At 43.9% G+C, this 69,710-nt stretch overlaps 1 protein-coding gene across 7 annotated transcripts; it reads left to right on the plus strand.

The window, feature by feature from the left end:
- Positions 1-1,736: 1,736 nt before the first annotated feature.
- On the plus strand, positions 1,737-58,475 carry LOC141148520 (calcium-binding protein 5-like). 7 transcript variants are annotated; one of them, XM_073636059.1, is made up of 7 exons: positions 6,349-6,428; positions 30,366-30,512; positions 38,352-38,382; positions 41,594-41,737; positions 56,092-56,201; positions 57,991-58,138; positions 58,216-58,475. In XM_073636059.1, exons 1-7 carry the CDS (start codon positions 6,426-6,428, stop codon positions 58,239-58,241), a joined length of 609 nt encoding a protein of 202 aa, XP_073492160.1. In that variant the 5' UTR covers positions 6,349-6,425; the 3' UTR covers positions 58,242-58,475. The 7 variants fall into 7 exon arrangements, with proteins under 7 accessions (XP_073492157.1, XP_073492156.1, XP_073492160.1 ...); XM_073636061.1 differs by lacking the exon at positions 6,349-6,428 and adding an exon at positions 16,758-17,581; XM_073636058.1 differs by lacking the exon at positions 6,349-6,428 and adding an exon at positions 23,902-25,491.
- The last annotated feature ends 11,235 nt before the right edge of the window (positions 58,476-69,710 follow it).

The following is a 69,710-nucleotide window of genomic DNA, read 5'->3' on the forward strand; positions in this document are numbered from 1 at the left end:
CCAATACTTTTGACAATATAGTGTACAAATACAGTACATTATTATACACATAGTGACATCTAGTGGTCATAGTTGGGATTTTTCTCTGGCAATGCAGGTTTAAGGCTCCACGCACAGTGGACCAGCGGTGATTAAATACCACCGAAAAAATTATAATTATATTATAAGTGCCCAGTATTGAAGTGATTAATACCGATTTAAAGATTGATAAGCTGCAATAAATGAATAAATATAGTTTAATAAAATATTTAAATAAATAAATAAAAGAAATACAATTCTCATGTTAGGATTTAGTGTATGTATACAGTGCCTTGCAAAAGTATTCACCCCCCTTAGCATTTTTCGTGTTTTGTTGCCTCACAACCTGGAATTAACATGGATTGTTTGAGGATTTGCATCATTCAATTTACAGAACATGCCCACAACTTTGAAGATGTTTTTTTTTTTTTTTTAATTGTGAAGCAAGCAACAAATAGGACAAAATAACAGAAAACGTCAGTGTGCATAACTATTCACCCCCCTAAAGTCAATACTTTGTAGAGCCACCTTTTGCGGCTATCACAGCTCCAAGTCGCTTTGGATAAGTCTCTATGAGCTTCCCACATCTTATCACTGGGATTTTTGCCCATTCCTCCTTGCAAAACTGCTCCAGCTCCTTCAAGTTGGATGGTTTGCGCTTGTGAACAGCAATCTTTAAGTCTGACCACAGATTTTCTATTGGATTGAGGTCTGGGCTTTGACTAGGCCATTCCAACTCATTTACATGTTTCCCCTCAAGTGTTGCTTTAGCAGTGTGTTTGGGGTCATTGTCCTGCTGGAAGGTAAACCTCCGTCCTAGCCTCAAATCACACACAGAGTGGTACAGGTTTTGCTCAAGAATATCCCTGTATTTAGCACCATCCATCTTTCCCTCAACCCCGACCAGTTTCCCAGTCCCGACTGCTGAAAAACATCCCCACAGCATGATGCTGCCACCACCATGTTTCACAGTGGGGATGGTGTTCTTTGTGTGATGTGATGTGTTGGGTTTGCGCCAGACATAGCGCTTTCTTTGATGGCCAAAAAGTTAAATTTTAGTCTCATCAGACCAGAGCACCTTCCTCCATACATTTTGGGAGTCTCCCACATGTCTTTTTCCGCAAACTCAAAATGTGCCATTTTGTTTTTTGCTGAAAGTAATGGCTTTCTTCTGGCCACTCTGCCATAAAGCCCAACATTATGGATCGTATGGCTTATTGTCGTCCTATGTACAGATACTCCAGTCTCTGCTGTGGAACTCTGCAGCTCCTCCAGGGTTACCTTAGGTCTCTGTGCTGCCTCTCTGATTAATGCCCTCCTTGCCCGGTCCGTGAGTTTTGGTGTGCGACCGTCTCTTGGCAGGTTTGCTGTTGTGCCATGTTCTTTCCATTTGGTTATAATAGATTTGATGGTGCTCCTAGTAATCATCAAAGATTTGGATATTTTTTTATAACCTAACCCTGACTTGTACTTCTCAACAACATTGTCCCTTACTTGTTTGGAGAGTTTCTTGGTCTTCATGGCAGTGTTTGGTTAGTGGTGCCTCTTGCTTAGGTGTTGCAGCCTCTGGGAACTTTCAAAAAGGTTTGTATATGTAATGACAGATCATGTGACACTTAGATTGCACACAGGTGGACATCATTTCACTAATTATGTGACTTCTGAAGGTAATTGGTTGCACCAATTACCTGTAACCTGCACTGTAACATTTGTCTGGAGTTCACGTTCAGCTGTTAGAGTGACCTGACACCGCGGCTCGGGTTGTTTTCCTGCATTTCATCTCTTCCAGTAAGAAGTGGTTGGACTGGTTTCCTCCGTTCGGGGGAAAGTACCGCGTTGTCTTCCTATTACAGGTAATGCTGTGCTGAGTGAGGATGTGATGGGGTCGGGGTGATCGCTAATATTTTGTTTGGTGCAGCTTGTGAGAAGGCTCTCCGCAGCCATCCCCCTGCAGAGGGAAAGGATGATCCCCATGATATAGAGGAAGGCATTGACACTCGGACCGATCCAGGTAATTATTATCCTGTATGTATAGAACCGATCGACCTGTACAAATAGCTACCAGGCTGGAGCAATGGGGGGGGGTGGATGTGTACTCGGGGGAAATTTGAGGAGTGGAGGATTTGTGCTAGGAGAAGTGATTTTTTTTTGGGGGGGGGGGGGTGTGATGGGGGGATTGCAGGAAAGAGAGCATTTGAGCTGGGAGGGGGGATGGGGGCCAAAGATTTGTGCTGGGAGGGGGGATTTCAGCAGGGGGTTGGATTTTTCCAGGGAGCAGAGGGAATTTACGCTTGGGGAGTAAGCATGCAGGTTAGTGCTCAATGTTTTTTCGGAGGGGGGGGGCATAAGGCTCATACATCTTGGGGTGGGGGTGCAGTTTGGCATGTTTGCCCCGGGCTCTAGATGGTCCCGGCACTGAGTGGGGAGGTCTCTTGCCAGAGGGGTCCTTCCATGTTGATGAGGACAACGGCCTCTTCCCCACAACCCTGGTCGGGTGGTTGTGGGGGTCTGTGGGCAGGGGGGCTTATCGGATGATAAAAATTCCTATCAGATAAACAGTCCAATGGCTAACTGATTTCACTTCCATTTACAATTTTACTTCTGCATACTGTAGAAAGAAAACAATACCCACGTTCAACCGCAAAATTGGTTTCTCTGGTTCGTGAGCTGGTTGTCTGGCTTAAATGCCTCCACGCTCCAATAACAGAATTAGTAGTAAGATCAAGCCAGCTATTCTGTGCCATCCATAAAATATAAGTCTTTATTGGCTACATAATAAAACAAAACAGTCACATGCTAACGGGTTTCAGCTAAAACAGCCTTCCCTATAGCATTGCTAAAGCTAACTTCAAAGAAGTTTGGATGCCTTACCTGAACCCTATTGAGATCAGTTAGGGCCAATTCTAATGCAAAATATATATTTTTTAAATTCCATGCAGCTGGGAGCAGTGATGTTTTATTCTAACATCGATATTTACAGTGGATTTTTTTTTTTTAAATCGCCAGTGAATGACTTTGGCAGCTGTCATCGCTGGCTTCTTTGCTTTTTGTCCCCCCCCTTTTTTGAGCGAAGGGGGGGGGTTGTTTTTTTTTTTTTTTTTTTTAAGAAGCTGGCTATGAATTTAATTTGCCAGCAATTTAAATTTTTGTTTTTTGCTCTTCGTAAATGTCATTTTTTCTGTAGCACATGCTACAGCAAAAATGAAAAAAAAAGTCCCATCCAAAATGCATATTAGACCCCTTGAACCCCATATGGATTATAAGGGGGCACTTCACTAAAAAAAAAAAAAATGTTTGAGGTCCTCAGAAAACCCATAGATTTTAAGCGAGACTCTATGTACACTAAAAAAAAAAAATGAGTGAGACTTATCATAACAACAAGCAGGTAATAACTCGCTTGTTAATAGAAGTTTGGCAGCTCCCACTCTCTGTCCCGATCTGCAGTTGACTGCAGGAAAGACTTTGATGGGGGGGGTGACTGCAGGTAGAACTATGATGGGGAGACATCTCTGCAAGGAGGACTGTGATAAGGGGGCATGACTGCAGGGAGGACTGTGATGGGGGGGCCATGACTGCAGGGAGGACTGTGATATGGGGGGTCACGACTGCAGGGAGGAATGTGATCGGGGGCCATGACGGCAAGGAGGACTGTGATGGGGGCTATGACTGCAGGGAGGACTGTGATGGGGGGGCCATGGCTGCAGGATGGACTGCGATGGGGGAGATATGACTGCAGGGAGGACTGTGATTGAGGCCATGACTGCAGGGAGGACTGTGATGGGGGCTATGACTGCAGGGAGGACTGTGATGGGGGGCTATAACTGCAGGGAGGACTCTGATGGGGGGCCATGACTGCAGGGAGGACTGTGATGGGGGGCCATGACTGCAGGGAGGACTGTGATGGGGGGCCATGACTGCAGGGAGGACTGTGGTGGGGGGCCATGACTGCAGGGAGGACTGCGATGGGGGAGATATGACTGCAGGGAGGACTGTGATGGGGGGCTATGACTGCAGGGAGGACTGTGATGGGGGGCCATGACTGCAGGGAGGACTGTGATGGGGGCCATGACTGCAGGGAGGACTGTGATGGGGGAGATATGACTGCAGGGAGGACTGTGATTGAGGCCAAGACTGCAGGGAGGACTGTGATGGGGGGCCATGACTGCAGGGAGGACTGTGATGGGGGCCATGACTGCAGGGAGGACTGTGATGGGGGCCATGACTGCAGGGAGGACTGTGATGGGGGGCCATGACTGCAGGGAGGACTTTGATGGGGGCCATGACTGCAGGGAGGACTGTGATGGGGGGCTATGACTGCAGGGAGGACTGTGATGGGGGGCCATGACTGCAGGGAGGACTGTGATGGGGGGGGCATGACTGCAGGGAGGACTGTGATATGGGGGTCACGACTGCAGGGAGGAATGTGATCGGGGGCCATGACGGCAAGGAGGACTGTGATGGGGGCTATGACTGCAGGGAGGACTGTGATGGGGGGGCCATGGCTGCAGGGAGGATTGCGATGAGGGAGATATGACTGCAGGGAGGACTGTGATTGAGGTCAAGACTGCAGGGAGGACTGTGATGGGGGGCCATGACTGCAAGAAGGACTGCGATGGGGGAGGCATGACTGCAGGGAGGACTCTGATTGAGGCCATGACTGCAAGGGGGACTGTGATGAGGGGGCATGACTGCAGGTAGGACTGTGATGTGGGGGCTATGACTGCAAGGAGGACTTTGATGGGGGCCATGACTGCAAGGAGGACTGTGATGGGGGGCCATGACTACAAGGAGGACTGTGATGGGGGCCATGACTACAAGGAGGACTGTGATGGGGGCCATGACTACAAGGAGGACTGTGATGGGGGGCCATGACTACAAGGAGGACTGTGATGGGGGCCATGACTACAAGGAGGACTGTGATGGGGCCATGACTACAAGGAGGACTATGATGGGGGCCATGACTACAAGGACTGTGATGGGGGGGGCCATGGCTACAAGGAGGACTGTAATGTTGGACCATTACTGCAAGGAGGACTGTGATGGGGGCAATAACTGCAAGGGGCACTGTGATATAAAGGGGACTGCACTGTAAAGGGGGACTGCATTCATTACAGTGCAGTCCCTCTTACATCACCTGCTCCTTTGTAGTGCAGGTGGGGGGGTGAGACTCCGTGAACTGCCTCCCCCATCTGCCACCCCCAGGTCCCTGACTGAGATATTGGCTACACCAAAAGTGGTCCCTAGTGCCAAAAAGGTTGGGGACTGCTACTGTAGTCTATTACAGGCAGTCCCCGAGTTACGAACGGCTTAGGGACTGCCTGTTTGTGCTGAAGTCGGATTTGTTCGTCGGAAGCGCATGCGCAGAATGGCAGAGACGTCGTTTTCCGATGTTTTCCAACGTCGTTTTCCGATGTTTTCCGCTATTTTCCGATGCTTTCCACTGTCGTTTTCTGTTGTTTTCCGCTGTTTCCGACGTCGTTTTCTGATGTTTTCCGCTGTTTTCCAATGTGCCCGCCGATGCCGCCTCCCGTTCGTAAATAGGAGTCATTCGCAAGTTGGAGGTTTGTAACTCGGGGACCCCCTGTAGTGGAGAAGTCAGGCAGAATTAGCATTTACAGCTTACTACAGAAATTTAGAAGCTTAATGGATCTCTGCCAAGAAATTTTCTGTACTTGTTGCATTTTTAAAGAGACAAAACATGGGGAAATGCCTGTGGGGTTTAAGTATAAATACAATTCACTCCTATGGAGCTACATGTACATTGGGTTTGTGTGAATGGGGGCTATTTTTTCTTCAGGTCAAATGTTAGTCTTCATACATAATAGAGTGAATCAGGAAAAAAACACATTATGGCCCATAGATGGAGCTGATAATTTCCTATGGTCGTCAGCTCCATCTAGTGACCATAATGCAGAATTTCTCTGCTGTATAAATAATACCGGATATACATGCAGTTTTACATGAGGAATAGCTCTGCAAATAATACTACATATGTAATTTTGTCTAGACAGTCACTTTAACACGAAGTCTGAAAATGGATTGGTAAAATATAAAAGGGTCTAATACATAATAATTTTGCATGTATATACTAATACTTTACCCATATTTTAGTCTTGCCCAATAGACCATGGCTTATTGTGAAGAGGCATCAAAGACCATTGACCGGTTAAGAAGAAAGCTCAGTGAGATTTCAGAGGATGATGTGGGCCACCTCAGTAATAAGCTGAGCTTGCTGGACTTCCTTAAATCCCAAGATGTCCATCCTGGCTCTATTGTATGGAGCATGAGAGATAAAATCGAGAAGATCCTCAACACCATCGTTCAGCAAGGAGAGTCTGTCTGCCGGAGATTCCTTTTCCAACTTGAGGATATAATCCTTCTATTCCCAGCCTTGTCTGACCTCTCCAATGGTGAGATATATAGATGATGTACAATTACTAAGTCTGGAGTCTCTCATCGTAAAGTGGATAAGTGAAGTCAATCCAATAGACCGTGTATAGTTGAAAAATGTCCCCACTGATTGAAGATGGGTAGGTGAAAAAGGTAGTTGATGTTCAAGCATAGGCAGATAGTTAAACCTCCGAGAACATATCCATCGGCTGTATAAATCTTGATAAAAGTAGTGTGTAAAAAACTCTTACCAGATATACTGGACTCCCGTGTCAGCGACAGGGAATCACTTAGGCAGGGCGCCCCACCGGGCGTTGGAAAGGTTGTCCCGGCTCACCGAACCCTCCAGGTCAGACTCTGCGTGGATCTCCAGGGGTCACCAGGTAGGTCCTCGCGATGAATGGCCAAAGCACGAATCAAAGGGAACGGAACATCTCCACTGGAACTGAAGTGGGAACTGGATTCTCATTCAAATAGCATGTGGAGAAAGGAAAAAATGCCTCCACATAGTGTAGATGAAAAAAGTTGTTTTTTTATTGCTAAAAAGCCTGATAACAGTTAAAAATGTGACCACAATTGTAAAAACAAAGATGGGCAACAAGGAGGATGCTAAAAGCGCCTTTAGCATCCTCCTTGTTGCCCATCTTTGTTTTTACAATTGTGGTCACATTTTTAACTGTTATCAGGCTTTTTAGCAATAAAAAAACAACTTTTTTCATCTACACTATGTGGAGGCATTTTTTCCTTTCTCCACATGCTATTTGAATGAGAATCCAGTTCCCACTTCAGTTCCAGTGGAGATGTTCCGTTCCCTTTGATTCGTGCTTTGGCCATTCATCGCGAGGACCTACCTGGTGACCCCTGGAGATCCACGCAGAGTCTGACCTGGAGGGTTCGGTGAGCCGGGACAACCTTTCCAACGCCCGGTGGGGCACCCTGCCTAAGTGATTCCCTGTCACTGACACGGGAGTCCAGTATATCTGGTAAGAGATTTTTACACACTACTTTTATCAAGATTTATACAGCCGATGGATATGTTTTCGGGGGTTTAAGCTTGAACATCAACTACCTTTTTCACCTACCCATCTTTAATCAGTGGGACATTTTTCAACTATACACGGTCTATTGGATTGACTTCACTTATCCACTTTACGATGAGAGACTCCAGAGTTATCCATTGTATAGATGGTGTTACCATTTATGAACATTTTTTGTAGATCTTCACAGTTTGGTGTTTATGCGCTACATTTTTCTTTATATATTGTATTTTCGTGGTTGTTGTTGCACTGCATGTAGCTGCTTCACCTTTTCTGCACCTTTTTTGATAGCGCAGTGTTTAATTTACGATACTTACATAGTAACTGTATTGGCCTACAGGAATAATTTCCTGACACGTCACAATATAAAGAAACAGTATGACATTTCATAAAACGCTCTAATATCTATAATTGAATCCTCAACTGGCCTTCTCTTCAGTCCTGCACAGTTGTACCGGCTCCTCTCCTGGACTGAAATGGAAAAGGTTTTACGTAAACTTGCATTAGCATGTTGATGGGGGGGGGAGAGGAACCAATGAAGGCACTACATTAAACCCTATTTCCAGCCAAAGGGGCTGGTATAGAATTTTTGGGGATATGTCCTTTCTTTTTTTTTTTTTTGCATGAGATCCCCTTGACATCCATATCAGACCCTCATCAAGGATAAACTTCTGGTATGTATTTTTTGGGGCACTTTTTTTCTTGATTTTTGCATGAGGCTCGCTCATAAAAACTATATCTGGAATGGAATTTGGGGGTGACTCTACAAATTTGTTTGTGGGTTCCCCCATTAACACCTATATCAGACTCTTACAGTACCTAGGATGGGGTATGCTATAGATCAGGGGTCTCCAAACTTTCTAAACAAAGGGGCAGTCTACTACCCTTCAGACTTTAGGGGGGCCAGAGTGGTCAGCGGGAGTAAAAAAAATGACATAGCGCCTGTAGTCAGAAGAAGGAGGAAAAGTGCCCTATCATTGGTATTAGTTGGAGGAAAAGTGCCCCATCATTGGTTTTAGTTGGAGGAATAGTACCCCATCATTGATATTCATTGGAGGAATAGTACCCCATCATTGGTTTTAGTTGGAGGAATAGTGCCCCATCATTGGTTTTAGTTGGAGGAATAGTACCCCATCATTGATATTCATTGGAGGAATAGTACCCCATCATTGGTTTTAGTTGGAGGAATAGTGCCCCATCATTGATATTCATTGGAGGAATAGTACCCCATCATTGATATTAGTTGGAAGAATAGTGCCCTATCATTGGTATTAGTTGGAGGAAAATGCCCCATTATTGGTATTAGTTGGGGGAAAGTGACCCATCATTGGTATTAGTTGGAGGAATAGTGCCCCATCATTCGTATTTGTTGAAAGAATAGTACCACATCATTGATTTTAGTTGGGGGAATAGTGTCCCATCATTGATATTAGTTGTAGGAATAATGTTCCATCATTGGTGTCAGTGGGAAGAATAGTGCCCCACCATTGGTATTAGTTGGAGGAATAGTGCCCCATCATTGATATTAGTTGGAGCAATAGTGCCCCATCATTGATATTAGTTGGAGCAATAGTGCCCCATCATTGATATTAGTTGGAGGAATAGTGTTCCATCATTGGTGTCAGTGGGAGGAATAGTGCCCCATCATTGGTATTAGTTGGAGGAATAGTGCCCCACCATTGGTATTAGTTGGAGGAATAGTGCCCCATCATTGATATTAGTTGGAGAAATAGTGCCCCATCATTGATATTAGTTGGAGAAATAGTGCCCCATCATTGATATTAGTTGGAGGAATAGTGCCCCATCATTGGTATTAGTTGGAGGAATTATGCCTAGTTGTTTATATCAGTGGAAGGAATTTTGCCCCATCGTTGGTGTCCGTGAAAGGATTGGTTCCCCACTGTTGGTGTCAGCGGAAGAAATGGTGCTTCCTTGTTGGTGTCAGTGGGAGGAATAGTGCCCCAAGGGCCAGATAAGGGCTAGCAAAGGGCCACATTCAGCCTAGATAAAGAGAATCCCCGGCCACTTTTTTTCCAAACAGAAATTAGAGGCTGGGAGCTGTCATTTATCATACAGTTGCGACAGGTTCAGGGCAACACCATAAATGTTGTATAAAGGAATTTGGTTTCAGCATTGATAAAATTGCTGTCCCCAGCAAAATGCAGCTTTTTTAACTTTTTTTTTTTTTTTTGCTTTGGGACATCTGGGCAGTGCCCAGCCCCCTGATGCTATCTGTTTGACAACCCCATATCTATGGGTTGGAATCCCCATTAAAGCTCCTCTCTTACATAAGGGTCCCCCATTTGATTTCCTTTTACATCAGAGTCCCTTTTACATTAGATCAGATTCCCTGGTTAAATCAGGGTCCTCATCAGTGTCCCCTCTTGTACCATGGTCCCCATCAGAGTCCCCACCAGAGTTCCCCTTACATCAGGGTCTCCATCACAGTCCCTCCTTACAGGGTCCAGGTCTGGGTTGGAGTGCCAGGAGGTTGATGGCCAAGCAATCTTCATTAAAGGTATCACATCAGTGTCTGCTACCCCTCTCTGCCATTCCCTCCATTGGCTGCCACTCACCCAACAAATTAAATTCAAAATACTAACAATAAGTTACAAAGCCATCCACAACTCTGCCCCCAGCTATATCACTCAACCTAGTCTCAAAATACCAACCTCATGGCCCTCTCCGTTCCTCCCAAGACCTCCTGCTCTCTAGCTCCCTCATCACCTCCTCCCATATCTGCCTCCAGGACTTCTCCCGAGCCATGCCCACCCTCTGGAATTCCCTACCCCAATCTGTCAGACTGTCTCCAAATTTATCCACCTTTAGGCGATCCCTGAAAACTTTCCTCTTCAGAGAAGCCTATCCTGCCTCCATCTAACAACTGCACTATTTTCTCCATTAGCTCATCCCCCACAGCTATTACCCTTTTGTATAACTTGATCCTCCCTCCTAGATTGTAAGCTCTAACGAGCAGGGCCCTCTGATTCCTCCTGTATTGAATTGTATTGTACTTGTACTGTCTGCCCTAATGTTGTAAAGCGCTGCATAAACTGTCGGCGCTATATAAATCCTGTATAATAATAATAATAATATCACATCCTGTTAGCTTTTTTTTCATAGATTGCACAAATGTAGTTATAGGAGTTGTAAAGTCAGAAGGTTTTTTATCTTAATGCATTCTATGCATTAAGATAAAAAGCCTTCTGTGTGCAGCAGTCCACCTCGCCCCCCCCCCCCCCAATACTTACCTGAGCCCCCTCTCTGTCCAGTGATATCCACGAATATCTTGGCCGTCGGAGACTGTCCCTCCTGATTGGCTGAGACACAGCAGCGGCGCCATTGGCTCACGCTGCTGTCAATCAAAGTCAGCTAGCCAATCAGGAGAGGGGGGGCAGGGCCGAACCGCAGCTTCGTGTCTGAATGGACAAACGGAGCTGTGACTCATCTCGGTTCCCCCCATAGCAAGCTGCTTGCTTTGGGGGCACTTAACAGATGGGAGGGGCCAGGAGCACAGAAGAGGGACCCGCGAAGAGGAGGATCTGGGCTGCTCTGTGCAAATCCACTATAGAGGGCAGGTAAGTATAACATATTTGTTATTTTAAAAAAAATAGACTTTACAATCACTTTAAGAAGAGAAACTGTAGCATTGAGAACAGCCAGTCAAATAAAAGAACTACATTGTTTTTCAACGTCTGCCCTGTTGTTACAAACCAATGAAATTAAAAACTGCTGGAGAAGCCAATGTAAAAGATGCACATGTGCTCATATGTTTTCCCATGTTGATAGGTCATTGGTCCTTGTGTTTAAACCCTAACTCCAGGACATAAGTGAGCCCTTTCCCACCCTTCCCTCCCCCCTCTATCGGATCACTGGGTTAAGAAAATAACCTATTCGAACCCCCTTTTTCACTTACCCTATGCAGCGGTCATGTGATCATCCAGCACCAGGTCTTTCCCAAGGCTGGCCAGTGGAGGGATCCTCTTAGGATCCAAAAGAGGACTGATTTCAAGCCGAGGGAAGTAAAGGGGACCAGCCAGCAAGGGTTAAAGTGATTGTAAAGGGGGTTTTTGTTTGTTTTTTAAATAACAAACATGTTATACTTCTCTTCTTTGTGCAAGGGTTTTGCACAGAGCATCCCGATCCTCTTCTTCTGGGGTGCTCCCACAGAGAGCCACTTTCCCTGGGGGCATGCCTGCAGGTGCGCTCGCGAGTCCCGCTGCTGCTTCCATTGACACAGACAGTGAGACTCTGCCCTGCCCCCCGCTCTGGTGTCACTGGATTTGATTGACAATCTATCCAATGAGGACGGAGATAGTGTGGCACTAGTTCAGCAGTCCCTGCAGGTAGAAACGGTGTCAGCAAGTGACCTGGATAGGGGGATTCAAATGAGTATATCTGATTTCACAAGGTGAGAACACCTAAAAGCCAGGATAGGTTAGAGAGGGCTGGGAGAGAGCGGTGGGAAAAAAAAAAATTTGGGTGGAGTCGGGTTTAAAAAAATCTTTGTCCCCCCGATTTGTTGATTCTTTTTTACTTTGATAAAATAAATATTTGTTAAAAATGTTTCCATATAAATAACACTCACATATCTTTCATTTTCTCAGCAAAAAGGAAAACCTTCAGGGAAATACTGTCTCAGCTCGGAATGGAGAACTATGAAAGTCATGCAATAACTCTTCGTAAATTGTTGACCATTGGACAAGAGAATTTGGAGCCAATTACTTTCCAGACAGTGAAGGACACTCCATGGTTTTTCCTAAGGATGCTCATGTCTCTAAATACGAAGGCGCGCAATACGGAGCCTATACACTCAAACCTGAGTGGGAGCTCTGATCAAGAAATTAATGAAACTGACCATTTAGGCAGTGTCCATCCACTTGACGTCCTATGTGCGATCTTGCAATGTTCTGATGGATTCTTACAACAGGAGATTGTTTCCAAAATGTCCATGTGTCAGTTCGCCATCCCCCTGCTGCTCCCTGCTTGTGATAGCCCAGATTGTACCTTCTTGTTGTGGGCAATGAGAGACATTGTGAAAAAATGGAGACCCCGGTCTCTGGTAGATAGGAAAGGATTCAAGGAAGCACATTTAGTCAACATCTCCATGCCCATCTTCTCCTTTGTGAGACTCGGGAACTGCAGTTTGTCCAAATCAGCCATTCTAAATCATATTATCTCCTCCGCCCAGAGGCTGTTTCCCTTTTTCATCCATAGGAACTTGGAAGGTGGGAACATCCCTCGAAAAATCTCAGATGGCTTAGTGGAAACCTACTGGTACTTCCCTTCTGGCCAAGGGAGCTCAGATGTTTTTCCTGAGCCCTTTATGGTTATGAACCTACGAGGAGATGTATCAACAAACTCGACACAGTTTGCCTTTCTAAGGGAGACTTCTACAGCTGTTTTCATATTTGTCGACAGTATAAGTGAGAATGAATACCAGGTGTTGTCGAAGATGGGAGATGCTCACACCGAATATTACATTGTCATTTCGAATGATACCGGACCAATTGCTGTTACTCGGGACTACCTAAAAAAACTTTCTCCAAGTCTTAGAATACAGGAAGGCCGGGTGCTTTTAAAAAAGAGAAATGTTACCCATTCCATGTTGGTGAAAAAGTTACAGATTATAATTGGAGATGTGATAAACACTTTTCCCAAAGTTCCTAAATTAGAGGACTTAGCAGGCAAAGCCTGTAAATTTGGAATCTGTGTGGATGAGAATTCAAAAGAGTGTCAAACTGCTAAACGCTGTGCACTGGAAATTACTGAGAAGGTCCAGGACGTGGAAAGATATAAAGAAAACACCATGATACTTCAGGGAGAGCTATGTAAAAAACTGGCAGACACAGATAAGGAATTATACAGGAAGAAAAAACAAGGCGATGAATGCTCAAAAAAATACAACAGTCAACTCACAAAGGAGAAATTTGATTTACTTGTACAACAGAGTAAGTACAGTCTACCACCTGACATTGAAAAGTTTATCAAGTCGCTCACTCAGTTGAGCCCCTTGGAAAGATGTTATTTTCTAAAATGGATGAGGATTCTCCTTGACTCCATTTCAATGTCCCATCTGTCAGAATTACAAGATCCAAAATCAAATGAAAGCATTGATAAATCGCTTAGTCTAGACATGAAAGGTCTTGGGGGTCAACAAAAGCCAGTGGGTTCCTTAGGTCTTGAACATTTCATTCGAGAACTGGCTCAGTTTTATGAAGCTGAATCTTTCTTGGTTCAGGAGAAAAAAATTAAAAAAGGTGAGGGAAAATTTCATCATCTCCCAGGAGTAGCAGCTGATCTCCTGCTCGATGGGTTCCCTCTGGAGCTGATTGACGGAGATGCTTCCAATATCCCATTGCACTGGATAACTGATGTTCTAACTCAGTTGGATGAAAAAGCAGCTGGACAGTGCAAGCTGAAAGTAATAACTGTCCTGGGCGTGCAAAGTACAGGGAAGTCTACCCTCCTGAACACCATGTTTGGCTTGCATTTCCCGGTGGCCAGTGGACGATGCACTCGAGGAGCCTTCATGACGCTCATTAAAGTAAAAGAAGACTTCCAGAAGGAGCTGGGCTGTCACTTCATTCTTGTAATTGACACTGAAGGATTGAAAGCCCCAGAGTGTATGTCCCTGGAAGGCAGTTATGAACATGACAATGAGCTTGCAACACTGGTAGTTGGGTTAAGTGACATCACTATCATTAATCTGTCTATGGAGAATGTGGTGGAGATGAATGACATCTTGCAGATCGTAGTCCATGCATTTCTAAGGATGAAACCATTTGGAAGGAAACCCAACTGCAGATTTGTACATCAGAATGTGGCAGATATTGCAGCCCATTGGAATAACCTAAGAGGGAGAAAAAAATTTAAAGAACAGTTAGATGAGATGACCAGATTTGCTGCACAAATGGAAAAAAGAAGAGATGTGAAAGAATTTGCTAATGTCCTTGACCATGACCTAGAAAATCACAGTGTGTACATTCCTGGCCTCTGGTGTGGTGACCCACCAATGGCTTCAGTAAATTTTGGCTACAGTGAAAACATTTATGAACTTAAAAGAAACCTGCTTACATTTATTAAACAGCTGTCCATGACCTCTCAAACAGTTCATGATTTTTCGCAGTGGTTAAAACATCTATGGGAGAGTGTCAGACACGAAACCTTTATTTTTAGCTTCAGAAACAGCCTAGTAGCTTCAGCTTATGACCAACTGAATGTGAAATATTCAGAACTTCAATGGAAGTTCAGAAAAGCGACCTACCATTGGTTGGCCGAGTCTGAGAATGTAATCAAGAACCAGACTGGAACGCTTCAAATGGACGTATTGGAAAAATTAAACGCTGAACTCTGGGATTTTCTACAGAAGAGAGAGACAAGCACAAAAGAATCTTTGGAGGAGTATTTTGAAAGTGCTTCTACCAAGGGCAGCCTTATTGAAAGATACAAAGAAGAGTTCTTTCGGAGTGTGAAAGTGCTAAGAAGTCAATGCGAGTTTCAGCTACGCTCCAGACTTGAAGAAGCTGTCAAAATTCAAAAACAAAAAAATGAGCTCCAAGTCAAACAAGATCAATGCCTCGAAATTATTGAAGACAAAGTCAGTGCTCTCTTGGAGCACTACAGGGAAACAAACATTACTCCAAATAGCCAGATGATAGATGTGGAATTTAACAAAATGTGGGAAGAAGCCTTTTCAGGATTGCAGTTGGTGAGCTTAAAAACACATAACATCAAGCAAGAAATCTTTAGACATCTCCAAAGAGACTTGGGAAACAAATCTGGGTTAGTGACTGCAAAACTTTCCAAAATACAAAATTTAGATGAATATGAGCATGTGAACTTTACAGTAGACAAAGATTTTATCGCTAAGCCTTGGGGTGAAGAAGATGATTGTGTAAACCTTCATCTGAAGCTAACAAGCTTTGTAAACTGGTTGCTTAAGAAATGTTTGGATTACGTAAAAGCCAAGGTCAACCTAGGAGGGGATTATCAAGAGACTTACTGCCAGGATCTTTTAGACATGGTCAATAAAGAACTTAATCAGGAAAACCTTCAGGAGCTCCACACTTCGGATTTGTTTGAGCTAGACGTGAAGCTCCTAATTTTAGGTAGGGCTGCTCCCATGTTTCAGACAATGCATGAGTACTTTGTTCAAGAAAATGACCCTAAGCTGTGCTTAGAGAGACTAAAACCTCAATACTTCTCGAAATTTCTAAATATTTTCCAAACCAAAGATGTGTGCCAATTCACAGCCAAAAAATTCTGTGACACATGCCTTAAACCAGCAATAACCGAGCATATTTACAAACACCTCGGAAAAGAGATGGTGGATGATATTTTGCTGAGCGAAGATTCCAGAAAATACAGCAGCCGAACATTTTTTCAGTTTGATTTGCTTAAAAAGCTTTTGTTGGACAGCAAATTTGTGCAATACACCGAATATATCTACAACTATAAAACATTTGTACATGGATGGATTTCAAAATATATTTGCAACAAATACAAAGAAGGCATGGCTTTGAAAGAACTACATGCTAAAGTCCTCTCTTTAATTACCAAAAAGTTAATGAATGTCCTTAGTGATCCAGAAGTCTTGGAAAGTTCACATATTTCATTATTTATAGAGAAATTTTCTGAAATGTTGATAAAAGAGTTAGTTCTTCCTCGTAGCGTGGTGAAAGCCACATTATACCAGAATCAGATGTCTGTTGAGGAGTTTTCCTCCAACATTAAGGCTTTCCTCCCTAGGACAGAAGAAGAAATAAAGCAGGAGTTCAACTCTTTGAGCTTCAAAGCGGTCCATTTAAAAATGACCGTGAAACCGGAGGAGGAATTGTTCAAAAAAGTATTTGGATGTGGGAAGCAGTGTCCATTTTGCCGTGTTCCCTGTGAGGCAGGAGGACTGGATCACCAAGAGCACTTTGCCTCCATTCATTGCCCCCAGGGTTTAGGCGGATGCAAGGACCATCAAACAAGAAAGCTTGACAACGTTGTGTGCACCACTGACGTTTTAGGAACCCGTGAATTCAGAACTAAGACATCAGATAACAAGTTTGTCCCTTACAGTCAATACCGCAGGACCTATCCTGATTGGTCCATACAGCCTGACCGGAGCATGAACGCCTCCGATTATTGGAAATATGTACTAAAGGAGTTTAATGAGCAATTTGCAGATTGGTACGAGAGCAAGCCAGCAGACATACCTGAAGAGTGGCAAAATATAACGCAGGAGGAGGCCTTGAGAAGCCTTCAAGAAACTTTTAACATAACATAAACTATTTTTGGTCAAACAAAATCTACTTAAATCAGAGCATATATAGTATATGTAACTGGACCGAAGGGAAATAAACAAGTACCAGTTGGTCTATACTTGTATTACACAACTTATTATTGCACTGTCCACTAATATGTTAGAAAATAAGAAAGTCAATATAACAGTTGAAGAAAACATTTAATAACGTTCTTCTGTTTGGAGCCAAAGCTGAATTCTAGATATAGCAATCTTTACAGCTTGGACCAATGTAAGTATGTGTGTGCCATGGCTGTGGGATCCCCGTGGAAGCTGGAAGCCAATGTAGTAGGCACAACTACTCCAGTGATCTCCACTAGCTTGTAGGCAGGCTAGCAGAGCTACATGAGTTGTTTGTCATGTCCTCCATGTTTTCTCATTAACTTCAGGCCAAGCACTGTTTTGTGCCATCTTCATCAATGACCTGGGATAAGGCCAAGGATGCCATGGGGGAATACTTGACCTTAAGGCGGACCTCTACACTTAGAGATGAACATGCACCATGCACACTGGCACTGTAACTGTTCTCCAGGTAACCCTTGGTTCCCCGTGACAGTGTACACCTTCTCTTTAATGTGCATTTAGGAGGCATATGCTGAACCAAGTCCACATCCACCTGTCCAGCATTTTCCACTACTACTCCCCAGTAGCGGAGTGGGCCCCATCATGCCCTCTGTGTGGGCTCCACACATGCACTTACTCAACTCTCGAACTTCCGTACCTCTGTACAGGATGGGAACCTCTGTGGTGCATTTTGCTCCCATTGCTTTGGGAGACAGACTGTTAGTGGAAGGAGTGCTGACAACATCTCCCCTGCTGCTAGAGGTCGTTCCACCTATAACAGGTAGATGCTAGTAACAGACTGCTTGCTAACCCTCCGTTACCCTAGGTGACCACTAGTGTCTTCACACTACTCCTCTCCACACCAATGTCTTCATACAACAATGTGCTTAAGACCCCATTCGGTGAACCGGGTCTGTTGGTTACTTATATCACACCCCTTTCAAACCTCTGGGTCCTGTGCCAAGTGGTTGCCCTGCCGCTTAGTGAACACAGGAGGTTAGCCGCTGGGCAGGGGCGCCATTCATGGAACACTTTGCATTTTTTTAATAAATGCAAATTTGTTCTCTGATTGGACAAGATAGAGATCATGATTACACCACCCCGCCTCTCCCCCTAGTCCAATCAGAGAATCAGTGAGCAAATGGAAAGTGTTCCGTGAATGGTGGCCATGTCAAGTGAGCAACCTTCTGTGTTAACAATGCAGTAGGGCGCCCGTTTAGCAAGGGGGCAGGAAACTACTGGCAATCACTGTAAGAGTGGTGCCTACTAGACCAGTTTCCAGCTTCCACTGTGATCCCACATGTATGGCACATGCATAAAACAAACACAAGTGGGCGCCTCCATCTAGGTGTAGAAATTTATTAAAAGAATATAAAAAAAGTGAATTTTTTTTTTTGGTGGCTTTTATTCATTTTAACTGCTTCTGCTCCGGAAGATTTACCCTCCTTCATGACCAGGTCATTTTCAATACAGCACTGTGTTATTTTAACTGACAATTGAGAGGTTGTGCAACGCTGTACCCATATAAAATTGATGTCCTCTTTTCCCCGCAGATAGAGCTTTCTTTTGGTGGTATTTGATCACCTTTTTTTATTTTTTGGTCTATGGACAATTTTGAAAAAAAAAAAAGAAATAAATAATATTTTTTACATTCTGCTATAAAACATACCCCCCAAAAAAAGTAAAAAATCTAATTTCTTCATCAATTTAGGCCAATATGTATTCTGCTACATATTTTTGGTAAAAAAAATCCCAATAAGCGTATATTGATTGGTTTGTGCAAAAGTTATAGTGTCTAGAAAGTATGGGATACTTTTATTCATTTTTTTTTTTTTTTACCAGTAATGGCGGCAATCAACGACTTATAGCGTGACTGCAACATTGCTGCAGAGAGTTGGACACCAACTGACACTTTTTGAGAACCAGTGATACTAATACAGTGATCATTGCTAAAAATATGCACGGTCACTGTACTAATGACACTGGCTGGGAAGGGGGTTAACATCAGGGGCGATCAAAGGGTTAACTGTGTGCCTAGCTTGTGTTGTACTATACTGTGTGAGGTGCTTTTACTAGGGGAAGAGATGGATCCTAGTCCCTGATTTGCAGAGACACAGTATCCATGCCTTCCCTCCTGTCAGAACGGCGATCTGCCTTGTTTACATAGGCAGACGGCTGTTCTGCCTCCCTGCTGGATCATCGGCATGTGCCGGTGGACATCTAGTCAGAAGTACCCGATGATTGGCTCCTGCTGTGTATAATCACAGCGGTAGCAAGCCGGCGGCGCCGAGCATTCGCACCCCTAACCCGGAAGAGCCGGATCATGTATATATACGTGATTCGGCGCACAGGTGCTGCCCTGTAGCAGTAAAACTGTAAAAGTAAAAGTGGTTAATAAATTGTTACACCTAGATGGAGGCGCCCTCATGTGTTTGTGTTATGTATGTGTATTAGGATCTCAAAAACCAATCGGAGATGAGCTGCATCCACTTCGCCTGCGGTTCCCTACCACTCTCCTGGCCCTCTTATGTGCCCCGTTTAAATGGCGGTTGGAGTCTTGTCAGCACAATAGCTTATTCATATTCTTTGTTATGGCACATACATACTTACATTGATCCAAGCTGGACCAACGTAACTATAAAAAAAAAAGCTATAAATGGAATTCAGCTTTAAAGCCAAACCGCCGCGGCAAACAGCTAAATACACAAATTAAAAACAGTGGAGCCTTGGATTACGAGCATAAACTTCTAGTTCCAGGAGAATGCTTGTCATCCAAAGCACTCGCATATCAAAGCAAGTTTCCCCATAGAAGTCAATGGAAACAAAGATAATTTGTTCCACAATGACTTCTATTGCATGCAATACCCCATGTGGCCAGAGGTGGGGGGGGGGCGCCAGAGAGCCTCGGAAATACTCGGACAGCTCGGCTGCACTCAGAAACCCTCGGAAAGGGTGTTTTCGAGTGATTCCGAATATTTCCGAACGGCTCCGAACCGTTCTGAGTGTCACTGGCACCCCCGTCACCTCTGGCCAAATGCGGTACTGCACACCCCATTGACTTGAATCCTGCTCGTTTTGTGAGACAACACTCGCAAACCAAGTCAGGATTTAAAAAAAAAAAAAAAAAAAAAGTTGCTTGTCTTTCAAAACGCTCGTTAACCGCGTTACTCGTAAACCAAGGTTCCACTGTACATGTAAGGAAGCTGATTTACCTGCCAGGAAATTAGAATTTTTGCCCACCCAGTCTTGAGATTTATAAAGCTCTGCCGTTGAGCACAGTTCTGTCTGGCAGGACAGACAACCTCATTTTTCTCTGCTGAAGTTGAGAAATGCAACCAGTTTTGGTCCCTGCCCATATCCTGTGAATGGACAGTGAAAAGAGAAGCAGCAGACTGATGAGCTTATTTCCCGCTCACTCTGCTTTCTCCTCCTATGAGCATGCTTTTTGTTAGCACATGAGCACAGAACAACCTATTATTAGGCTCATTGTTCTGCTTCTCCCTCCCCCCCAGTCTGAGCTCTGCTTTTCTTCACTTCCCTACCGCCCCACTCAGGAGCAAGGTAAGGAACCCCTGGGTTAGCTTGTAGTCGCTCTAGTCTGAGCTTGCACAAGGCTGAGGACCCCCTTTCCACCCCATGTGACAGCACTGCTTGGTGATTGGCCCAATGCTGTCACATGGGAGGGAGGTCCTCAGTCCTGTGTAAGCTCACACTAGAGGGTCATGCTCCAACCAGCCCAGAAGTAGCAGGTATTTTCTTTGTTCCTGATGGAATTTGGCCTTAAATGTTGTGGAATATTTCCATGGAATCACCTCTGATGTGTCTTTTTGTTCCAAATAAAAGTTAGTTTTTCTTTTTTTTCCACTGTCAGTTTTTCAATCCTTTTTTATTGATTTACTTATAAATCCTCTATAATTGATACATAAGCCACCCTGTAATTTAATGTTATTAAAAACTACCGCTCACTGTCAACTTATTAAAGTGTTACTTCCTTGCTGTACGGCAAATTGAAGAGCATTCTGTACATTATCATTGAAGTGAATGGCTCTCTGATTTTCCCAGCATGCAGCAGAGAGGACTGCTTCTTTCTGTGCGAGAGCAGCGGCCTCTCCGCAGCAGCCTGACACCCACCAAGTCACAATCTAGAGCTCTGCAATCCACATGGAGTGTGAGATTGGCTGATTGCAGAGCCCTGGCATGTGACTCTCTGGGGTTTGTTGGACCTCTGCAGAGAGGCCGCTGCTCTCAACAGCAAAGGTCCTCACTGCAGCATACAGACCAGGGATAGACTTTTCCTCTCTGGATGTGGCTGATTTGGAGAGAGAGAGACAAACAGTAATACCTGAGAACGTTGGCTTTTATTATACAGCTCAGGGAACAAGCAGTAAGTATAGACTCAGGTTGGATACAGCCCAACATTTCCAGATGGGAACGAGGGACACCTATGAGCAAAAATATGTAGGCGTACATATGCACGCCCCCTTAACCACCTCCCCCCAGCTGTATAGTTTAATGACAGTGGGCGGAGTCTTCTCTCATTGGGGGACGACATCATATGACGCCGCCCCAGTCTCACCGCTCTTGCACTCCCGTGGGGGTGCGCAGCGCATCGATCACAGACGTGTTGTGTCCCCCAGGACACGGCGTGACCCTGATCTTGGTAAAGAGCTGATGACGCGGCTCTTTACCCATGTGATCAGCTGTGTCCAATCACAGCCGATCACATGCAAACACGGAAGTGCCGGTAATCGGCTCTCCTCGCCTCACACTGACAGAATGTGAGGCGAGGAGAGACGATCTGCGGCATCTCCTCGCAGGGGAGACCTGTACAGATAAATAGGGGAATGATCATCACTGCTCTGATTATCAGTGCAACCCCAACAGTGCCCATCAGTGATGCCAGCCCGTGCCTATCAGTGATGCCAATCTGTGCCTATCAGTGATGCCAATTTGTGGCCATCAGTAATGCCAGTCAGCGCACATCAGTGATGCCAGTCAGTGCCCATCAGTGGTGCCAGTCAGTGCCCATCAATGATGCCAGTCAGTGCTGCCTTTCAGTGCCCATCAGTGCCTGCTCATCAGTGCCGCCCATCAGTGCCACTCAACAGTGCCCACCGCTGCCACCCATCAGTGCCGCCTATCTGCACCACCTATCAGTGCACATCAATGTCAACTATCAGTGCCCATCAGTGCCGCCTATCAGTGCTCATCAGTGCCGCACATCAGTGCCACCTATCAGTGCTCATCAGTGCCGCATATCAGTGCCACCTATCAGTGCCCATCAGTGTGGCATATTAGTGCCTCCTCATCAGTGCCCTACAGTGCCATTTCATCAGTGCCCATAAGTTTTGCCTCATCAGCGCACATCACTGATGCCAGTCAGTGCTGCCTTTCAGTGCCCATCAGTGCCTGCCCATCAGTGCCACCCAACAGTGCCCACCGCTGCCACCCATCAGTACCGCCCATCAGTGCCGCCTATCTGCGCCACCTATCAGTGCCCATCAATGTCACCTATCATTGCCCTACAGTGCCATCTCATCAGTGCCCATAAGTTTTGCCTCATCAGCGCACATCAGTGAAGGAGAAAAATTACTTATTTACAAAAAATTTTGACAGAAACTTAAAAAACTCCTTTTTCTGTATTTTTTAATTTGTTTAGCAAAAAAAAAAAAAACCCAGCAGTGATTAAATACCACCAAAAGAAAGCTCTATTGGTGTGAAAAGAAATGATAAAAATGTCATATGAGTACAGTGATGGATGACCGCGCAATTGTCATTCAAAATGTGACAGTGCTGAAAGCTGAAAATTGGCTTGGGCAGGAAGGGGGTGAAATTGCCGGTATTGAAGTGGTTAAAGGAGAATCATACAAAAAAAAAAAAAGATTAGTTTAGTGCTTTTTTTTTATCACTCCTATTCCTTTATAATGGCTTTTGAAATTTACAAATTTCTAAGTGCATTTTATATACAACTATATAGATCAGGCCAAAATGAGGGACAAATGCGGGACAGAGGGACTTTGTTTCGAATCAGGGACAGTCCCTCAAAATCAGTTGGGATCTATGTGGTTATAATGGGGACAGAAAGCTAAAATGCAGACTGTCAATTCACATGCCAATTCCCTATTCTGCCACTAGAGGGTGCAAGTTGAAAACTGATGATGAACTGAGGCCAAAAAACTCTTTTGTGTAACTGTCCTTACATACAGATATTAGTATATTTTAATAATAGTAGGTCATAAGAAGTAATTTAGATTCTTTTTGTTGGGGGGGGGGGGTTAGGTTTATTTTATTTCGAGTCCATTACAACATTGCATTACTATATGGCGCAGTAAAACACCCATTCGAATGCATTTAACTGCAACGCATGTACTGTGGTGCAGCGCCAACTCACCAACAGAATGCACCCACCTTTCAGTGCACCCCAATGTGTGTTACCATGCATATGAAATAGTGATAACCAATCAGCAGCACTCAAGACAGGAGACTAAACTCACAGCAGAAGAGTGGTAAACCGAGGCCAATGGCAACTGTCACAGAGGCGGTGAGCAGGCAGATGCAGTAGCAGTGTGGAAAAGTTCCCCAAGAAGATTGCACCAGTCCCTATACTGTCCTTTCTCTGGAAACTTATGAGCCAGGTTCACTCTCCCTGTCAGGCGGGTTCCTGTCTCTAACCCCACCACATGAAGAATGCATGCCAATAGCAGTGGGCCAGGTCTTTCTATGAGCTCTGCCCTCACCAAAGATGGCTGCGAGGTCACCCCGGTGGCAGTGTCAAATCAGACATAAGCCCATCAGATGACCGTGCCGAGCACTAAGAGGAATAAATATTTCTGTTGCCCTCCACTTTCCCTGCAAGCAGGGCCGTCTTTAATATTGATTGGACCCTGGGCAAAAATTTTCTTGGGCCCCCCCCCCCCCCCCCCCCATGCAATTTCGCTCTCAACCTGCTCTGAGGCATACAATAAATAGCAGCTAGACTTAAAATCAGTTTACTGTATCAGATCAGGCATCAATTGTGATTGGTTGCCAGCGGTTACAGCATATCATTACTGCTTACTGACTGCTTGCTAGAGGTTACAGCACACATTATGGCTCACTGATTAGTTGCTAGAGGTTACAGCAAATTATTTCTGCTTATTAATTGGTTGCTAGAGATTAATGTACAGTAATACTGCTCACTGATTGGTTGCTAGAGGTTACAGCACATCATCTCCTCACTGCAGGGGAGCATGAGATACATATGAATGCCGCCTTTACTTACATATCAGTGCCACCGGCCGCAGCTTTTTACTTAGTAATGCCGCCGCTATTTACATATGAGTGCCGGTTATTTAAATGTAAACAAAGGGTCTGCAGGTGAGTCATCTGTACACAACAATAGGGCAGAGCTGGGCAGCATTAGTAGCAGCACTTCACACTGAGATATCGGGACACAGCACAGGACTAAAACTTCAAGGGACAAGTGAATTTACACTGGGATAGTTGGCAAGTATGAGGCAGCTGCTTTGGTCCCCACAACAATGACAGGGCCCAGGGCAGCTGCCCCTTTTGCCCTGCCTTAAAGACGGCCCTGCCTGCAAGGTGGACGTACAGCGCCACTCATATATGGAGGTTAACCTGCACCTGCCTACACATGTAACTACCTGCAGTGAATGGGTAGGGTTCCCAAGTGCACTAGCAAAAACGCCAGGGCACCCATGTCGTACTGGTCCCAGCTGTAGAAGTAACTGTTAGTCTTGACCACGTTAGTATATGAGGCCTCAGCAAGAAAGTGTGTAGCGCTCCTATCCAGGCCTGTAATGAGGACATCAAGAGATTGTAGTGGACCCTCTGTAGGTCCGGTAACAACCCGGACGCTCAGAGGTCCTCCTACAACCTCATACAGACCATAAATGTTTTCTAAAAGGTCAGTGAGATGAAACAGGATTGGAATTTTTAGGAATTGCCGTGACATGTTGACATCAATATTAATCAGGTCACAAGATTTTGTTCAGATAATCCCAGGCTATGCTGATAAACTGGCCTACCACACCGTAGTGACCCACTAGCTGATTTCCTTTCTGAGACATCATTAATTCTCACGTCTGCCCAGGCATAAAAAAAAATAAAAATAATCCCCAGCTTTAAACACCATGAATTGAGCCAAATTAACTAGCCCAAGGTTACAAGCGGCTTCCTTCAGGATTCACTGCACGGGACAAACACGGTAATCTCCTTCGTCAAGTTAAGTTATTATATTGGACTGCGAATAGTCATCTGCTAATCCCAACGTAGCAAGCTTTAACTCCTGGACGGCATAGATCTGGGCGCCCATCTGTCACTGTCACTCTCCCCCTCCACGGTTCTCTCTGTCCCAATTTACTTGTCACTTTCATGTGCATGAATTCCACTCACTTCCAGAATATAATTGTCATAGAGTCATCCAGCAGACCCCTCCAGATGCACAAGGCTTTTCACTAACGATGTTCACATGCACGATCTCCATTCGTGCTGTAGAGTGCCGACCACACCACATGTTAGAACCTGGAGCTACAGAATGTGGTAGATGCTCAAGAATGCAATGAGCGTAGTTTAGAGACCAATCACTATGCCTTGTTTTATGGAAGCTCTCTACTGGGGTGAAGAGTGACTGGAAGGATGGGTAATGTGGGCAATCATGGCCAAAGCCTACAGATAGAGGTCATTCCAAAAGTAAGTATGGAAGCCTGGTGGTAAACTTCAATGTAAAATAGTATTATGTTGGGTTTTTAATTTGTTTCTATGTTCAGAATATTGTTTGCTATGCCTTGAATTTATATTGCAACGCTTTCTTGCAAAGGTCGGTTGTTTCCTTTTAAAGTGATCTACTTTGGTTTCCATTAGCTAAAAGGAGTTGGTCACCTTCAACCGGACTTGTTCTGTAATGTTGATGACGTTTTGGAGCTTATCCAAGCCATTTCTTCGACACTGCCAAACAAATCCAGTTGAAAGTGACTTCTACTGCTGGCTCAACCATGACCTGGATAGACGGGAACCTTGACCGGCATTTTGGATTCCATTCTTTACCTGGCTATCCTTTTGCTTTAAGACTAAAGATGCATACGCTACAGAAAAAAATGGGAAGGGGACTACAGACTGCAACCTATAGAGTTCACATGGTTTTACTTGTACCACCTTCCCCCAATAAGTGAAACTAAAAGATATAAAGTCCCTACCAATACAAACTACTGTAACAGAGCTTTAAAGGTACCACACCAAAATTTAAAAATTGTTCATTTTATTTGTACAACCCATATTGTCAGGTTGTCTTCTTGTTTTAAGCTTTTTAAGCTTTTTGTACAAATAAAATGAACAATTTTTTAATTTTGGTGTGGTGCTTTTAAAGTCCCATTAGTTTGTCTTGGTAGGGACTATATATCTTCAAGAATAAAGACTCTATATACTTCATAGGATATTTGAAGGCATGGATGATTCAAATGTTACATGTTATGTTATGTTATGTTATATTCTTTGTGGATTATTACTCCAATCTTTATATTTAGTTTGGTTTAAAATGTATTAAAATGCAAAATTGTTTTTTTTTTTTTTTTGGGGTAGAATGGCAAAGAGTTAGAACCTTTGCATGGTTTTTATTGCTGTCTGTGTCCCTAACCCATTAACCCTAATTAATAATTAATTAATTAATTAATTAAATTATTTAATTTTATTATTTAATTAAATTTAATTATTTAATTATTTAATGTAAGTATTTAATTACTAATTATTTGTCCTGTTGATCATTGTCTCTGGAATGGAAAGTAAGGGGAAAAATTTTACATTTTGAGTTTCCACAGAATCACGAAAAGAGAGGACATCTTCCAATTGGGATACTCGTTCCCGGGGGAATTGTCTTCCTTACTTTGGAGAGAGTTCCTCTTACTTCTTGTTGTGCCTACAGGTCAGGAAGGTCTAGTCTACGATAAAAAAGAATGATCAACTTTCCCCCAGTCCACAGGGTGGACTCAATGGAGCCAAAGAGAACCAAGCTCATAATGCCCTCCTTTGTAGTCCCACAACATCTCCGATGGTCAGGTGTCTCCAGGGGTTGCAAACATCTCTGAACTTGCCCCATCCGTGGCATCTACTCTCCGGGACCATTTCTACAGTTCTTGACTGTTGAAATGTGCTCTAAAGTGCATAAGTTGCCTCGATCTGTTGTACACAGCTCTCTTTCTGCTGCCAGTCAATGTTTCGAGATATGTTATACATTTTAAGGGAACTAGCTGCCTTTTCAAATCTGTGTTTGTCCATCGAAGGTGCCTTATGGTGCTACAATTCACTTTGAAATGGCACCGCTGGTGATCAAAACAAAATCTATTTTCGTAAAATTTCAACCCATTAGCTTAGGTTTTGAAAAGTCATAAAAGAAAAAGCAATAAAAAGTTGATAGCTCAGAGGCCCTCCTACATGCTCATACAGACCATAAATATTTTCTAAAAGGTCAGTGAGAATAAACAGGATTGGAATTTTTAGGCATTGCCATGACATGTTGACATCAGTATTAATCAGGTCCTAAGATGTTTGTTCAGATAATCCCAGGCTATGCTGATAAACTGGCTGAATTAAAAAGCAATTAAAAGTTAGTAAAAAAAAATAAAATATATTTTTTTTAATATTGCAAAAATATATAAATGTGTATACACATCTATGCTTTGGGTAAAATCAGTCAGGCTGCAAATATATTCCTCAAGCAATACAAGATACGTGAAGCAGAGGAAAAGGAAATTGTTCAAGTTTAGTGTTTCGATACTCCCAGATGCAAAACTCTGCTTTTGTGGTTTTAAAATACAGAACTTATCAGCTTTTAGGAAGTTTCGATTATGGGTCATGAGACAACTTTATTTTCTTTGCCATTGTATTTAATAGTTTGGCCAACAGGGGGCCCCTGTGGAACTTCATTTCTGCGGAAATAAAGTGTCTCAATGCTCGGGTTGTCCCAATTGTTCTTGACTTCATTACCCTTTAGCACTCATTGGCATCAGAAAAGGTAGATGTTTATATAAAAATTATGCTTTATGATAGTTGGACTGTATAGCAGCCTTTTTGTTGTATGTATCATTGAGGCTTAGCATTTGTAAAACCTTTCACCACCAACATTAAATAAGGGGTATATGGGGGTGTGGCATAATGACCATATCATGACTATGACTATGTGTGGCATGAAGACCAGGTGTCGTGGATAATAGTAGGAGTGGCTGTTAAATCAGGAGGGGGGGGGGTGCCATTACAAAAAGTCTGTGTAGTAGATGCCAAAAAGTTATTTCCTTCACCTCTTGACCAGTGTGAAGTGTTCATACGGTTGAAGGTGACCACTAGGACCATCAAAGCTCACATTGTGGATGGTGATACAAACCGTGATGTGAACAAAGACATAAAAGCTGGATAATAGAAGTCTGATATCTCTAGAAGCCTCCTCTGGTTGGCCTTAGAACCTTGAAGAGCCGGATGACAATCTAGACAAGGATATCCAACTGGTATAAGAAGACATGAAATGAACGGACTAGCCCATACATTTAAGCGCAGGCGGCTAATATTCCTGGAGCCCAGCTGCTGTTTCCATATCCCAAACTGATTCGCCAGATGTCCCGGCCGAAGGGGGGGCTCTTAATTCAGCAGATGTTTAGAGTCCGAGAGGAGGCATGTTATATAATCTGTTTTATCCTCTTTCTGGTGATCTCTAAAACCAATCCACTCCCATAGCTGCTGTGGCGTCCATCGTCTACGCTCCTCTCCTTTCCATATCAACATCTACCTCTTTCGTAGCCTTTTTTAAATCAAAGGATCTTATTGTTTAGACTACCCAGTCTCACGCTCGTCCATACCCTTGCCCTTCGTTGTGTCTACTTCAACGTTCTTCCTCAGCCTTCCAAAAAAAGGTTGACTCTTGAGTGACCTTCATCACCCAACACTGCTCTACCCTTGTAGCTCCATTGCTCACCGAGCTGTCTACATTCTGTTTTCTGTCTTTTTATCCTTGTTGGGCGATCCCGTGTAGGGAAGAAGGGTTCACGTTTCGGGGAAAAAGGTGGGTGACAATCTCGTTGAGTGTTTTGGGTGCTATGCAGGCTGTTTATAAAAAAAACACAGGAAAAGAAATTTGAATGAAAATGTGTTGTTTACCATGTTGGCCAGTCAGGTTTATCTGGGGCTCTTTGGGAAAATGAAAGAAAGGGTCTGTTTGGTCACTGAGAGCCCGGTTTTCCTACCACTCATGTTTATTATTATAAACAAGCCCTTAAAATGTTTTATTTAATTACTTTTATAGATAACAAAATGGCATCTTATGTATCAGAATATACAGCATGGACAAAACTATAACTAAAATGATAATGTATGTAGCTAACTAGTAACCTTATGAATAGAATTCTAATATAATAGATATTTCTTCCTTCCACTATAGATGGTATAAAAGTATAACTCCACACATAATGCATATATTCAATATATTCAATAAACATATCATTCAGGAGATTTTCATAGGTTAGGACATGAAGGACATCGAATGTTTAGAGGTAGATACATTCATACATGTTCTTGACTAGAGACATCACCAGCTGTTACCACCAAACTAATTGTTAAAAGTATACAACAAAATCCAAATCATACATACAGAAATATATCAGTGCCGGATACATTCATGTGTGAGAGATTGATGTGTGATCTATCTTTCTATCTATCTATCTATCTTTATATGCAGTATGGGTATGCAGCTGTGTATGGTAGCCAATCAGCTTCCAGGTTTTATCGTGAAAGCTTATTGAACAAGCTGAATTTAGAAGCTGACCATATCACAATCTGTGTGCTCCAGTTTTCGTAAATCCCCTAAATGTCTGTCCAGGGGCGGACTGACAACTCATGGGGTCCCGGGGCAATAGGAGATTATGGGGCCCCCCTGGCAATCAGAGATTATGGGGCCACATAGTATACACACACACACAGTATACACATACATGTACACACAGTATACATAGACATGTTTCTATTGGTTGTCCCTGGTCCATACTGTCTATTGGCTGTCCCTGGTCCATACTGTCCCTGGTTTTACTAAGGCTGGCAACCCTGATGGGGCCCCCTAGTGGCCCAGGGCCCTCGGGCAGTGCCCGAGTGGCTCAATGGTCAGTCCGCCCCTGTGTCTGTCTATCTATTGCATGTCCATCTCTTTATAAATTATCTATCTATCTATCTATCTATCTATCTATCTATCTATCTATCTATCTATCTATCTATCTATCTATCTATCTATCTATCTATTATTCTTATTATAATGTTAATAGAGTTTAGAAAGTTGGTAAAGTTTGTGCAGCACTCTATCTTCTATGGATCTATCTATCTTTCCATCTTTCGTGTATCTATCTATCTTTCTATCTATCCTTTCGCCTTTTATCTATCTATCTATCTATCTATCTATCTATCTATCTATCTATCTATCTATCTATCTATCTATCTATCTATCTATCTATCTATTTATCTATCTATCTGCATGTACATTTATTTACACATTGGATTATTTTAATTTTTTTCTTGACTCCTCCCCTCTTCTCTCCTAGGCGGTAGGAGCGGTGTCAAGGTTTCGCCGGAAGCTTGCTGTAACAGACCCCGAGTTGGCATTACCAGTCCTGACCCTTGGCACTGGCATGCAGGGATTTGGCCCAGCTTGTATCTTCCTACGTAAGGGCATTGCGGAGAAGCAGGGGGTGAGTATCTGCCAATATTACCTGTACGGAGGTCTGAAATGAAAAACTGCCTCTTGTGCTCCATAGAAAAATCATTACAGTTCAGATGGGAATTCTACAACTGTCCTTATAACTGTCAACTGTTGGCTTTGGATTTGATTGGTGGAACAAGTTGTAAGGGAACACTAGACTTTTTCAGACTTTTTCTGTGTTGTCTGTAATCGCCAATTTCTCCATCAATTGTCCTCCCCTCTGAATTTCTAAAGGTTTATTATTAGTTTGAACAGCAGGAGCGGCCGGTCCATAAGGGGTGCCGCCCCCCTAGTTTGCATGCGGGGCACCGGACTCATAGGTTTCTATTAGTTTTTTTTTTTTCATGCCACATGATTAGAGCATGAGGCTCTAATTGGCTGAGAAAGGGTGGGCGCAGAGCACTGTGCCCCAAATCCACCCAATTGTGACACTAGCGAATCAATATTCGCTATTGTCTTCCGGCTTCTCCTCCCAGCCAATCAGGACAGGAGGCAGATCGGGTAGGCCCGGGAGGAGAAGCTGAGGAAACTGCGGAGGGGCTGAGTGCGAGGGACCATGGAGGGGTGAGTACGGGGGGGACCACTGCTGATTATTTGACACTTTTCCACTGCTGATTATTTGGCACTTTACCACTGCTTATTATTTGGCACTTTACCACTGCTGATTATTTGGCACTTTTCCACTGCTGATTATTTGGCACTTTACCACTGCTGATTATTTGGCACTTTACCACTGCTCATTATTTGGCACTTTTCCACTGCTGATTATTTGGCACTTTACCACTGCTCATTATTTGGCACTTTACCACTGCTGATTATTTGTCACTTTTCCACTGCTGATTATTTGGCACTTTTCCAGTGCTGATTATTTGGCACTTTACCACTGCTCATTATTTGGCACTTTACCACTGCTGATTACTTGCCACTGAAAGCCTAAATGTAAACCTAATTATTTCTGCATTATATCAGCCTGTGATGTTTTTAACCACTTCAGCCCCGGAAGGTTTTACCCCCTTCCTGACCAGAGCACTTTTTACAATTCGGCACTGCGTCGCTTTAACTGCTAATTGCGCGGTCATGCAATGCTGTACCCAAACGAAATTTGCGTCCTTTTCTTCCCACAAATAGAGCTTTCTTTTGATGGTATTTGATCACCTCTGCCGTTTTTATTTTTTGCGCTATAAACGGAAAAAGACCGAAAATTTTGAAAAAAAATGATATTTTCTACTTTTTGTTATAAAAAAAATCCAATAAACTCAATTTTAGTCATACATTTAGGCCAAAATGTATTCGGCCACATGTCTTTGGTAAAAAAAATGTCAATAAGCGTATATTTATTGGTTTGCGCAAAAGTTATTGCTCACACAGGCCATGGGCATATGTGGAATTGCACCCCAAAATACATTCAGCTGCTTCTCCTGAGTACGGGGATACCACATGTGTGGGACTTTTTGGGAGCCTAGCCGCGTACGGGGCCCCAAAAACCAAGCACCGCCTTCAGGATTTCTAAGGGCATACATTTTTGATTTCACTCCTCGCTGCCTATCACAGTTTTGAAGGCCACAAAATGCCAAGATGGCACAAACCCCCCCCCAAATGACCCCATTTTGGAAAGTAGACACCCCAAGCAATTTGCTAAGAGGCATGGTGAGTATTTTGCAGCTCTCATTTGTTTTTGAAAATGAAGAAAGACCAGAAAAAATTTTTTTTTTTCTTTTTTCAATTTTCAAAACTTTGTGACAAAAAGTGAGGTCTGCAAAATACTCACTATACCTCTCAGCAAATAGCTTTGGGTGTCTACTTTCCAAAATGGGGTCATTTGGGGGGGGGTTTGTGCCACCTGGGCATTCCATGGCCTCCGAAACTGTGATAGGCAGTGAAGAGTGAATTAAAAAATTTACGCCCTTAGAAAGCCTGAAGGCGGTGCTTGGTTTTCGGGGTCCCGTGCGCGGCTAGGCTCCCAAAAAGTCTCACACATGTGGTATCCCCGTACTCAGGAGAAGCAACAGAATTTATTTTGGGGTGTAATTTCACATATTCCCATGGCATGTTTGAGCAATATATCATTTAGTAAAATATTCCATGGACTCGACATGCCTCTCAGCAAATAGCTTGGGGTGTCTACTTTCCAAAATGGGGTCATTTGGGGGGGTTTTGAACTGTCCTGGCATTTTATGCACAACATTTAGAAGCTTACGTCACACATCACCCACTCTTCTAACCACTTGAAGACAAAGCCCTTTCTGACACTTTTTGATTACATGAAAAAATTATTTTTTTTTGCAAGAAAATTACTTTGAACCCCCAAACATTATATATTTTTTTTAAAGCAAATGCCCTACAGATTAAAATGGTGGGTGTTTCATTTTTTTTTTCACACAGTATTTGCGCAGCGATTTTTCAAACGCATTTTTTTGGGAAAAAACACACTTTTTAAAATTTTAATGCACTAAAACACACTATATTGCCCAAATGTTTGATGAAATAAAAAAGATGATCTTAGGCCGAGTACATGGATACCAAACATGACATGCTTTAAAATTGCGCACAAACGTGCAGTGGCAACAAAATTAATACATTTTTAAAAGCCTTTAAAAGCCTTTACAGGTTACCACTTTAGATTTACAGAGGAGGTCTACTGCTAAAATTACTGCCCTCAATCTGACGTTCGCGGTGATACCTCACATGCATGGTGCAATTGCTGTTTACATTTAACGCCAGACCAACGCTTGCGTTCGCCTTAGCGCGAGAGCAGGGGGGACAGGGGTGCTTTTTTTTTTTTTTCTTTATTATTTTTTTGCTTTTTTATCTTATTTTTAAGCTGTTCCTTTCATTTTTTTAATCATTTTTAGTGTTATCTCAATGTAAATATCCCCTATGATAGCAATAGGTAGTGACAGGTACTCTTTTTTGGAAAAATTGGGGTCTATTAGACCCTTGATCTTTCCTCTGCCCTCAAAGCATCTGACCACACCAAGATCGGTGTGATAAAATGCTTTCCCAATTTCCCAATGGCGCTGTTTACATCCGGCGAAATCTAAGTCATAAAATGCTCGTAGCTTCCAGTTTCTTAGGCCATAGAGATGTTTGGAGCCACTCCGGTCTTTGATCAGCTCTATGGTCAGCTGGCTGAATCACCGGCTGCATTCTCAGGTTCCCTGTTGAGACAGGAGAGCCAGAGAAAAACACGGAAGACGGTGGGGGGGGGGGGGGGGGCATTCCCTCCTACTGCTTGTAAAAGCAGTCTAGAGGCTAATTAGCTGCTAGGATTGCTTTTACATGAAAGCCGACCGCTGGCTAAAAAGAATGATACCAAGATGATACCTAAACCTGCAGGCATCATTCTGGTATAACCACTCAAAGTCGTGAATGGCGTACCTGAAGACAAAAAAATGGTTAACAATAAAACACAGTAAACAGTAAAGTATAAAAAATTGCATACCTGAAAAGCAAACCTGATAAAACATAATAACAATAAAACATTGCAGAATAGAATACAGTAAAAAAGAGCAGAACAATAGAGAGAGAATAGAGAGAGAGAGAACAATAAAACGACAACTATTTATTTTTTTTTATTTTTGTTTGTGTTTTTTTTTTTTTTTACACTTTTTTTTGTAACTGTAACTTTTATAACCGTAACCGGTTCCAGGTTCGGGTCTCTCAAAATGCGATGGCATCTTGGGAGACCCTGTGAAAGTGTGCCTAGTCTGTGCAATGCTGTACCCTATGCTAATACTCAACTAGTGAATGGTAGCGTTCAAAACATTCACCAATGCAAAGACCAGGATTGTCAGGACAGGAGGGACAATAATAGCGGGTGTCACGCCTATATCCGCGCTTGCTGCAGACACGACATCTTTTTTGGGGAGGTTCGTTGGGTAGGGGTACTCGGGAGGACATAAAAATGCCTCTCATGCAGCCGACTGCATTTGGTTGGGGATGTGAATGGGGGAAGTACGGGCGCTGCAGAAGCGGTGGGTTCCCAATTAGGATTGGCGAATGCAGCAGGAAGGGCACTATGGGCACGACGGGCCTGTGTTTGTCTTCTTGGTGGCAGCGGGACACTACTTGTGCTTGCCACCTCACCAGCTTGAACTGCACTTATGGGACTCGCCACGTCACCAAGTGTTACTGCAGTGCTGGTTTGACTACGACCGGGGTGTACTAGGCCGCTGGCGCTTGCCAGTTCACCAAAACGCTACCAAAAAAAAAAAAACTGTTAGCGATCGCAGGGATCAGGCCTGACTCTGCGAACGCTGCAGTTATGCGTTTAGTGTTTTGTAAGTGACAGTGATCGATCGATACTGCACTTGGGTGGGCTGGGCTGGGCCGGGCGGAGGGGCAAAACGCAGGTGCTAGCAGGTATCTGGGCTGATCCCGCTAACACTGCTTTTTTGGGAACCCTAAACTGCTGGGGACGCTAGTATAGATCTGATCTGATCAGATATTGATCTGTACAGATACTATACCACTAAGGGAGGCGTATGCTGCGTGCGTGGGTGTTAGCGCTACTGGCGCTAATCTGACGCTGCCTGGGGCGACGCATATCACCGCCGGGCGATCAGGGGGCTAAACCTTTATTCGGTAATAAACAGCGGGTGCCCTGACACTATAAAAAATAAACGAACTAACCAGTGTCACCCGTAACGGTTATACGGTGATCAGTGGTGAAAGGGTTAACTAGGGGGCCATCAAGGGGTTAAAACATTTATTAGATAGTATATGGGGGTCCCTGTCGCTATAAAACGCTGACGGCGAACCTAAATATTTACGTCCCTAACTAGCGTCACCAGTGACACTAATATAGCGATCAGAAAAATGATCGCTTAGCGACACTGGTGACAGGGGGTGATCAAGGGGTTAAAACTTTATTAGGGGGGGTTAGGGGGGTACCCTAGACCTACAGGGGGCCTAACACTCACTGACCTAACACTTCTAACTGTCACAAACTGACACCAATCAGTAATCAGGAAAAAAAAAAAAAAACAGCTTGGTGTCAGTTTGTGACAGGGGGGGGGTGATTGGGGGGGGGGGGATCGGTGGTGTTTAGTGTGCCTGGCATGTTCTACTGTGTGTGTTTGTGTTTTACACTTACTTTGATGTCTTCTCTCCTCGGCGTCGGAACGGCAACTGCCGAGCCGAGGAGAGATGACGTCACATCCTCTGCCTCTGTGTACTATACACAGGCAGGGGATGTTTCTCATTGGCTGGGAGCGATCGCGAGAGGGGGGCCACGATCGGATGGCCTCCCCCTCATCTCTGATCGCTGCCAGACAAATGCCGACCGCCGCTGGCACCGGGGGGGGGGGGTCCGATCGCCCCCCCCCGCCTGCGGGAAGGCAATCACGTACCAGGTACGTGATTTTGCCTTGCCGTGCCGCTCTGTTCACGTATATATGCGTGAGGCGGTCGGCAAGTGGTTAAAGACTGTCAGTCATGAATGTTAATGCTAATTTAGATTAAAAAAAACCCTAAAATTTTGGCCTCCTTAAAGAGACCTATATATGTACTATATATGTATTATATATGTGACTGCAGCCTCTGGTGTACTGCTGTTGAGGAACTACAACTCCCAGAATGCCCAGTCAGCACTAAACATGAAGGTCATGCTGGGGATTGCAATCCTTATTTATTCATTCTAATTTATCTTTATATATGATTTTTTTATACTCTTATTTTACACTTTATTTCTGTAACACGCGACATATTGTGCACGGTGTTGGGGTTCGCAAGCTGCAAGAAAGATAAAATATACATGTTCAGGGCTTTTGCCACAAGTGCTTACGGTCTAAAGGAGAGAGGGGAAGGAAGATGTAAGGAACAAATGCTTATTTTAAAAATAAGATCGGCTATATGCAATAAGAAGAATGTTTTAGCTTTGGTTCACACCTCTGCGTAAGCCGGAGCACATGTGCGTGTCTGTGGTTTCAGTGCGTTCCCATGCGTTGCATGTAAGGCAGCCCATTCATTTCAATGTGCAAGAAATGCAGAAAAGAAGCCCCTGACCCTTTTCCAAAATCGCGCTGCACCAAAACGCATTTGTCACCCACAGTTGTGTGAACCTAGTAGACATGTGCAATTCGTTTCGGTACGAATTCGTTTTTAGATGAAATTCGGCACATTCGTTCATTTGGAAGCATCCGAACGAACGAAAGACTCTTTTGACAAATGCATACAAATTGTCAGAATGGAAATCCGAATGAATAAAAACCCAAAAGAACGAAAATCCGAACGAAAATCCAAAAGAACGAAAATCCGAAAGAACGAAAATCTGAATGAATAAAAACCTGAAAGAATGAAAATCCGAATGAATAAAAACCAAAAGAACAAACACCCGAAAGAATAAAAATCCAAATGAATGAATATCCGAATAAGTGAAAACCCGAATGAACGAAAACCAGAATGAACGAAAACCCGAAAGAACAAAAATCCAAATGAATGAAAACCGAATGAACGAAAACTCGATAAGAATGAAAATCTGAAAGAACGAAAATCCGAAAGAATGAAAATCCAAATGAATAAAAACCCGAAAGAACGAAAATCCAAATGCATAAAAACCCGAAAGAACGAAAATCCGAAAGAACGAAAATCTGAATGAACAAAAACCTGAAAGAACGAAAACCTGAAAGAACAAAAATCCAAATGAATGTATACCCGAATAAGGGAAAACCCGAATGAATGAGAACCAGAATGAAGAAAAATCTGAATAAACGAAAACCCGAAAGAACCAAAATCCAAATGAATGAAAACTGAATGAACAAAAACCTGAAAGAACCAAAATCCAATATAATGAAAACTGAATGAACGAAAACCCGAAAGAACGCAAATCCAAAAGAACGAAAATCTGAATGAATAAAAACCGAAAGAACCAAAATCCGAAAGAACCAAAATCCAAAAGAACCAAAATCCGAATTAATGAATAACCGAATAAGTGAAAACCCGAATGAATGAAAACCAGAATGAACAAAAATCCGAATGACCGAAAACCTGAAAGAACAAAAATCCAAATGAATGAAAACTGAATGAACGAAAACCCGAAAATCAGAAAGAACGAAAACCCGAATGAATAAAAACCCGAAAGAACAAAAATCCAAATGAATGAATACCTGAAAGAACTAAAATCCGAAAGAACGTAAAACGATTCAACCTAAGTTTAACTAATTGATTACATTCGGATAATTTTGTTTTTCGGATTTTATATTATAATTAAATAATTAACTATTATCATTGTTTTTATTATTATTAATATTTATTATTTATGATTATAAACTATTAAATTCTAGGTAAAATAGCTGAAGTCAGTAATTCTTCTATTCAGGTCTCTGCACCATAGCAGCTAATTTAGAATCGATTAGATTTACTTTTTATATATTTTTATTTATATATTTATATATTATATTTTTTAAAATACTATTTATTTTAGTTAGTGAACGTAATAAATACGAATGCATCTGAAGTTACGAATTATCAGAAGTTATGAATGCCGATCGTAACGAATGATCCCATAAAAGAAAAAAAAAAAAAAAAACAAAGGAAACGAAAAGGAACCTAAACACATTTTTCGATGGTGCACATGTCTGACAACCAACATTAACATGCTAATGAAATGTTTATATAAACCTTTCTGTTTTCATTATACACCTTATTATATACTGTACCCGGTGATGTCATCACTGGGTCTCTGTGCTTCTCAATGCAATGCAGGCAGATCATGGCTGGTGGGAGGAGCTGTAAACTTTGTAGCAATCTTCATATCCTGAGATTGATGAATTTCTGTGTGTGGCGATCTGCTTTCCTTTTCTCACAGTCTTCTCTTTTTTTTGCACAGTATCGGGAGTTGGGAACAGATGAGATTGAAGGTAAGAATCATTTCTGCTGCTTATGTCCCCCTTACATTTTCAAGGTGTGTTGTTACAAAAGGCCAGCGTGGGCGCCGTCCAGAATTCTTCAATGTATATAGATTACACTATTCTTGGCAATGTAATGCATGGAGCGTGCACTGTGGCCATAGTCATAGTGTATGCATTGGGCTGCCATGCTATGCAATTGGCACCGCACACATATACTCCATACGTTGGCATGTGCTAAGGCCACACATGATACAATGTGAGCTATGGCAGCTTGTTGTTGGGTGAATAAAAAAAAACGTTTCTGACTGGCTGTAGTGGGCGATTGGCAGCCTGCCCGCTGTGCACCTTCCTGACTTTCTCCTTTAAAGTGTCCCCAGCCTGATAAATTCCAACGGAGGAAAAATAAAAATCCTAATCCCAAGTCTACCTTTAGGATCCGATCACACAAGGCTCGGATCTAGGGGGGTGCTGGGGTGGAATATGCCCCCACCCCCATTTTTAGTTGAGCCCCCCCAGGTCTCTGAGGGTGCTTTCACTGATCCATGAGCCAGTCTTATGGGGGCAATTGATGTAAGAGAGCGCTGTGATGGGGATCCCTGATGTAAGGGGGCACTCTGATGGGGTAACTGATCATATATAAGGGGGCACTCTCATCAAAACAGTTAATGTAAGGGGTTGCTTTGATGGGGACAGTTGATGTAAGGGGGGACTCTGATGGAGACCTTGGTGCAATGTGGGACTGATGGAGACCCTAATTTAGGAGGGGACTCTGATGGGGACACCAGATGTAAGGGGCATTCTGATGGGGACAGTTGATGTAAGGGGGGCTCTGATGGGGACAGTTGATGTAAGGGGCATTCTGATGGGGACAGTTGATGTAAGGGGGGCTCTGATGGGGACAGTTGATGTAAGGGGGGCTCTGATGGGGACAGTTGATGTAAGGGGGGGTTTGATGGGGACAGTTGATGTAAGAGGGCACTCTGATGGGGACACCTGATGTAAGGGGGCACTCTGATGGGGTAACTGATCATATGTAAGGAGGCACTCTCATCGAAACAGTTAACGTAAGGGGTTGCTTTGATGGGGAAAGTTGATGTAAGGGGGAACTCTGATGGGGACAGTTGATGTAAGGGGGCATTCTGATGGGGACAGTTGATGTAAGGGGGCATTCTGATGGGGACAGTTGATGTAAGGGGGCACTCTGATGGGGACAGTTGATGTAAGGGGGCACTCTGATGGGGACAGTTGATGTAAGGGGGCACTCTGATGGGGACAGTTGATGTAAGGGGGCTCTCTGATGAGGACACTGATGTAGGGGGCACTCTGATGGGAATCTTAAAGTAAGGGGGCACTCTGATGGGGGCACCTGATGTAAGGGACACTCAGATGGGGACAGTTGATGTAAGGGGACACTCTGATTGAGACCTTAGTGCAATGTGGGACTGATGGGGACCCTAATTTAGGAGGAGACTCTGATGGGGACCCTGATGTAAGGGGGCACTCTAATGGGGACAGTTGATGTAAGGGGGCACTCTGATGGGGATACCTGATGTAAGGGGCACTCTGATAGGGATCCTGATGTAAGGGGGCACTCTGATGGGGACAGTTGATGTAAGGGGGAACTCTGATGTAGACCTTGGTGCAATGTGGGACTTATGGGGACCCTAATTTAGGAGGGGACTCTGATGGGGACCCTGATGTAAAGAGAGACTCTGATGGGTACTCATGATGTAAAGACTGACTCTGATAAGGATTCCTGATGTAAAGGGGGAGTCTGAAGGGCACACGTGATATAAGGGGGCACAGGTTCTGTTTCTAATCTAATGACAGCCTAATACATACGAGTGTTTCCCAGGTTGTGACACTGTGACAGACTGTCAGTGGCTCACACACAGTGTTGTCATTGTGCCCCCTGATTTTTCTTTACTGCACCCCCAGATCTGATTGGCCTAGATTCAGGCCTGGTTTGCACCATGCAGGTGTGATGGAGCACATGCGTTTCCACGTATCGCATGTGGGGCAGCCCATTCCTTTCAGTCACCGACCCTTTTTGAAAATTGTGCCACAATGAGCCGCCTGGTGCCGCCGCACCATGCATTTTGGTGCACACAGAAATGTGTGCGGCCGCAGGTATGTGGGCGTGTCATTAAGAATTCGTGGCTCTCTAAAGGAGAGCGCATTGCTTGCGATTTTTCACGCACTCCCGACATGCACAGATGTGAATGTAGGCTTAGTGCACACAGGGACATGATCCGTATATCCAGAGATAAAGGCAGCTGAAGTTATATTCAATTCCAACCTTTACATGGAGTCAAGTGTGACCCCGCCCCTCCTGAACCTCTTTTTTTAATCATTCAAGTTGACAGGCGCTCATACCAACCAATAGGTAAGCTCGGGAGTTGAAAGGGGGCAGGGTCAAGCTTGGCTTATAGAAGAACAGGGAAGATTTGCACGTAACTTTAGCTGTCTGGATCGGGTAAGGTTGTATTGGCAGAATGGCCTTGTGGGAACTCATACTGACTCTAGTGACAGCTTTGTGGCAGATAGAGAAAGGAATGTACTCATCCAACCTGAATGAAGATGTGTACTTACCTGCTCTGTGTAGTGGTTTTGCATACAGCAGCCCCCGATCCTCCTCTCCTCGGGTCCCCCCGCCTTCGCGCTCCTGGCTCCTCCCCCTCGAGCGGCGCCTGCAGAAAAACCAACTTGCTCTGGGGGGGCACTGCTGTGTGCTCGCTCCCGAGCTGCTTCTCTATGTATCCACAAGACACATAGAGCCATGACTTGGCCACCCCTCGCTGTCTCCTCATTGGCTCACTGGCTGTGATTGATTGACAGCCTTGAACCTTCAGCTTTTAGAACCACTTCAACCTGATCTTGCATTTCTGCTTTAAAGCTGAACTTTAAACACATTCCTCAATAGTCACAAAGGATATAAATGAACTTTTGTGTGCACCAAATGCCTTTTGCAAAAAACAGATATTACCTTGTAAAAAGTAGCAGTGACATCATCACCAGAGCAGAGCTGTGGGAGGGACTCAGCAGGCTCCACCCACTATAGGCTGCCTGCAGAGAACTACAGGAGAGGGGGCGGAGACAAGACCAGTCACCCTGCACAAGGAGAGAGAGCAGCAGTGAGTGGTCTTTATTGCAGGAAGCTCCTGCACAGATCTGGAAGGAATACACAAAGCACATCATTTCTCTCTCTTTTCCTCCGCAGAGCTCCGCGATGCCTTTGTAGAGTTTGACAAAGACAAAGATGGCTTCATCACCTGCAAGGACCTCGGCAACCTGATGAGGATTATGGGATATATGCCAACAGAGATGGAGCTGATCGAGTTATCGCAGCAGATCAACATGAACCGTGAGTACTGGGGGGGGGAGACACACAATGTACAGACACCTCCTACCTGGGGTCATGCTTTAAAGGTGTAGTTTAATTTGCTTCTATTTTGCCTTCCCTGGTTTTCCCCCTCCCCCCTCATCCAGGGCTGTCTTTAATATTGATTGGACCCTGGGCAAAAAAAAAATGTTTGCCCCCCCCCACCCTCCATGCAGTTTCGCTCTCCACATGCTTTGAGACATACAATAAAAAGCAGCTAGACTCAAAATCAGTTTACTGAATCAGATCAGACAGCGATTGCGATTGGTTGCCAGAGGTTACAGTGTATCATTACCGCTTACTGACTGGTTGCTAGAGGTTACAGCACATACTTTCTGCTTGTTGACTGGTTGCTAAAGATTACTGTACATCAATACTGCTCACTGATTGGTTGCTACAGGTTACTGCGCATCATTACTGCTTACTGATTAGTTGCTAGAGGTTACAGCACATGATCTCCTCACTGCCTGCACACCATGGACTGGGGGGGGTGTGGGGACCCATCAATAGACAGAAAACTCAGAGGGATCCTAGGACTCCTGGGCTCAATGGCGGTGATGGGGGAGGGGAGGGTGTGATCAATGGCAATGCTGATTTTTTTTATACTGACTACCAATATAAAGAGAAGTTTCAACACTGGCCACCAATGTAATAAGGGTTTACACTGACCACCAATGTAATAGGGGTTTACACTGACCACTAATGTAATAGAAGCATTCACAGTAACCACCAATGTAAGGAGGGATTTACACTGACCACCAATGTAAGGAGGTATTTACACTGACCACCAATGTAATAGGGGTTTACACTGACCACTAATGTAAGGGGACATTCACACTGGCCACTAGTGTGAATGAAAGGATTCTACACCAAGCACCAATGTAATGAGAAGATTTACACTGACCACCAATGTAACTGAGACATTTAGCCTGCATTCACATTTGTGCGTGTTGGGAACGCATGCAAAATCGTTTTCCTGACACCACAGACATGTGCTGCCCTTTAGCAGATACACATCAGTGCCACGAATTGTTAATGACAATCTCACGCATCTGCTGACATGTGCCTTGGCACCGTGTGATTTTGGAAGAGGGTTTGGGACTTTCTTTCGCATTTGTAGAGCATAGAGCAGCCCATTGAAATGAATGGGTTGCCCTACACGTGACCTACATCTTTATCCACCCTGTCAGTACACCTTTGCATCCTAAAACCCCTGCTAACCTCTGCACCCCAAACCTCCCCCATCCTCTCCACTCCCCTTTAACCACTTCCCGACCGGCGCACGCCGATGTACAGCGGCAGAATGGCACGGCTGGGCAAATGGGCATACCTGTAAGTCCCATTTGAATTTCCAGCCGTGCCATTGCGTGCGCACCGGGAGCTCCGTGAGTCGGGTCGCACTCGAGTCAGACTTGATCGCCGCGGGAATACCCGCGATCGCCTCACGGAGAGGACGAACAGGGAGATGCTGATGTAAACAGCATCTCCCCGTTCTGCCTAGTGACAGTGTCACTGATCTCTGCTCCCCGTCATCGGGAGCAGAGATCAGTGACATGTCACAGCTAGCCCATCCCCCCTACAGTTAGACCACATCCCTAGTACTGACTTAACCCCTCCCCGCCCCCTAGTGGATAACCCCTTCACTGCCAGTGTCATTTACACAGGAATCAGTGCATTTTTATAGCACTGATTGCTGTATAAATGACAATGGTCCCAAAAATGTGTCAAAAATGTCCGATGTGACCGCCATAATGTCGCAGTAACAATAAAAATCGCTGATCGCCGCCATTACTAGTAAAAAAAAAAATTATTAATAAAAATGCCATAAAACTATCCCCTATTTTGTAAACGCTATAACTTTTGTGCAAACCAATCAATAATCGCTTATTGCGATTTTTTTTATCAAAAATATGTAGAAGAATACGTATCGGCCTAAACTGAGGAAAAAAAATGTTTTTTAAATTATTTTTTGGGGATATTTATTATAGCAAAAAGTAAAAAACAATGCGTTTTTTCAAAATTGTCGCTATTTTTTTGTTTATAGCGCAAAAAATAAAAACCGCAGAGGTGATCAAATACCATCAAAAGAAAGCTCTATTTGTGGGAAAAAAAGGACATCAATTTTGTTTGGGAGCCACGTTGCACGACCGCGCAATTGTCAGTTAAAGCGACGCAGTGCCGAATCGCAAAAAGTGCTCTAGTCAGGAAGGGGGTAAATCCTTCTGGGGCTGAAGTGGTTAACTCTACCTGCCTCCTCTGCTCATCTTTGCACCTACCTTACTTACCTCTGTAGCACTGACCCCCGTAAGAGCTGCTGATAAATGTTCAATCCTGCACCCTGCCTATCAGCCCCAATAACAGTCTCGACCCCTCTGGCACACCTGTATAATGATATTAATGTAAGACCCGGCAGTATGAAGAAACACAGCAAAGTTACACTATACAGTATAATTACCGTAACCTTGGTCTCCGTCACAGCACCAGCTGCAATAAAGATAGGTACTCACACAGGATATCAATTAACCATATGAAAGTTTACTGAGGTAGAAGTTTAACACAATGAATGGTGTGATAACTCAGACACAGTAAATGACAATATATTCAGTCAATGTGAATGTGAAACTGTATTCAAGGATCACCATAGATAGCATATGCAGACAGGTGCACAGTGGGACAGATACTCAATACCATATGTGAAAATATATATACTAAATATACCATATATACTCGAGTATAAGTCAAATTTTTCAGCACATTTTTTTGTGCTGAAAGTGCCCCCCTCGACTTATACTCGAGTCAAGCACTTTTCTGCAGCAAAAAAATTCATTTCCTGAACCGACTTTGGGGCCCCGTATCTCAGGTCCACTTGGTGCTAGGAACCCCAAATTTGGTGTGCAATACGGGGCCCCAAAATCGTTTGGGAAAATGTCATTCACTGCTGCAGAAAAGTGCTTGACATTTTCTGAACTGATTTTTGGGGCCCTGTATCTCGGGGCCACTTGGTGCTTGAAACCCCAGCTTTGGAAATTTTATGGTGCTAGTTTCTCTGGGTTTGCACACCAAATTTGGGGTTCCTAGCACTAAGTGGCCCCGAGATACGGGGCCCCAAATTTGGTCAACTGTGTCCATCTGCAGCAATGTCATTTCGGGACCCTTTGGGTTTAGAGACCCCAAATTTTGGCTGCAGCTAGGGGGCATCTAGGAACCCTTAACTACTGAGTTTGAAGTTCAGGGGACCTATGGCTGCAAATGGGCACAGTGAGGCATGCAAATGGGCACAGTGATGCTGCAAATGGGCATTGTTGACCCTCTTTTCCACTTACAGTAGCTGTGCATTTCTCACCCTCTTCTTATACTCGGGTCAATAAGTTTTTCCCATTTTTTTGTGGTAAATTAGGGCCTCGACTTATACTTAGAACGACTTATACTCGAGTATATACGGTATACGCTCGCGCTAATGGTGTATCAAACAACAACAACAAGAAAATTGCAGCTGCTATACACAAAGTTCTAATCACTTGAAAAACGTATATACCAAATATATAAACATATATACATATATACCAAATACCAAACAACAGTTATACTGAGCGCCTCCCCACTGAAACCTCCGAGCACACACACATACCAATATTGCAACACAATGTTATGAACATAACAACAATACAATACAATATATTTATGTCCTGTACTCAAGGGCTCCCCCTAGCTGGTAATGCAATGTTCCTGATGCAAAGTAAATGGTGAAGAAAGTCCCTTTGTCTTCAGGATCTTCGCTAGCATATGGTATTAGACTGCAGTATTTGTAAATCCAAACGGGGGAAACCAGTAGAACACAAACTGTAGAACAGTGGTTCTTAACCTTTCTAGTGCAGTGACCCCTTGATAAAATTTCCCAAGTGGTGGGGGCCCCTAACATTATTTTCGCAGCGTGGGTTGTCAGCACCCAAGTATTTTGTGCCCCTAACCCACGGACGTTTAGAGCTCCCGGGGTCCCTTCCACTTGTACAGTATTAAAACCCTTTATGGTACATTTTAGGATGTATCACTCTTTCTCTTTGTTCTCCTTTCTTTACCTTTTCTCTCTCTCTATTCTAATTTCTTTTTTTCCCCATCCCTCTCTCTAGCCGTCTTTCTTGTTCTTTCTCTTATTCTTTCTCTCCCTTTTTCTTTGTCCCTTCCCCTCTTTTCATCTCCCTTCCATGTATTCTCTATTTTTTCCTTCTCTTACTCCTTGGTGGGGGGAGTTGGGATGAGTGGCAATGCTGGGGGGAGTTCTGATCAGCCAACTTATGCCGCGTACACACGGTCGGACTTTTCAACCGGACGCCGACGGGCCAAATCCGGCGGACAATCCGATCGCGTGTGGGCTTCACCACACCTTCAGCGGACTTTTCCAGTCGCAAATCTAATGGACTTTAGAGTTGGAACATGCTTCAAATCTTTACGTCGTAACTCCGCTGGCCCCAGAAATCCGCTCGTCTGTATGCTAGTCCGACGGACAAAAACTGACGCTAGGGCAGCTATTGGCTACTGGCTATCAACTTCCTTATTTAAGTCCGGTGCATGGCATCACGTGCGAATCCGTCGGACTTTGGTGTGATCGTGTGTAGGCAAGTCCGGTCGTTAGAAAGTCTGTTGAAAGTCCGCCAAAAGTCAGTCGAAAGTCTGTCGAACGGGCTGTCGGACTTTTGTAGCTGAAAAGTCCGACCGTGTGTACGCGGCATTAGGTGCTCTTGATCAAGGTCATCTGCTGATCTGAGAACTGTAGTGGGGACTTTTAATGGCAACTATAATCACAGATAGTGTTACTCACTGTGTCTCCAACTTTGTGGTGTCTCGCAGCAGTGACACCTATGAATCAAGAAATAGGGGCTCCTCCAGCCCCTCCCACTTCATTCCTCACCAGTCAGCTGATCTCTAGTCTCTGCACTCCAGCCATGCTGTGAACTGAATGGGTGGCTGCCAAGAGGCTGAATGGGCGGCCGTGTGCTCCAGGAACAGCCCAGCTGGGCGGTCACAGTCTCCAGGGACAGCCTTGCTGGGCGGCCGCGAAAAGGCTGGGAGAGCGGCGCAGGCTTCAGGAACAGCCCGGGACCCCTGGCAAATTTTATTTTGACCCCCAGGTTGAGAACCACTGCTGTAGAATAAGGAGGTGCTGATAATTGTGTACTTGCAAATGTAACGCCCTTATAACACTTCCTCCTTACCAATGAGTGTAATTCTGCGTGGACTTTATAGCAATATAGAAACAAATGTCAAAGTTCCACTGCATGCGGCCTGTGAATGAGTGAGATCACTTCTGTGGGACTACAGGTCTCACCAGCAGTCTGTTACCAAATCACACAGTAACAGTGCACTCTACTGATCTGGGCAAGTGCCCGCTCACCACAACACGCCCAGATGCTGGTAAGGCTCCTCTCCTGGTATCTCAGTCCGATCCAAGCTGGCCCTGTCACACCGCACCCCTCCTTCTGATGGCTGATGACTTTAATGCAGGAAACCTCCAGAAATCTTGGGTCCTCCGGTCCATCCGCACGCTGGTCCAGCTTACTGTACTCTAAAACACCTCAGAGGCCGATCGATTACGCTCCGCGCCTCACAGGTCGCAGTCTGTCGGTCACACACAGACCTCACTGCAGGCAGGATTTGAATGGCGTCCCAAGAGGCTGAAAAATGGCCATGCTGCCCCTTTTATTTGCTTACCCAGGAGGCTGTTCTGTGACTTGGCTTTGTGGGTAGGTGAATTGAGCATTGTGGGTAAGTAGTTCACAGACTGAATGAGTCATGAGTCATGACATGAGTCACTTCCTCATTAACTACATTTCCCCTAATGCTTTGCAGCGCTTGTTGCTCCAGAATTAAAAGAGAAGTCTTAACAGCATTAGCTTTAAAAGGACACTAGAGGGAGCCAACCCCTTGCTTAAGAAACAACACATTGTTTAGCATGTTAGCTTGGTCACAACCCCTGCGTTACACCTCCATACATCCCCTCCTTGCTCACCTGTTCACCCCAAACTATAATTCCTTCTCTGCCTACCTCTGCACACCCCACACTACCCCCCCCCCCCACTAATTTTCTTACCTTTGCAGAACAGGCTGATGTTAGGCTTAATGACCACAGTTGTAGGCAGGACTTTCAAGCATGCCCCTTTACCTCCCCAGTGGGCAGCATTCAGTATAGGTGATGGTGGATATGACCTCAGGGGGGCATGATATACATATGAATACCACCTCTATTTACATATGAATCCTGCCGGTCTGCCTCTATTTACATATGAATGCCGTCACTATTTACATATCAATGCCGGTATTTACATATAAACACAGGGTCTGCAGGTGAGTCATCTATACACAACAATAGGGCAGAGCTGGGCATGATTAGTAACAGAACTTCACACTGAGATATCAGGACACAGCACGGGACTAAAACCTCAAGGGAATTTAAACTGGGATAGTTGCCAAGTATGAGGCAGCTGCTTTAGGCCCCACAACAATGACAGGGCCCAGGGCAGCTGCCCCTTTTGCCCTCCCTTAAAAACGACCCTGAAGAGTCCCCTCTTAAATCAGAGTCCACAGAGTTCCCCTTTTAAACCGGAATCCACAGAGTTCGCCTTTTACATCTGAACTTGCAGAGTTCCCTTACAGACTGATGTAAGGGAGAACTCTCGGGACTCTGACATAAGGGATGCTCCAGGAACCCTGATCTAAGGGGGAACTCTGAGATCTCTGATGTGCAGAGAGAACTCTGATGTAAGGGGGAACACTGTGGCCTCTGCTGTAAAGGGGAACTCTGATGTAAGGGGTGCTCTGAGAACCCTAATCTACATTAGTGTACTCACTCAGAGGCAGGAGAGAGAAGGGGAGACTTCAGTCACACACAGGGATGGATGGTGAGCTCACTCACCCCTTCGCAGTCAGCACTTCTCATCCAGATCTATCTGAGGCTGCTGGACTTCAAATTTCCTGCCCCCACTTCCCTTTTCTTATTGGATTGGAATATGGACAGACACAGAGGGGTAGGGGCAGGAGGAAGAGGAGCAGATCAAGCCCTCTCTCGTCTCCCATCTCTATATGTGTGTGTGTGTGTTTGTGGGCATGGAAGGGGATTGTTAGTGCTGGCTTTGGGCAGTTTGAAAGAGAGTGCAACAGACATTCTCAGCTTAGACACCTACAGCCAGCAACCCTGCTGGGAAGCCATAGTCCAGTCTAAATAATGGGTCCGGGTTTCAGGAGATTCAAAACCCGAACTGTCCGGGTGAATCCCGGACAGGTGGCAACCCTAAAAGGGCAAGTTGCTTAGGCCTGGCTGAGCAAGTGTCAGGCCTAACCATTTGCTCGCTGTGCCTGAGAAGTAAGTGATGTGCTGGAGAGAGAGAGAGAGTAACAGTCTGCAAGCAAGGTATGTGCTGGAGGAGACTGGAGTAACCAAATATATATATAGTCGTCCCCACTAATTGCTGTACAGTCAGTTAATTTGTCATTCTGCTGGGCATCCCATAAATTCCCTTACCCATCCAAGTTGTATTCCCTCAATGAAAAAAACCAAAAGCAAACACATGGATTGTTCATTGTCTGCAAGGTTATTGGGAAGTGAATGCCTTTCTGGGCAGGGTGACAGGTGGGTCACATCACTTAGCAGCCCTTACGGGGGGGCTAGTGCTACATATAAAAATAACCCTCCATGTTTGTCAGCATCCACAGTATTTCTCACTAGTTTTCACATTGTTGCATTGCCGCAACATGCGTTATGTGCATTCTTGCCATTCATAACACCCCATCGCACCTTGCTGACAGACGTTATGTTGTAGCACAGCACTCACTACCAACTTACTAACATGGGCTGTAAAAAATGCTACATGCACTTTTTTTGGTGTGTTTTGGTGCATTAGGGCCCATTTAGTGCCGTGCATTGTGGTAATGCTAACATTACCAGGCATGTTACCCAAACACACATGTTGCACACTAGGGCGCCCGGCCACTGGTGTTCTCTCTGCAGCAAGCAACTGAGTCTCAGCACAAGCAGGCTGCCGCCACTCCATTTGCACATAGTGTCAGAGGCACAGCGGTGGCAGAGGACTGTGTCTGTGTCCTGACTCCAGAACAAATGGAAGCAAGCAAACATTCATTGATGGGCACTGGTAGGCTGCATTTGATGGGCGCTGCTGAGGCTGCATTTGATGGACACTGATGACGCTACATTTGATGGGCGCTGGTGAGGCTGCATGGTTGGATGCTGGTGAGGCTGCATTTGATGGACGCTGGTGAGGCTGCATTTGATGGGCGCTGATGAGGCTGAATTTGATGGGTGCTGGTGAGGCAGCATTTGATGGGCGCTGGTGACTCTACATTTGATGGGCGCTGGTGAGGCTGAATTTGATGGGTGCTGTGAGGCAGCATTTGATGGGCGCTGGTGACTCTACATTTGATGGGCGCTGGTGAGGCTGAATTTGATGGGTGCTGGTGAGGCAGCATTTGATGGGCGCTGGTGACTCTACATTTGATGGGCGCTGGTGAGGCTGCACGGATGGGTGCTGGTGAGGCTGCATGGATGGGCGCTGGTGAGGCAGCATTTGATGGGCACTGGTGAGGCTGCATTTGATGGGCGCTGGTGAGGCTGCATGGATGGGCGCTGGTGAGGCTGCATGGATGGACGCTGGTGGGGCTGCATTTGATGTGCTTCATTTGAAGAGTGCTTCATTAAAAAGGCGAGGTATACATGGACAGGGTAAAGGGGGTAGTGTCAGTGGTGGAGCCAAGAGGGCAGAAAAATGAGGTTTCGCTTAGGGTGTCAAAAATCCTTGCACCAGCCCTGAATACATGTGTGAGCTTGTTGCAGTGCCCTTTATTTTGAATGACATCCCAACACACTAAGGCCACGTGCTTCCAATTCACGTGTGTGTTGCAGCACACCACGATGCACAGGAACGCACCTACAGTATGTGTGTTGTGGTGCGATGTTTCGTCAAAAATGCTGCATGTCCATTTGTTTGGATGTTGTGGTGCTTCAACAGCCTATTTTTTTAAGTAGGCTTCCTTAAAACCATGCACGTTAAGGCTAGGGTGACCACATTTCCAAACTGCCATTCAGGGACACCCCGTCCCCCCCCCCCCCCGGAAGAATGGAGGGGGAGAGCAGGACAGAGGGGGACAACAGCAGGACAGAGGGGGACAGCAGCAGGACGGAGGGGGACACGGAGGGAGAATGGAGGGGGACACCAGAATGGTGAGGGACAGCAGCAGAACAGAGGGGGACACGGAGGAAGAATGGGGGGCTACAGCAGGACGGGGGGGGACAGCAGCATAACGGAGGGGGACAGCAGCAGAACAAAGGTGGACATGGAGGAAGAACGGAGGGGGACAGCAGCAGAACGGAGGGGGACAGCAGCAGAATGGAGAGGGTGGGGACAGCAGCAGAACTGGGGGGGGGGTGAGGGGAAAGCAGCAGAATGGAGGGGGGTGGGGGACAGCAGCAGAACGGGGGGGGGAGTGTGGGGGACAGCAGCAGAATGGAGGGGGAGTGTGGGGGACAGCAGCAGAATGGAGGGGGGTGGGGGGACAGCAGCAGAATGGAGGGGAGTGTGGAGGACAGCAGCAGAATGGAGGGGGTGGGGGGGGACAGCAGCAGAATGGAGGGGAGTGTGGGGGACAGCAGCAGAATGGAGGGGGGTGGGGGGACAGTAGCAGAATGGAGGGGAGTGTGGGGGATAGCAGCAGAATGGAGGGGGGTGGGAGGTACAGCAGCAGAATGGAGGGGAGTGTGGGGGACAGCAGCAGAATGGAGGGGGGTGGGGGGGACAGCAGCAGAATGGAGGGGGGTGGGGGGACAGCAGCAGAATGGAGGGGGGTGGGGGGACAGCAGCAGAATGGAGGGGGGTGGGGGGTACAGCAGCAGAATGAAGGGGGGTGGGGGGGACAGCGGCAGAACGGAGAGGGAGTGTGGGGGACAGCAGAAGAATGAAGGGGGGTGGGGGGGGAAGCAGCAGAACGGAGGGGGAGTGTGCACTGCTCACTGTAAGTGTAAAGTTACACTAACCTGGAAGTTTGTCTGGCGGCGGGCGGCAAACTCACAGACTTCGTGGGCGGGAGGGAGGACTCGGAGACTGGACTGGAGAAGTTGAAGTCGGGCAGCCCTCGGAGTCGGGTTGCGCTGCTGGCAATGTGCTGCTGCTCTCTGCTGCACCGGCTGCTGGATAGTCGGCGGCCCCGGGACTGGCACTGACTGGGCACAGGGCCACAGGCTAGTAAGTGTGGCTGGCTGCCTGGGCCAGGCTGGCGGCTGCTCTCTCTATCTCTCGGAGCGGAGGACAGAGGCACGCTGCTCAGCTGTAGCGTAGGTGCGGGTGCCCAGTGCCCCCAATGTGCCTGACTGCCCACATGACGACGTACGGTGTCCGCTGACGTCACTGGTTGGCGGGCGGCCCTAGCCTAGCAACCAGTTAACTGTTAAGCATATGATGATGTGTGTGTTTTACTGTTACACAGTGTATGATTATAAGGGTGGCGGAGTCGGACTGGTGCTGTCGGTGTGTTTTTTTTTTCATTCCGGGACACTGTATTGTCCCGGAATGAAGGTGCCCGGGACACGAGACAAAAATCTGAAATAAGGGACAATCCCGGGCAATCCGGGACACGTGGGCACCCTAGTTAAGGCCCAGAAACGTGCTGCCCTTTAGCAGACACACAGCGGCGCCGTTCATTTTTAAGGGCACCCCCATGCATCTACAATGCACCTACAGCACCATGTGGTTCGGTATGGTTTCAGAAAGAGACAGGGACTTCTTTTCTGCATTTCCCATGCGTAGGGCACTGAAATGAATGAGCCTCCCTACACGCGATGTGTGGAAATGAGCAAAAAAAACACATTCGAGCTTGCTTGCACCCGTAGGTGTGAATCAAGCCTTACGCCCAACATAAAATGTACTGCAAAGATACTGTATTTATTTAGAAATATCATGATATTATTCATAAATATATTTTATAAATATTTTCACCCAATATTCACTCAATGTTCACCCAGGATTCACCGATTTTTCCAGTATCCTCTTTCCGACTGCGCTATAGCCGAATGATGGCTACAGTACAGTCGCACATTTTCGAGAAGGCATCTACTGACGTCCTGCCGAGAGTGAGCTTCCCGCGGTGCCCCCTGGTGGGCGCATCAGGAAGGATCTGTGATCGCGGTGTGAAACTCAGAATAGGGAAGCTGCGCTGCAAAAAGTTTTGATCGATCGATCAAATCAAAACATACAAGATATAAAAAAAAGCTTATAAGTCTTAACTCAGGTGGATGCCCCAGAAGAAAGAAGACTGACCATAGTGTAATAATGCCTCTTTTTTAAAACACATACCAAGTTCATCATAGATGTAAGTGCAATACTTTATTTTAATAAATATATTTAGGCATTATTACACTATGGTCAGTCTTCTTTCTTCTGGGGCATCCACCTGAGTTAAGACGAACTCCATAGTGGGAGAGAGAGAGAGCGATCTGGATTATCCAGTCTGCTGATACCGGTGCTGACATCTGCAAGCTAAAGGCCGCAGCTGGGTTATAGCCACCTGCCCTTTATGCTTGCCATCTGGTAAGCAGGTGTCCATCAGTGCTGCCCATCAGTGCCCATCAGTACTGCTTATCAGTCCCTATCAGTGCTGCCTAATAGTGTCCATCAGTGCGCCCATCAGTGCCGCCCATCAGTGTCCATCAGTGCCTCCTCATCAGTGCCCATCAGTTCTGCCTATCAGTGCCGCCTATCAGTGCCCATCAGTACCGCATATAAGTGCCTATCAGTTCCGCTTATCAGTGCCCATTAGTGATGCCTATTAGTGCCCATCAGTGCCGCATGTCAGTGCAGCCTCATGATGCCCACCAGTGCCACCTATCAGTACCCATCAGTGCCGCCTCATCATGCCCACCAGTGCCACCTATCAGTACCCATCAGTGCCGCCTATCAGTGCAACCTCATCAGTGCCGCCTGATCAGTGCCCATCAGTGCTGCCTATTAGTGCCCATCAGTGCCGCATATCAGTGCCCATCAGTGTCACCTCATCAGTACCCTTCAGTGCAGCCTATCAGTGCCCATTACTGGAGCCTATCAGTGTAGCCTCATCAGCGGACATCAGAGAAGGAGAAAAATTACCTATTTACAAAATAATATTTAGGGTTTTTTTTCAACATTTTTGGTCTTTTTTTCATTTGTTTAGCAAGGAATAAAAAACCCAGTGGTGATTAAATACCAAAGAAAAGCTCTATTTGTGTGAAAAAAATGTCAAACGTTTAATTTGGGTACAGTGTAGCATGACCGCACAAAATGTCATTCAAAGTGCAACATCACTGAAAGCTGAAAATTGGCCTGGGCAGAAAGGGGGTAAAAGTGCCCGGTATTGAAGTTGGTATAAACTGTGTGAATCTTGAGTAAAAATGTTGATAAATGGGCCCATGATTTCCCAGCAAGGGCTGCTAGGAGTCAGTGCTTCTATGCTGTAAGTTTTTAGCTCAATGCGATCGTTTTTATTTATTTTTATTTTTTTAAACAAATGTCAAAATTGCTGAGTTCTATTTCTGATTGGTCGGCCAGGGTCATTTCAATACAAAAACATAAAACTAACCCATTCAGTTATTATATCTCTACTGTGACCAAGCTTGTTACAGAATAACAAAAACCCTTAAGTCATCTCACCAGATTTGGAAGTTCACGAATATCTTCAGCGATATCCTAAAAGCGGGCATCACCGATAACCACGCCCCCAATTCTATAAATGAAAAAAGCCACAGTAAAATGTTAAAACTTTTATTGATGGAGTAATCCCATTTTTTAGGTTAGAAGTAGATCATGTGAAGCCTTTCTCAAATTCTCATAGGATCATTCTTCACCTGTGGATTGAGAGCTGGTGGTTAGATGATGTGACAGGGAGCACAGGCCCCACCCCTGAGGATCGTAGAGAGCACGTTTCTGCCTGTACATGGAATGGCTACCATTAGAACAAGGGATACTTGGATATTCATGTTATTTCTTTCATGTTAATGGGGTTTCCTGCACATCTGCACACACATGTGTTCTCCTGCGTCCTGTCACGTTGATAATTTAGCTTTAGTAGTCTATGCTAGACATGTGCAATTTGTTTAGTTCCGAATTGTTTTTTTAACAAATTTCGTCAAATTCGTTCATTAGGAAATATCCGGATTACCAAAAACCTGTTTAAAGAATTTTTACGAATATTCCGAAATTTGTAAATCCGAAATGCAAAAATACGGAAATTGGAAATTTCGAAAATCCAGAAATTCGAAAATCTGAAAATAAGAACAAAAAATCAAAAGAACGAAAATCCGAAAATTCAAAAACTCGAAAATCTGAAATAATAACTAATAATAACCTAACTATTACTATTAAATTATAGGTATTGGAATTTCCTTTCAAACGTGGCTGTTTGAGAACGTAACAAATAGGAATTTATCCGACGTTACGAATTATTCGAAATAACGAATGCCGCATCTAAACAAATGGAATGTAGCGTAATAATAATAATAATAAAGACTTTTTATTATTATTATTTATTATTAATTTGTTCCGTTCCATTTGCTTAGATACGGCATTCTTTATTCGTTACATTCACTAACAGCTACATTTGAAAGGAAATTCCAATACCTATAATTTAATAGTTAGTTATTATTAGTTAGTTAGCTATTATTTTGAATTTTCGGATTTTCGTTCTTTCGAATTTTCAGATTGTCTTTCTTATTTTCGGATTTTTGAATTGTCCAATTTTCGAACTTACAAATTTACGAATTTGCAAATTTTCAATTTTTCGAATTTCTGGGATTTTGGGATTTTCGAATTTTCAAATTTACCAATTTTAAGAATTTACCAATTTCTATCCTAACGAATGACCCGAAAAATCGAACAAAAAAAAAAATTAATGAAATGAAAACGAACAAATTTTTCGGCAGTGCACTTGTCTAGTCTATACTGATCAGGAATGAGCATAGAGATAAGAAATTCTATCTATTTGCTGGTGTTATTTTGCATATTTTACATGCATATAGGTGTATTTTAATAGAAAGCAGCCAGTCAGGTAAAAAAAAGAGTACATCCTTAAACCTGGAACCTAAGTCCCGCCCACGAGGAGTACAAAATGCCAAACTATGATAAATCCTGTTTTTTCAGAACCCTAAATAGGTTGCTGTCCTACTAGAGCTGGAAGTGTAGGCAAGTATACATTGTTTACATGTGGTGCTATATAGACATTTTAGAATCAGGTGTCTTTGGTACACACACAATACACCTGTATATTACACCCGGTGCTCATTTCTTTATGGTGACCTTCTTCTTCCATAGTTGGTGGTCGGGTGGACTTCCAAGACTTTGTGGATTTGATGACTCCAAAGCTGCTGGAGGAGACAGCGGGGATGATTGGGGTGAAGGAACTCCGAGATGCCTTCAAAGAGGTGAGAAGGTTTTATGGAATGGAATCTACAGAAACATCTAATGCAGATACTGTATGTTGTGCATGTAAGAAGCAACATTTAGACATTAATGTGTGAGCGATTTCCCGGCATGGGTGCTCAAGCTGTGGCCCTCCAGCTGTTGCAAAACTACAAGTCCCACCATGCCTCTACCTTTGGGAGTCATGCCTGTAACTGTCAGCCTTGCAATGCCTCATGGGTTTTGTATTTCTAGAACAGCTGGAGGGCCACAGGTTGAGCACCTATGAAAGGGTTCTGCACATGGCACTGGTATATGAACAATGAATGTTCGTGGAAGAAAGTTAGAAAAAAAACCGCATGGTTTGCATGTCACATGCGTTTACATATGTAAGCATCCCTATGCATATATGTGTGTAAAAATTTCAGAATGTGTCTTCTGGCTCCCACAATTGAAAGGGGTGTGGTTTAGGCAGGTTTGATCTGTATGTGCAATAAATACTGACTAATAACCAGATTTTTTTTTATTGATCTGAACGCAACGCTAGTTTACTGCCCAGTTGGGTTCAAGTGATTAAAGTATTCACATATTCATTCGGTTTGTTGGGTAGTTTCCACACTGGTGGCACTTTCTACTGCCCTATAAAAAGCGGTCTGTTGTGGAATGCTTTTTGCAGAGCAGCAGAAATATTTGAAGTATATGTTGCTGTGCGGCCCCATTGACTTCAATGGGTGAGTTTGCCAGTGGTGGGCACCGATGAGGTGTGGACAATGTCAGTAGTTTTTTATTGTCATTTTTTTTTTTTACAATTTTATTTTTTACAATTTTTTAAAATTATTTTTTACAATTTATATATTTTGTGTTATTTTTTTTTGCAAAGTTTTTTTTTTTTTGGCTTGAGGGGAGTGGATGGTGTCAGTGTTTGTTTTATTTTTATTTTATTTTTTTTATTATTTTTACACTTTAACCTTTAAAGTGGACCTTCAGTCATTTTTTCATCTTTCCATCTATTCAATCGTATGCCCTTGTTTATTGAAATAGTTGTTAAATTTAACAATTTGTTGTAATTAATTTTTTTTTTTAAATATTAATTATAAAGTGGACCTTCAGTCATTTTTTCATCTTTCCATCTATTCAATCTTCTGCCCTTGTTTATTGAAATAGTTGTTAAATTTAGCAATTTATTGTAATTCATTTTTTTTTAAATTAATTATTAATTCATTTAATTATTGTAATGTATTTTTTTAAATTAATTTATTACATGTAATTTAATTAAATTGAAAACAGAATTTATTAATTTCATTATTTTATTTTTTAAAAATTGTAGTAATAATAAAAATCTAAGTAATAATACATTTAAACGAGTAATAATAATTAAACGTATTTGGGCGTATTTGTCACGGAGTGACATTTACATTTCAGATTTGCTTCAGGTTTTTATTGCTATGTGTGTCCCCTCTGGCCATCTGTCCTGGTGACCATTGTTAACAAGACAGAAGATTATTGAAAATCCAAAATCCTACAGCTGTCACTGATGGGGACACCTGTTCTGGTGGCAACTGTACATTAGAGGATTTCCCCTCACTTTGATGAGATTCCCACTCACTTCCTGCTGTGTCTCCAGAACAGGAAGTAAAGGGCAATCTTCTCAATGGTCACACGCAGTGTTAAAGGTTTACACTTTAAGTCCTTGAAGACCTAATGCCTTATATGAAGAACCTTTCATTACATAGTTGCTGCAGAGATTGTAGCGTGCAAGACCGGCTTTAGTCAGAATAAATAGAATAAATTCATTTTCTTGTCTCTTCCCAGTTTGATGCTAATGGTGATGGAGAGATCACCTTGGAGGAGCTACAGCAAGCCATGCAAAGGCTTCTAGGAGAGAAGCTGACCAATAATGAAATTGCTGACGTGGTGAGAGAAGCCGATCTGAACGGGGATGGCACGGTGGACTTTGAAGGTAAGCTCTTTGTCCGGGACTCTAACCCCCCGCCACCTTCTCCAGCCTTCTTTTGACTCTATTCTTTCCCTCCGCAGAGTTTGTCCGGATGATGTCACGCTGACCTTTCACCTTTCTCTGCCTGATGTGAATGCCGTGTGTGACCGACGTTGCCGACTGTCCTCGAGAAGGTGGACGTTACACAGAATGTCTCAACTCAAGCCAACTCATCTCATGATCTAGGCCAAAATAGGAACCCATTTATATGTGTTATATATAATATTCACCCCCTCGTCTATGACATCCATTCATAGATATCGAAGAGATTTTGTGTATCAATAAAGTTGATTTTTGTAGATTTCTGCCTGTATGTGGATTACTTTAATATGTATAAATAGATATATCTATATATACACTATATTACCAAAAGTATTGGGATGCATGCCTTTACACGCACATGAACTTTACTGGCATCCCAGTCTTAGTCCGTAGGGTTCAATATTGAGTTGGCCCACCCTTTGCATCTATAACAGCTTCATCTCTTCTGGGAAGGCTGTCCACAAGGTTTAGGAGTGTGTCTATGGGAATGTTTGACCATTCTTCCAGAAGCGTATTTGTGAGGTCAGACACTGATGTTGGAGGAGAAGTCCTGTCTCGCAGTCTCCGCTCCAATTCATCCCAAAGGTGTTCTATCGGGTTGAGGTCAGGACTCTGTGCCGGACGGTCAAGTTCTTCCACTCCAAACTTGCTCATCCGTGTCTTTATGGACCTTGCTTTGTGCACTGGTCCAAATCATTTGGTGGAGGGAGGATTATGGTGTGGGGTTGTTTTTCAGGGGTTGGGCTTGGCCCCTTAGTTCCAGTGAAGGGAACTCTTAAGGCAGTTTGGGGATGGCCCCTTCTTGTTGCAACATGACTGCACACCAGTGCACAAAGCAAGGCAGGTGTCCCAACACTTTTGGTAATATAGTGTGCATATATATATATATATATATATATATATATATATATATATATATATATATATATATATGTGTATATATATATATACAGTGGGGTTGATTTACTAAAGGCAAAAAGACTGTGCACTTTGCAAAGTGCAGTTGCCTTAGAGCTTAGTAAATGAAATAAGGCTTCACCTTGCAAAAAGTACCCAATCACGTGCAAGGAAAATAAAAAAAACAGAATTTTTGCTTGAACACGATTGGATGGTGGACGTCAGCAGAGCTTCTACTCATTTACTAAGCACTGGAGCAAGTGCACTTGCAGAGGGCAACTGCACCTTGGAAAGTGCATAGTCTTTTTCCCTTTAGTAAATCAACCCCAGTATCTCACAAAAGTGAGTACACCCCTCACACTTTTGTAAATATTTTATTCTATCTTTTCATGTGACAACACTGAAGAAATTACACTTTTCTACAATGTAAAGTAGTGAGTGTACAGCTTGTATAACAGTGTAAATTTGCTGTCCCCTCAAAATAACTCAACACACAGCCATTAATGTCTAAACCGTTGGCAACAAAAGTGAGTACACCCCTATGTGAAAATGTCCAAATTGGCCCAATTAGCCATTTTCCCTCCACGGTGTCATGTGACTCATTAGTGTTACAAGGTCTCAGGAGAGAATGGGGAGCAGGTGTGTTAAATTTGGTGTTATCGCTCTCACTCTCTCATCCTGGTCACTAGAAGTTCAACATGGCACCTCATGGCAAAGAACTCTCTGAGGCTCTGAAAAAAAGAATTGTTGCTCTACATAAAGATGGCCTAAGCTATAAGAAGATTGCCAAGACCCTGAAACTGAGCTGCAGCATGGTGGCCAAGACCTTAGAGAGGTTTAACAGGACAGGTTCCACTCAGAACAGGCCTCGCCATGGTCGACCAAAGAAGTTGAGTGCATGTGCTCAGCATCATATCCAGAGGTTGTCTTTGGGAAATAGATGTATGAGTGCTGCCAGCATTGCTGCAGAGGTTGAAGGGGGGGTCAGCCTGTGAGTGCTCAGACCGTACGCCACACACTGCATCAAATTGGTCTGCATGGCTGTCGTCCCAGAAGGAAGCCTCTTCTAAAGATGATGCACAAGAAAGCCCGAAAACAGTTTACTGAAGACAAGCAGACAAAGGACATGGATTACTGGAACCATGTCCTGTGGTCTGACGAGACAAAGATAAACTTATTTGGTTCAGATGGTGACAAGCGTGTGTGGCAGCAACCGGGTGAGGAGTAGAAAGACAAATGTGTCTTGTCTACAGTCATGCATGGTGGTGGGAGTGTCATGGTCTGGGGCTGCATGAGTGCTGCCAGCACTGGGGAGCTACAGTTCATTGAGGGAACCATGAATGCCAACATGTACTGTGACATACTGAAGCAGAGCATGATCCCCTCCCTTCAGAGACTGGGCCGCAGGGCAGTATTCCAACATGATAACGACCCCAAACACACCTCCAAGACGACCACTGCCTTGCTAAAGAAGCTGAGGGTAAAGGTGAAGGACTGGCCAAGCATGTCTCCAGACCTAAACCCTACTGAGCATCTGTGGGGGATCCTCAAATGGAAGGTGGAGGAGCGCAAGATCTCTAACATCCACCAGCTCCGTGATGTCATCATGGAGGAGTGGAAGAGGACTCCATTGGCAACCTGTGAAGCTCTAGTGAACTCCATGCCCAAGAGGGTTAAGGCAGTGCTGGAAAATAATGGTGGCCCCACAAAGTATTGACACTTTGGGCCCAATTTGGACATTTTCACTTGTGTACTTGGGGTGTACTGACTTTTGTTGCCTGCGGTTTAGACATTAATGGCTGTGTGTTGAGTTATTTTGAGGGGACAGCAAATGTACACTGTTATACAAGCTGTACACTCACTACTTTACATTGTAGAAAAGTGTCATTTCTTCAGTGTTGTCACATGAAAAGATAGAATTAAATATTTACAAAAATGTGAGGGGTGTACTCACTTTTGTGAGATACTGTATATATATATTCTGATAAAGAGAACAACTTTTGTTCACTTTGGATGGTGTGGAAAGTTTATTTAGAAGAAAAGATCTTATTGCAAAGTAAAGTGAAGATTAGAAAGTAGAGAGATTAGGACGCACGTAGAGGTCAGACATAGTTAAAGCAGAGTTCCACACAAAAATGGAACTTCCGCTTTTCGGAACCCTCCCCCCCTCCGGTGTCACATTTGGCACCTTTCAGGGGGGAGGGGGGTGCAGATACCTGTCTAAGACAGGTATTTGCACCCACTTCCGGCATAGACTCCCATGGGAGTCTATGCCTCTTCCCGTCCCCACCGCGCTGTCTGCTGGGAACACACAGCTCCCAGGAGAGAGTGGGGACCACTTGGGACACGCAGCGCGACTCGCGCATGTGCAGAAGGGAACCGGGAAGTGAAGCCGCAACGCTTCACTTCCTGATTCCCTCACCTAGGATGGCGGCGGCAGCTGCCAAGAACCGAGCGGGTTCTCGGCGTCCTCTGCTGACATCGCTGGACCCTGGGAAAGGTAAGTGGCAATGTATTACTGTAAAAGTCAGCAGCTGCAGTATTTGTAGCTGCTGGCTTTTAATATTTTTTTTTTTTTGGCGGTGTGGGTGAACCCCCGCTTTAATGTTTCAAGACCTATCGTCTTTGCCAAAAACAAAGGATTCTAAGCTTCAGTCATGGATAGTACAATTATGCGTCTAATCGTCTAGTATTGGATAGTACAATTATGCGTCTAATCGTCTAGTATTGGATAGTACAATTATGCGTCTAATCGTCTAGTATTGGATAGTACAATTATGCGTCTAATCCCTAAAGTCACTGTGCTCATCAAATGCAGCTTTACTCTGCCCGTGAATGCAGTCTCACTGTGCCCATCAATGCAGCCTCCTTGCATGTAACATTTTACATTTTAACACCATTACAAGAGACTTTAATTTCTGATATTTTGGAACACCTTACCAGCTTTACCATGACCTAGACTCTGAAATGCTTTTCTGTAGAATATTAGGACACTTAAGCTGGCCATACTGTAGTAGAATTTCATTTTAAATTTTAGGTTTTAAGAAGGTTTCAATTTTCTAATAATTAGGGGGGGTTAAATCGACAATTGTTTTGGACTGCAGTTTTGATAAAATTGGGAGGAGCAAGATGGAATATATTTCTCAAACAAATGAATTTCTAATAGTGTATGTGGCTTTCGTTTGGGGACAGTTCATTCATTCCAAAATTGAATGTTGAAAGCAAATTACATTTTGAAGTGCTTTGAAACGACATTCATCAAGTCATTGCATGTAATGAGAATTCTCACACGAATGCTCACAGAAATATTTGTACGAGCATTTGCTTGAAGATCTACTAGTGTGTGGGCAGCTTTACTATCAGTCAGCAGGTTGCACAACAACACATTCCAAGGTCATTGTTCTAGTAACTTGTCTGCAAAATCATCCCAGCAAGCACACTTGTTATATTATGAACCTAACATTAGCATATAAGCACCTAAAACATTAGATACATTGAACATAAGTAAAGCGTATAATAATTATTTTTCTTTATCAAGATATATAGATGGATAGATGGATAGAAAGGTGGATAGATAGATAGATAGATAGATAGATAGATAGATAGATAGATAGATAGATAGATAGATAGATAGATAGATAGATAGATAGATAGATAGATAGATAGATAGATAGATAGCTTCATTCATATGGGAATCGGAGCACCATCTGTTTTATATACTGTTTATTGTTGAGACTTTAGGGATTAGACGCATAATTGTATTTTACTACTGTTCATTCCTTTTCTCATTAAACATTAAGCTGCTTACTAGTCTCTTTAGATGCATTCACACCAGCACAGGACTTTTATGGAATCCAGAGATACTGATTTACTAGGCTTATCTTAGCTGGTGGATAGGCAGGGATTCTGAATTGAATTAATTTTATTTTGCACATGTGCACTTTTTGTTTTTGTAATTGCTCCTCAACTATATATATATATATATATATATTATTGCTTTAATAAATGTGTTTATATTTTTTGAATATCATTTGGTGGTGCAGGCATTTTTTTAATAATAAAGGTAGAATTGAAATATTAAAATTAATAATAAATATAATGTATTTTAAAAAATTAAGGGTTGCTTTGGTTAAAGAAGTAAAGGAGGTTGCTTGAGTAAAGGAATTTGGTTTCAGGAGGGCTCAGACTTTCTATACAAGTCTATACAAATGCAAAACCTGCTTAAAGTAGGGTAAAATAACAGTCAGAAGAAGGTCAACGGCAGGTTAAACACTCCTCTCAATGAATTTGACACAAGACCAAAGCCCGTTGACATGCGATCTAAGGAAATTGGCATGCATTTTTATAATGCTGGGTCTTGGTTGGGCAACAGCTCACCTTTTTATTACCAAAGAATTTTATTATTGAGTTTTGTGGGAAAAAAAAATGATTCAAACTGATTAAAACGCCTACACAGATGAACATCTGATAAATTACTAAGATGATACTTGTGAGAAAACAGGAGGAAATGAATAAACAACTGTGACCAAAATATTGCAACATCGTATTCTAAGGTATAGTATTGCAGCTTGCAGGATGCATGACTAAAATTTTGGTTTTATGAAACAGTTGAACATCATAGACTTTAAGGATCTCTACATGAAATCCATTATTCACACACATTGTAAGAATTGCCTTTAAAGCCCTTTGAGTTTCAAATATAAGCATGTTCAGAGCTGGATTTTTTCATTAGGCACCTGATGGCACAGTGCTTAGGCCTAAAAATTGTTTTGAGCCCCAGGAAATAAATTATTTTTTTTAAGCAGAAAAATCAATTGATTAGCACTAAAGTTAAATGCCCCTCCTGCACAAGTTATATCTCAGGAGGCTTCACTATCTCTAGCCTGAGGCTCACCAAGTCTTGCCCTGAAGCTCACCAAATACTTCCCCTGAGGCTCAACACAGTTTCCCTAATGTTTGCCAATACTTTGATGAGGCCTTTCTAGCCCTACCCTGAGGCTCATATTGCCTTCACCTGAGACTCACCAAGCTTTCTGCTTAGGCCCACCAAGCCCCCGGGGCTCACCAAACATTCCCCCGAGGCTCCTCTAAACTGAGAAAAGTCAAGTACAGCCTCATCCATCCCTACTGTAATTCACCACATGTTAACACGTTCAGGTCCAAAATGCCTCACCCCTGTATTCATACAGCCCTTCACTGAGCTCTTGTTCTATTCCTCAAGACCTAACTTGATGTCCTGAGAAAGCAGCATGAAGCTCCTTATGAAAACAGAGTATACCCAGAGCTAGTGATGAGTGAATCTGTCAAGGTTTGATTCGCTGAAGGTTCAGGAAATCATGTACAAAATTTGGCGAGCCTTAACTCTGGTGATAATCCCATTAAAGTCTAAAAGAGCATGAATCTTGTTAAAGTCTGGCCATTTTTAAGGCTAAAGGGCAAACTACTGTATTGTCTACCAAAGGCATAAAAAGCTGGCACTGTCGTTGGGAAATGGTAGATACTATACATTGGGGAGAGGGTCTTTTGATGAGGCTTCAAGTGCAACACTGAACAGATATCACAGCAGTGTAAAATATGATATATTTTTAATGAGGGAGAACTTGCCAAAATTTACTAGAGAAAAAGAATACAGGCTTTTGTTTTACTACAAGATATAAGAGACTGGTAGAGACAACCCCAAAAAAGACTTGCAGCTGTAATTGCAGAGAAAGGTGGTTCTACAAAGTATTGACTCAGGGGGGGCTGAATACAAATGTACGTCACACTTTTAAGATTTGTATTTGTATAAAATGTTGAAAAACATTTTTCCTTGCACTTTGCAATTATGTTCCACTTTGTGTTGGTCTGTCACATCTAATCCCAATAAAATACATTTAGGTTTTTGGTTGCAACGTGACAAGATGTGGAAAATTTCAAGGGGTGTGAATACTTTTTCCAGCCACTGTACGTATTCTGGCTATCCGACACAGGTACGGATCCTTGCCTATGATGTCAAGATGCATATGCACCAAGTCAAGATGCATATGCACCACCAATGTAAGGAGAAACAAATGGCTGACGCGTTTTGGGGGAGAACCCCTTTCTTCAGAGCCACCCGCTTAGGCTCTGAAGAAAGGGGTTCTCCCCCGAAACGCGTCAGCCATTGCCGTATCCACCTGATGTCCGTCCCGGTTTCTTTCTGATGTCTGTTACTGCGTACCTGCAGTCAATATCCATGCCTGTCATTCATGCTCGTTTGTGAGTATTTATTTGCTATTTTACTTTTTTAATAAACGCTATCAGTGGTAATGCACTAGGTCGGTGCGCCCTCTCTTCCCTTTGTTTCTTCTTGTAGCTTATGAATACCCAACATTCTGAAGAGGGCTGCAAGACGGCAGATACCACTGAAGCTTTCTGGCCTTATCACACACTGAGAATCTAGATACCTTAGCACAGGAGAGAGTTTCTTTTTCGGTTATGTTTTCCACCAATGTAAGGGACATTCTTCCCTTACAGTCAAGATGCATATGCAGTATATAGCCTTTGAACAAGAATCCTCCTCTGGACCACAGTACCCACTGGGATCACACTGGAGGTAGGTATATTCCCAATGACCACCAATGTAAGGGACATTCTTCCCACTGACCACCAATGTAAGGGACATTCTTCCCACTGACCACCAATGGAAGGGACATTCTTCCCAATTACCATCAATGTAAGGGACATTCTTCCCACTGACCACCAATGGAAGGGACATTCTTCCCAATTACCATCAATGTAAGGGACATTCTTCCCACTGACCACCAATGGAAGGGACATTCTTCCCAATTACCATCAATGTAAGGGACATTCTTCCCTTACAGTCAAGATGCTTATGCAGTATATAGCCTTTGAACAAGAATCCTCCTCTGGACCACAGTACCCACTGAGATCCCACTGGGGGGGGGGGTGGTAAAGCTGGTACATTACAGTCAAGAACTTATCTTTCCTTTATCCACCATCATAAAACTTTGGACTTCTTATCTACATATACTGGACGGGCACCTGCTTGTTTATGGTGGTATCATCTGTATCTCTGTATCGCTAGTCCATGAAAAGAGAAGCATTCGGTGTGAAAAAACCTTAGCCAAGAAGCTCCAGATGTCAGGCTTGCACGGTAAACCCATATTCCTGCAGTATATACAAACTACATCTTTGGCAAGCCACGGTCCAACCAATGACCAAAGATTAAATGCAATATTTTATACTAAAGACAACATTATTTGCTATTGTTCTAGTTAAAAAAAGGTATTATGTATTATAAATAAAAATAAAATAAAAATAAAAAGCACATCAGCCAAAAAAGTGGTGTGTGTTATTATATCAGTTTATACGCCGTTCATATTTTCCTATATTTCTCCCAGTGTGTATGTTTATATCACATGCCAGTACAAGCTCACCCCAGCCTCCCCTTTCTCCCTGCATCAATATCAGCCTGCTCCTGATGGTGTTTAATCTCTGTCCACATACGCACAAATAACCGGCTTACCGAGAGCCCAGAAGATAGGACAGGCAGGATGGGAGGAGGCGAGCGGAGTTAACCCTTTTTGGGCTAGTTTCTGCTAAAAGTCGTTTATCCCTACACTGATTGAACTCATAAAGGGGACCTCCTGCCATTATAAAACTCACAATTTTTTACTACTTTTGGCAAGTTTAAAAGAGACGTTGCCTTCATACCTAGAATTGGCGTCTTGTGCACCCTTGGAACAATGTAGATATTTGTGAGCACACCAAGGATCGGCACAAAGTGGCATCCAAACGGGTAGTTTATTGCATGATCACAACACAAGAAAGGTGCAACCTATCGGAGTCACGCAGGACCTCTTCACCAGGTCCTGCGTGACTCCGAAACATTGCACCTTTCTTGTGTTGTGATTTTGCAATAAACTACCCGTTTGGAGGCCACTTTGTGCCGATCCTTGGTGTCCTGGCAAATATCTACGTTGTGACTTGAACCAGTATCCAGCTGGTTGTTGCTGCAGCACTCAAACCTTGAGAGCTTATACTAGGAACGTGTGCGATGGGAATATGAAGTATTACTTGTGCACCCTTGGAGGATTTTTTTAAATGATGGGTGGGCAACCATAGAGAAGCTTTGTCACATCACATTGATGTCGCTCTCAGCTAAAAGAACTACAGGTTTTAGCATCTTCGTCCTCATCTTAATTTATCCCATTCCTGACTTGACTGATCCAAGGATGCATTGTTTTTCAGCCCAAATACCCAAGGGGAATGGTTATCAGACTGCACTGGGAGCTGCAGGAAAGCATAAAGTAAGTTTTATGTGACAAACATTAAAATTTTCTGAACAAATGTCTCATAAGTTAGGCGTAAACAGCATATTTGCATATTGTGGCAGACTTACCTTCAAGAACAGCCATTCCCAGCAGAGTTCCATTGAACTGTAGGGTTTCTACAGAGGTGGCCAGGGGTTCTTTCTGTGAGTGGTGCCTAATTGACTTTATTTTTGAAGGTGTCTGCATAGTTCCATTCTCAACCAGGGATTCTCCAGAGGTTGCTAGATGCCTGCATAGTTCCAGATTGTAAGGCACTTAGCAGAACCAGTAGCATGACATCCATCTTTTTAGCTCCCTGCAAGGGTTGTATTCAAACCATCCATCACTGTAAGTGGTCATTCTTTTCACTGACCACCAATGTAAGGGGCATTCTTCCTACTGAAAACCAATGTAAGGGGCATTCTTCCTACTGAAAACCAATGTAAGGAGCATTCTTACCACTGACCAAAAATGTAAGAAGCATTTTTCCCACTGACCACTAATGTAAGGGGACATGCCTCCCACTGACCACCGTTGTAAGGAGGGGTTTTTCCTACTGACCATCAATGTAAGAAGCATTCTTCCCAAAGACCTACAATGTAAGGGGCATTCTTCCCACTGACCACCAATGTAAGCAGGCATTTTTCCAACTGACCACCAATGTGAGGAGGATTCTTCCCTATGACCACCAATGTAAGGAACAATCTTCCCACTGACTATCAATGTAAGGGGCATTCTACCCACTGATCAGCAATAAAAGGAGCATTTTTTCCACTGACCACCAATGTAAGGGGCATTCTTCCCAATGACGACCAAAGTAAGGGACATTCTTCCCACTGACCACCAATGTAAGGGACATTTTTCCCACTGACCACCAATGTAAGGGACATTCTTCCAATTGACCACCAATGTAAGGAGCATTCTTCCCACTGACCAGCAATATAAGGAGCATTTTCCCATTGACCACCAATGTAAGGGACATTCTTCCCACCGACCATCAATGTAAGGGACATTCTTCCATCTGACCATCAATTTAAGGAGCACTTTTCCCACTGACCACCAATGTGAGGAGAAATCCCCAATACACTAATCTTAGCAGGGGTTTCCTAAAAATTATTTTAAGGGTTCCTCTGGCATAAAGAGTTTGTGAAGGCATTGTGACCTGTGCTATCCCCCGCATGAATCTGTTACCATCATTGCCATCTTGGCCTTGTCTTCTTTCAGGTCTGGAAACCTTCTACTTTCAGCTATTGGTCATCGCTGATGTAACTCCTGCTCATGCACACAAGAGTAGCATCATCCCAGCAGCTGACTCCTACACCCGCCATCTGTAAGCCTGTCATGCGAGACCACATCTGGAGTACTCTGTTGAGTTCTGGTCACCAGTCCTCAGAAGGGATGTGCTGGAACTGGAGAGAGTCCAAGGAAGGGCAATGAAACTAACAGAGGACTGGAGGACCTCAATTACAAGGAACGCCTGCAAGCACTAAATTTATTCTTGCTGGAGAAACAACACTCGAGAGAAGATATGATAGCGATATACAAATACCTCAATGGTGATCTCAGCATAGGAAGAAAACTATTCAGTCTCAAGGAGTGTAAGAGGACACGGGACCACACACTGAGATTGGAGGAGAAGCATTTTAACCTTAAACTGTGCAGGGGGGTTTTCACTGTCAGGGCAATAAGAATGTGGAACTCTATTCCACAATTGGTGGTGTCAGTGGGGATAAGGGATATTCTTAAAAGACTCTTGGATGTGCATCTTAACAAACACAACATACAGGGATATGGGAAATAATAATAGACACTAACACATGTGCACCTACACAGGTTGAACTGGATGGATTATTGTCTTTATTCAACCTTACTTTACCTACTATGTAACTATGTAATGTACAGGAAAGCTTGTAGGGTAAGGGTTTTTGGCAGAAGAGAGAGACAAAGTCTCTTCTGCCATTAAACTTCACCTGCAGGGTTTTTTTTTGGCTGGGCGGTGGGGTATCACCTGCCTGACACACTGACCTACCTACCTGACATGCACTGACCTACCTGACACGCACTGACCTACCTGACATACATACACTGACCTACCTACCTGACATACACTGACCTACCTGACATACATACACTGACCTACCTGACACGCACTGACCTACAAACACTGACCTACCTACCTGACATACACTGACCTACCTGACATGCACTGACCTACCTGACATACATGCACTGACATACACTGACCTACCTGACATGCACTAACCTACCTGACATACATACCCTGACCTACCTACCCTTCATAC

This window comes from Aquarana catesbeiana, linkage group LG06 (assembly GCF_042186555.1).
Source record: "Aquarana catesbeiana isolate 2022-GZ linkage group LG06, ASM4218655v1, whole genome shotgun sequence".
In the NCBI taxonomy this organism is placed as follows: domain Eukaryota; kingdom Metazoa; phylum Chordata; class Amphibia; order Anura; family Ranidae; genus Aquarana; species Aquarana catesbeiana.

Coding starts and splice junctions, on each gene's coding strand:
- LOC141148520 (XM_073636056.1), top strand. CDS start 6,146: ATGGCTTATTGTGAAGAGGCATCAAAGACCATTGACCGGTTAAGAAGA. Junction 6,429..12,052: donor CTTGTCTGACCTCTCCAATG/GTGAGATATATA, acceptor TCATTTTCTCAG/CAAAAAGGAAAACCTTCAGG.